General features: G+C 25.4%; 3 protein-coding genes and 1 long non-coding RNA gene across 4 annotated transcripts; all 4 read right to left on the reverse strand.

Annotated features, from left to right (window-relative positions):
• Window positions 1–15,372: 15,372 nt before the first annotated feature.
• LOC135122217 (myosin IE heavy chain-like) lies at window positions 15,373–29,138 on the reverse strand. The gene is made up of 35 exons (XM_064046429.1): window positions 29,083–29,138; window positions 28,913–29,024; window positions 28,544–28,699; window positions 28,378–28,452; window positions 28,219–28,269; window positions 28,034–28,095; window positions 27,677–27,766; window positions 26,952–27,021; window positions 26,752–26,854; window positions 26,069–26,156; window positions 25,792–25,879; window positions 25,686–25,733; window positions 25,513–25,635; window positions 24,814–24,986; window positions 24,534–24,639; window positions 23,383–23,465; window positions 23,219–23,315; window positions 23,003–23,158; window positions 22,856–22,933; window positions 22,683–22,796; window positions 22,487–22,626; window positions 21,416–21,470; window positions 21,197–21,343; window positions 20,918–20,995; window positions 20,809–20,856; window positions 20,687–20,735; window positions 20,524–20,636; window positions 20,334–20,432; window positions 19,771–19,825; window positions 18,387–18,506; window positions 17,207–17,360; window positions 16,726–16,789; window positions 16,552–16,626; window positions 16,412–16,488; window positions 15,373–15,510 (listed from the first exon to the last, which is right to left on the reverse strand). Exons 2-35 carry the CDS (start codon window positions 28,917–28,919, stop codon window positions 15,373–15,375), a joined length of 3,180 nt encoding a protein of 1,059 aa, XP_063902499.1. The 5' UTR covers window positions 28,920–29,024; window positions 29,083–29,138.
• LOC135122213 (uncharacterized) lies at window positions 29,010–35,268 on the reverse strand. Its single transcript, XM_064046427.1, has 10 exons — window positions 35,145–35,268; window positions 34,888–34,988; window positions 34,683–34,828; window positions 34,509–34,630; window positions 34,379–34,442; window positions 32,561–32,678; window positions 32,400–32,510; window positions 31,970–32,047; window positions 31,676–31,867; window positions 29,010–29,024 (listed from the first exon to the last, which is right to left on the reverse strand). Exons 1-10 carry the CDS (start codon window positions 35,266–35,268, stop codon window positions 29,010–29,012), a joined length of 1,071 nt encoding a protein of 356 aa, XP_063902497.1.
• A 5,337-nt stretch (window positions 35,269–40,605) lies between these two features.
• On the reverse strand, window positions 40,606–43,047 carry LOC135122216 (uncharacterized). The gene is made up of 3 exons (XR_010279286.1): window positions 42,959–43,047; window positions 40,717–40,763; window positions 40,606–40,671 (listed from the first exon to the last, which is right to left on the reverse strand). It is a non-coding gene; the product is annotated as an uncharacterized LOC135122216 (long non-coding RNA).
• Window positions 43,048–43,506: 459 nt separating this feature from the next.
• On the reverse strand, window positions 43,507–57,666 carry LOC135122214 (exocyst complex component 3-like; the record flags this gene model as incomplete). The annotated part of the gene is made up of 18 exons (XM_064046428.1): window positions 43,507–43,551; window positions 43,955–43,983; window positions 44,347–44,416; window positions 45,692–45,757; window positions 45,810–45,957; window positions 46,018–46,099; window positions 46,435–46,530; window positions 46,587–46,704; window positions 46,789–46,862; window positions 46,913–47,040; window positions 48,642–48,768; window positions 49,896–50,021; window positions 51,341–51,403; window positions 51,465–51,545; window positions 54,114–54,237; window positions 56,095–56,174; window positions 57,213–57,301; window positions 57,552–57,666. Coding segments are annotated over 18 exons (1,629 nt in total), but the record flags the coding sequence as incomplete, so codon positions are not given.
• Window positions 57,667–57,751: the final 85 nt, after the last annotated feature.

Here is a 57,751-nt window from a genome sequence, read left to right on the forward strand (position 1 = left end):
GGTAAAGAGAGAAACTGATCACGTAAAGTAAAGTAAAAAAAAGGCCTGTGAGCTGAAATTTATAAAAAAGCAAAATTACAAGAAAAAAAATTAAATATAAATTTATGAATTGCACAATTAAAACAACAGTTAACAAATCGATATGAATAGTAAAATATGGTTATCGTGTCATAAAATAGTAACTAACTGTGACACTTTTATTTAAATCGTCTGTTTGCGGATCATGTCATTGAATTAAATTAACTAAACCACGACAACTAGAAAATACTTACTAACAGGAATATATATATATATATCTGCAGACAAGAATAAAAAAGAAGTTCAAAGCTTAAGCTAAGTTTTACTATGTCCATAACAATGGTTGCTACTGCTCATTCCAGTGAATAAAGAAAAAGAGAGAAATAATAGTTGTTCTTATAAAAGCCAGATATCTTTAGGCAATTTATATATGATTTATACACCTAAACAAATTTACAAGCAGTTTACATTATTAGTATAATATAATTGTGTTTCTGGAATAAGAAAGGAGAGCAATAAATATAGTATACTCTGACTATTCTCAGTAAAACTTTAAATATTACGTTCATAACCAGTTAGTACCACGTTATCGACCCCCCATAATAATCCGGTGTTGATAACCCCTTAGTACCGCTTTTGGTAATACTGCTAAAAAATTGATTATCACGTTTGTACTGCATTATAGCGCATCCACCTTAAAAAAAATATATTTATTAGTTTATAACGGGGAGACGCTTCAGCCCATACCCTAAAATTTTGAGACATAACATCTACTGCTAAACATATACTCATAACTTTTAAAATGTTTATTACCCAATAAATAGCTTTTAAGGTGGTTACTGTGTAGAATACCGAAGCATTCGTGCTTAAACTTTACTAAATGCAACGGTAGAAATAAAGGGCTGCGACCTTCCAGGTTAGTATAGATAAAAGCGAGGTTATAGACACCCTTTGTTTGAATCTAAACACTTTTACTATTGTAAATTAAGTCCCCCTGCGCGTAGTCAAGATTAAACTGTGGCGCCTATAACCAGAATGTTAAATATGAGGGGGCACGGGTTTATTGAATTTGCATTTACAATCGCACCTAAAAACAGCTTGGGGTGAGTGAAGTTGTTTACACGTATATTTAAACCAATTAAAAATGCCTCGCCAACTATAAATAAAATTACTGCGCGCTTAACTTAATTAAACCTTCTAATTGGATGAGCGGCACCCATTAAATCTTTGTTTCTTTAAAGTAGGCTCCAAGTAGACACTGCCAAAAAAAGTTAAAGGCACGGTTGAGTTAACGCAACGATTTCAGTAGTATATACTAATATTTTTAAATATTTAGCCTCCGAATCCTTTTACATTACTGACTCAAAGTTGTTTTGTAGAAGATTTTAATAATTACAAATAATTTAACAGTTTTCCCATATTATAATAAATAGTGAGGCGCGTGACTTACTTTTCGTAAAAGTTTTTTGTCTGATGATTCCTCCTACGTTTTCCGGGTCCAATGCTGTTTTTATATATTTTAAGTCATAAAGCATTTATTTTTTTTTAGTTTGTGTAAAGGTTTGTACCATACTTAATAACATCCTTTTTTATGTCCACGTTAGAGTTCATCAGGTAGCTTTCTACTTTCGTCCCTGTTTGGGCCACGGGATTATCGCTCTAAGCTGACCTTGTATAACTTCTCTCAGAATTCTACCTGTCAGATTCCCATTAAATTTAGAATTTAAGTTTGTATCTTTTATTAGTATACTAGCATTACTTCTGCACTCCTTGCATATTTTTAATCTTTTTTGTGTATAAACTTCCACGCAATGTGGTAGTACGCATAATCAGGACTTATATGATCAGCTATTCCACATCTTTACTCGTGTGAACTCAAGAAAAAGTATTCTACAGTGCGCCCAATGAGACTAAGACAAGTCCGTAGCTATTAAACTAACAGGTTCGATGTAAACTGAGAGAGCATAAACGCGGAATAGCGCTTAAATACATTTCATATAACAAGAACTGGACTATGAAAATTCTGAATATGAAACTTATTTCTATTTCTTTTTACAAAATCTTAGAACAAGGAAATCTAGTGCACTTTGTGATCTTATAAATAAAAAACCACTTTCATTAAAGCTCTGAGTAAATATAATTAAGTAAGAGCTCATATTAACTGCCTAAGAGATGCTTTTATTTTCTTCTGCAAATTTATTGAAAAGAGACTTGGATAATTTGCTATCAAAAAGATTTAGCGCGAAGACAACAACACCCAATATTTAATAATTAACCACAAATATAAAATAAGATAAGAGAACAGCTATATCCTGAAATCTATGTGCTTGCAAAAAAAAAAAAAAAATAGTACATATGATGGAAATTGTACAATTTAGAGGAATTATAAAACAGTATGGTCGCTTTTCAATATATCAAAAGATGGGCCAATTACCTCCCACAATTTCTTTTATGCCATAAAGTTGACGTCCTGAAGGTTTGAAAAGGTTGTTAGGAATTTTATTAAACGTAAGAAATCAATTTGGTCTGACCGGCTGATAACTATTTTACTATTGTATTCACAAGTATTGTTAAAAATAGTCAAAATGTTTTATAAGCAACTATAATCCTATAGGTTCCACTAATAATATTGGGAATTTTTTAATTTCTTGCATGGCTATTATGTCAAAGTATAACAGTATCTCTTTAAAGCTGTTTACGTTTCCCATTTTGTCTGGTATTGCGGGTTTTTCAAAAGTCATAGCGCAATAAAGGTTATTAATATTACGAAGTGCTTTTATACCATTTAACATAACACGCAAACGCGGAAATAAAAACTTTAACTCCACTTTTTTTTTTTAAAAAAAAGACAACCTTTATAAGTTTAATTTTTTACTGGATATAAAAAAAAATTTACACTAATTATAAAGAATTTATATTAATGCTTTTAATAAAAATAACTTAGCAGTTTTTAGTATAACTTAGTTTTCTTTAGTCCGATTAACTTATGGTTCTTTCAGACATATACTTTTACATTCGTTTAATTTGTCTTATGTGGAAGGTTTTTGTGTAAGTATTTTTTTTTATCTTTTAAAGTCAGTTTTCTCAACTGTTAACACCGCTTCATTTATCTTCACAGACTTTAACTTTGCAACCTATCTTAGTTCTTCGTTATTTAAATTTAATAGCAAGTGACTGATAAAGATGTAATAAAAAAATTTAACACAGACGTATGCACTGTTTATTAAACTATCCTAGAATACTATTCACAAGAAAGGTCCAGCCAGTACACAAGGGATAACGACCTAAACGAAGGGGGAAAGAGAGAAATAGAGTCAACGTCCGCCATGAGAATTCGGCTTCTCCTCCTCTCTTTTAGTTAACCTAGAGATCAGTTCCTCCAAATCGGATTTCCTTTCCAAAATATATATTGTATGGTCCCATTGTTATCATCATAACTTGCTGGATTTCGGTGTTATTAATTTTCTCTCACCGTATCGCATTCATATTCATTTCCTAAATAACCTTAATAGATTCATGGCCTGTCTCCTTTATAAACCGCTGACTACTTAGTTTACCTTAAACTACTAAGGTATATATGGCCTATCCACTTAAACTAAGCGAACATAAGAGTAACCCCAAGTAAAAATGTGTATATTTTTAAAAAAAATGCAATCTTTTCTTTTAAAAACTTTATAAAAAATACAGTCTTTACATGGCATTCAAGCGGAATAAAATTGTATAAATTCTACAAAGTTCCTGCGGTTAGCGTAACTCTGTAAGCGTTCTGAGGTTACTAAATGGTACACCATACCACAGCTTACACTCCTCTCTCGGTAACGCTGTAACGTTCTACCGGTGACATACGTGTTAAAATACTAGTGTGTTGAAAATCATGGCTGTAAAAAAACTGGAAAATAAATTTTTTTAAAAAAATTTCTGGTGAAGGATATAAATTCGTACAAGAAGTTTCCTGAAGGAAATTGACTCACAACCTTTCAAAAAAAAGCATCACAAATGAATATAAACCTCGAATGTTCAAGCCTTAGGGAAGAAAACAATACGCTAAAAAGAAACTGAGTAATTACAAAAAGAAAATGACTAGCAGTTGGAAAAATAGTTGAAAAAAGAAACTATGAGATTCACAGAACTTTTGCAAATCTGTTCGACTGAAACAATTAACTTTAAAGCTGACATCACTGAAGCGGTTAAAGTCTCTATGTACATCGTTACCCACGGAAAAACTAACATATTGCCTACACTTGAGGTTATGTTTTAAAACTCTACCTTAGCTGTTGAAGTGGTGAATTTGATTAAATACGTTCTGCTTACAATAGCAAAAAAGCAGATTCCAATAAATATTTAAATTAAGTATTCGTTCATGAATCACTTAGCTATAATTGGACCCTCGGAGCCTACGCACTATATAACTAGATACTAACAGATGTATTGGATATAAGCAGTACTGAAAAATATACCTTTCCGTTGAAGGTTACGATGCAATCAAACGACTTTCCAGATTGCATCGGAGTTTATAAACGAAAGCATTAGAAATAAAGGAGACCAGTAACTGTAAATTTAAGGTGGTTAAAGGATAGGACAACACTATCCTTAAGATGGAGATTTAGAGGTGTTCCTTTTGCTATATACGCGCTGATTATGGAGATTAAATACATGTACTTACACTTAATTGAAGCCTTACCAAAGCACTAAAGAAATTTTGTAGCCCTTTTTTTATGGGGGTAGTAAGGGGCCACCACCACAACTATTTATAGACCTTTTATTAATCTTTAATAGCAAATTTTTAGTGACCATCTTTACGTCTTGAAGGACATGATTTTAAAATAAAGAAAAAGCTGCTTTCGTTAAATATTAAGCAATATTGTTCAAAACTATTCTCACAGAAAGGAAACGAAAAAAATTATTAAGTTTATGAGAAGTTATTATTAAAAGTTAAAAGCAGAGGAATGTAACACCTTAAGTTCAGTCACATTAAAGCATATTAAAACGCCCTTGGTTGGTGCGAATTACAAATTTAATAAATTTGGCTCCCACTCTAGGTTCTTTTCTTATAGAGGGGAAATGCCAGAGTAGTGGTGCTTCCCAAGTATATTCTCCTTTACCTGAAATGAGTTATTGTTGTACCATTATTTTATACTTTAAAAATTATTTAAAAAAATTATTTTGCTCAAACTCAAAGTATATGAAATACCTCCTAAGCAGTAGGCTTTAAAACATTTTACAAAACTGTAAATACTATGTATAGTTGAAGAAGTTACCTTGGGCTTTAACTTAAGAAAATAAACGGACATCGTATTTTCAGACACTAAAAAGGCCTTTGATAACGTATGGTAAGCCGGAGTTATATCATGGTCTACCTCTTTCAACTGCACGCTCTTTGATTAAGCTCATTAAAATTTTAAGGTAACATTTTTCTTCTTACATGCATGAAAGGGATAGAGCAGTGATAAAAGATTCCTTAGTTGACTTGTTACTTTTTTCCATATGGCTGACCTCCCAGTCATAGAAGACAGATAAAGCGCTCTATGCCAATAATGATACCTTACTTCCCTTTCTAAATTTCTTTTATTGCTTTGCGCACGCTTTAATACCTCTGTCAACGTTAGAAAGCGCAAGTTTAATTTTAAAAGAGGGTACCAGTGTATAAAATAGTAAATTTACCTATCTTAATCTATGCTGCTCCTGCACGGGGTTACTATTAAAATCATCGAGCCACTTCAAATTGTGAGGAAAAGCCCCTAGTTCATACGTTTTAACGCAAATTACCAATTTTAGGCAATTTTATGATTATTATTGATTATTTCATTGCTTAGTTGTTAGTATATGATGAGGCCCACGAAAAATGGAGGCAGACTTGTTAATTTTTTAAGAGGTTTTTTTTTGTTTTAGACCCACCTGTACATTATATATATATTTGTTTACAATTAATTTTAAAGGGCTTAAAGGTTTAGATACTGGTCAGAAAAGGTTTAAATACCCTAACAAAAAGTATCATAATTAGCTGTTGCAGGTGTTTACTAGTGCCCCGAGGTATAAAACGACTGCTTAATTTCATAAGGATTTATATATTGAACCCATAAAGATGTAGCTTTTAGCGTTGACCAGTAAAACCTTCAACGTGTGGGCGAACATACCAGCCCCAAGGTGAGACCTTCAATTAAGTATGAAACAACGGTTACACCAAGCATCAAAAAAATTCTCATTAATTTTATCGTTCAAGTTTATTTCCTACTCGAGTGACCTTCTTAATACTAGTTTTTCCTACATTTACTTGCATTAGATTCCTTGTCATGATGGTAGCTCCTAGAGGATTTGGCCTTTAAAACAACCAAATATTCTCAAGGAAACAGCAACCGTCCTTCCAATTTTAGTGAAATCGTAAAAGAAATCAATAACATTTACGTCTTGAGAACATTGAAACAAAAAATTAAAACGAAAATATCATTGAAGTAAAATGTGTGCCAAATGACCAAAAACTCAACAATATGGAAACCACAAAAATGCAACATAAAGTCGAACGTGGAATTATGCCCTGAAACTGGTCATTTTAGCGATTATAAGTAATATACTCTGAACAAAGCACCTAGGAACTAAAATTATAATAAGACAGGTAGGAGTTTACTAATAATTTTCAAGAATATAAAAAACCCGAATATATAATTTTTACCATTATATATAAATTAACTAAAGAGATAATAAAAGTAATAACAAAATTGCAACATTTGATGAAAATGATTCTAATAAGGGTTAAAACATTTTAAGGTAAAAGAGGCGACTGACGTGCTCATTATTAAAATAATCATTACTACTACTTGGAAACTTCACGTCAACCCAATGCTTGCCTTATAGGAAAATTATTTTGTTCTTTAAAATTATATTAACAACTATTCTTGGCGACCACACACAACTTGCACTAGCCGTATACGTTCATATGTCAACAAGCTCATATCTAATTATGTTTAGACTGAAGGTCATCACCACAGTGAAAAGAAAGTGATCTTAAATATCAATGTTGCTTTGTACGGTTTTAAAGATTATTAGGGACCTATAATATACTAAAAAGAGAAAAAAAATAAATTTAAAATCAAAATTGGTAGAACGCCTAAATCACTGCACATACGATGACACATAGATTGTATACATGTAGGCAACTAAATTATAAATACTTTTTTTAAAGGAAGAAAACCACAATGAAATATTGTTAAAATTTGAAAAAATTATATCAACATTATTTTATAAGTACTTGTTTATAAGATCTTGTCTTTGATCAAACATAAAATTATTGAACAGTTTTCAGATTAAAGTCATCCTGGTTATCAAACAAAAATAATATTTTCCACTTACATTAAACACTTTTTAGGAGACACTGCAAGCCAAGTATACTGCAGCTTAATCGGAATTGGGAAGCATTGGACAGCGCACGGTCGATTATTGATTTTGAGAAGGTTTCTTCTACATTGCAGAAATGAAGAACCCATGATCTACCGCTTATAATATTACAATATCTATGCTTCCCCAAGTGCATCAAGAAGACTTGAAAAGTAAGCTTAATATGATAAAAAAAATATTAATATAATGTTATTGCGTGAATTTATGCGTGACGAACTGTATCTTGTTACTCGCAAACCTATTCATTTTCCATCTTGACATAACTATCATTAAATTTATCTTTCTGTGAAGCTAAAATAAGTTGCCATAATGTTCTACAAAAATATATAATTTACGAACTTTATTATACCTCATAAATAACTATTGTGACAAATAATGAAGTTTATAACGGAATGTATTGGATTAACAGTTTATCTGTTTAAAACCGATATGTATACTAACTTAGGAGGTGAGGTCAAACAATAAAACCCTAACATCGCAAGGTTCTCTGAAGATTTCATGCGCTTGAAGTTAAGCTTTTTTGAAAGCTATGGTTAAGTATATTAACAGATACAAATAAGCAGCTTACAACAAGAATTGTGTCAAGCAACAACTAAGCTAAAGCTACTCAAATTCGAGAAATAAATCTATAAACAAAAAATAGAACTTAAAAACTGGAAACTATTAAAGAGGAAAGGAACTTTTTACCCAAGAGCACTAAGCAAAAAAGGCGCCCCATTTATTAAGCATGTGCAATAATTACATCCTTGATTTTAGGTGGTAAGCCTTATATCTATGTCTAAGTGCTGAGAACGCAAATATAATTATGGACAGTTTAAAAATGCTTTATCGCAAATAAATTAGTTCCCCAAGGTAAATTAAGGTTGGAGGCGAAAGCTAGATTATAAAATTATCAATATAGTAATTAAAATATATTAAAATCTTATCCATTATTGAAATTCTACAATTTAAATATGAATTGAAGATTAATTAGATTCTTGAGATAATTTTCTTTTTCTTCACTCTTTGAGTTAAACTACTGGGTTTTTATTAATTATACCATTGGGCTATTATGTACGCAGTAAATTAATGCGTTCTTAATGAATGACTAGTTTTACAGACTTATTATTTTGATAATGCGACTTTATATGTATAGTCCTATAGAGAAGACGGACAAGTATACTTACTGAAAGATTGATGTTAACATTATTTTTTGGAAACCAAATTCTTTGGAACAACGCTGTCCATTAAAATACACCAATGAATAACAGGTAATAAATTTTCAAAGAATTTTGTCCCATATTAGTTAAGAAATCATTAAAGGCTACCATATATAGGAGTGGTAGATTCAAGGTCGTTTTAAGATTAATATATATATCTCTGTGGTGCGCTCCGAAGGCAGTTCCAATTTTAGAAGGTTCCCGGCGGTCTAATAGACTTGTTCTACTGTGTTTTTAATACAGCGCTATAGATTAATCGCAAGCTCTACGCGATAGAAGAGTCAAACTAACACAGCAAACCGCTATGTTTTTATAACACACCCCTTACCCCCACATGGGCTTTCATTATGTGCCCGGCATCATTTTGAAACCTTTATATAGTGATACTTGACTCCTACTAGTGGTAATTTTCTTGGGTTTTTAAGTTATGCTGATGGTCAGTAATTTTCAACATGGGCGTATATATATAAATATATTACCATACGAACAGATATTCCCACACAAGGCTACTTTATAGGGTAGGCGGTGGCTAAATAGAACAGAGAGCTTCACAAAATGGAGGCTATGAGTAACGTTAAGCAAGGAAGAATAGGAGAGATTCAGGAGAGTGCACGAAATTAAAAGCCTTCTTTGCCTAGCCTTCCCCTAACCGACCACGGGCGCATCACAGTGAAAAGCACATGTAAAGGGACATCAATTAACTTGGATTTTTTGTCTGTTCCCAATACACAGGTAGCGTCTGACCTACTCGAACTTATAAGGGGTACTTAGATGTCTTAAACATGTTCGCGGTCTCCAGTGCTCCTTACTTTGTAACTTTAGTGTTGCAACAAAATGGGGTGTCCCCGGGAAAAAAAGTAGTAGTTGGAAGTTGTTTTAAATGAAAAAAAGTACAGATACCACATTTTATATGTAGTAGAAAGTAGATTACAATTTTAAAAAACAAAATTAGGTGCATTTTTGTTTTCCTTATCCAAGAACTAAACACTCGAGTTTAAAACAAAAATTACTTAAGAATTTTAAGATTTTAGCATTAATTTTCTCAAAACGCTTTCTGACTTATTTAAGAGGTGTGTATAGCTTAGTGAGGGCTAAGTTGTAAAATTTTTTATATAAGCTGGCCATAGGCGCGGCTCGAGAGATCTTTTTCTTCTATCGCGTGGTTGCGGGGCGGTCTGATCCTTGCAAGCTTCTTGCAAGCTTTAAGATCGCTTTTATTCCGAAAACGCGGTGATTTTGGAACCCTTGAGTAGGCTACTTAGGAGTGGGGTCGAGTTCGTTTGAAGAAAGAACGGAAGGAGGCGTGGAATAACGTATCAAGTATTATTAAGAAGAATATATGAGTTGATTTCGTTAATCACAATTACCCATTGACTTTGCGAACAGATGCGAGCAACGTTGAATTGAGAGGCGTTCTTTTTCAACGTTACGATGGAAAATTTCACTACATTGCATTTGTAAGTACAAAGTTTAATGATGCTCAAAGAGGACATAGCATTACCGATAGGGAGGTTTTAGCGGTGGCATGATGCACAAATAAACTAGTAGATTTTATTAAATCAAGTAGTCAACAACTCATAATGGAGACATAAGCGTTTACTTGGTTTGGTTGGAAATGAATGTGAATGCGAAATAGTGAGGGTAAAACGAATACACCGAAGTCAAGAAATGAATAATTATAATTGGATTATACAATATATTCTAGGAAAGAGGAATATTATCGCGGACTTGGTACCTAGATTAACTACGAGAGAGGGAGAGAAGGAAGCGGAAATCGAAGTCATAATAGTTTCTGACAATAAGGCTAGGGACAAAATTGAACCCAAAGCGACTAGCAAAGAAGTAAAGTTACATAGACAAATTATATCATGTTGGTTTACATAAGCTGATGCGGATTTTTGGTGAAGAAGTATTTAAATTAGGCCTACTAATATTATTGTGGATAAGGAGGCAACCTTTCATAGCAGAGAGGTGAAGCAGTTTCTGAAACACGAAAGTAGGGTACTTAACTGTCAACCACCATCAAGCTAATGGTACGGTTGAGAGTTTCATACAACTGTTAAAAGGGCTTAATGAAAAACTGTTTTGAGAGTAATAAAGATTGGAATGAATCGTTAAACGATGATATTTACCATAACAACAGGGTTCCGAATGCTTTAGGGCCAGCTCCTGCTGTATGACTTCTGTGGAAAATAGACAATAAAGTGATATTACATAAGAAAGTCGAAGTACTAGAAAGCACCAAATTTATTTGATTATTATAGACTCTCCAAACGCATCAAGCCCGATCACAACAATCAGTCAAAATGTTAAAAAAAAGAAAACTGAGCTGGTGCGCGAGCTAAACTTATATAATAATCACATGTGCACTTCCCTTGAATATTACTCACTTATTACAAACAAAGAATGAAAGAATAAAACATAAACTGTTGAAAGGGTTTACCTACTGCATGTCAATCATAAGCAGATTACTAAATAATACCATTTTTACCGTAGTAAATATGTTAATGAGTGGTAATTAATATTTGGAACGCAAGATAACCCTATGTATGATATTTTTTAAGCCTCAGTATATGCCAGGTAAACGCAGAATTCAGAATTTACGCAATATATTGTTGAATTTTAAGCAAGCTTGTTTATCTTCTAAATATTGAGGTAAAGCGTTTAGGATACTTCTATTAAATATAGTAACATTTCAAAGAGAGTGTACTCTTACGCTTACCGCGTTGTATGAACTTTAAACTACCAATTGCTTTTAGCTGGCAAAGTTGGAATTATAATCTGAGGCACAAAGTAAAATCTCATAAATCGATGAAGAATTCCTGTTTTTTAAACTACACATTTCACGGAATTTATACTTAATTCGATAATTGTATATACATTTGTTTAAACGAAATGCCATAAATTATTTAAAAACGATACGTATTATTATTACATAGAATAGTAAATATTAAAAAAAAATAAATGATAATTATTAATACTAATCAAAAATAAACTACACCTTATTTTCATTGCGGTCTCATATGCCGACGCTGCTTAGCAATTTAGAGATCCTTTTACACATTTACTCTCCCACTTTAAAGTCATTACACATGCAAAGACATTTTGCAACTTTTAAAAATTTGAAAACACACCGATGCTCTATATAATATATCAATAAACTCAACGAGAATACTTATTTGAAAGCAAATGAACTTCGCTTTTCTTCCGAAGGCACACCTTAAAAAAAAAGTTCAACTTGAAATTAACCATTTCTTATAAAAACTATCACTTAAAATATGGCAAAAAGAATAAAATAGCCATCCTTGTTAGAAGGTATCTGCACACCGACTTGTGTTCTTGCACAAAACATTTAAGCTCGCAAGCATACATACTTATTCGTCTTGACTAACACCTTTTCTACCATTTAAAAGTTATATACTAAAACATAAAAATGAGCACTGAATTATTAATTAATAAATATCTACCGCACCTAAAATATACGTTTTTAAGCATCCTTTCTGCAATAAATTGCAAATCATATTTTTGACAAACTGTTTACTCATCGAATTGAGACCTGCTAAGCGCTATTATTTTTTAACAGGGTATGGTATCATTTTTTTTAAACTTTATTTCTTTATTTTTTTTTCAAAAAAGTCTTTTGAGTAAGTACATTTTAAGCTCTAGCTTCGTTTGAATGTTTTTTTGTTTATAAAGAAGGCTAAATAACGGTAACTAACGAAGTTAAGAACAAAGACAAAATTACCGTTTATACCTAATCAAATATTTTGAGGGTGATTCAAAGAAAGTGGGTCATAACTTGCAGTTACAGAGAGCTAAGCTCAGCCATTATATCAGATTCCCTATCATTCTTTTTTAAATTTTAACGGTTACATAGTTAATATGTAAAGGTTTCAAATTTTCAAATAATTTTTGGAATCTCTTTTTTATTTTTAAGTATATTAATGCAAAGAATATTTTTTATATTAGTAATTAAGCCCTACTTAATATATTGTAACCACCTAAAACAGCTAGATATAGTAAATTTTATGGTATTTTTAGACTAAGTCAATCGCATAATATGAGTGCTACATACAAATTTTTTTTTTTAAGTAATTAAAGAGAATAAGTTATCGACTGTTTTAAAGTATTTTTCATCTTATAAGAGGAAGTAGGTTATACACCTTACATATCCTGAGTTTTTTTCGTAATATATTAAATTACGTAAAGTTTTTGTGTTTAGTACACCACATTTATTATTACGTGAAGTAAAGAAGGTGAAAGAAGTAAAAAGCTCTCCACTTCCTCTGTGAAATTAAAAATAAAAATGTAAATCTATTAAAACATTTTTAATGATAGGCTATTCTTTATAAGTCTGTGACACTTGTTAAATCTCCCATAATATTATGGTTGAGTTCTTTTTTTAGACTAATATATATAATAATAACTACACACTACGACTTCATCCAAGAAAAAGCAGCACAATCTTTTATTACTACCAATTATAAACAGTTGGTTACAACTTCTTTAGTAAAAAGTTATAAAAGCCTTCCACTTACATACTTGAGTTAAGAATTTTAAACACTTAAATGTGTCACCTGATAATCTTTTAAATTTTATACTGCTGCTGACTTTCTGTATAATCCACCGGTATTAGCTGTTAGCAGCAATCTGGTTTTTTTAACAAGTTAGGTAATTGATTAACCATGGCCTACAATCAGTTAAATAAATTTTGCGTGTCCAGGATTTTGATTAGTAGGAAGACACTTAATAAGGAACTTAGCTTTTGCTTGCAGATTTCACCTTAAAAGTAATCTTGAACAACTTATTTTAAATGCCTTAGAATTTGTAACTCTAAATACATATTTTGCTGAAAGCCAATATAGATAAAAACAATATAGATAAAAACTAAGCATATATTGTTTAAACCACCATCAAAAAATTTTGAAAATATGAGTAAACATTTAGTAATAAACCATATATTAAACTCTTAGCTTTTGCTTGGCAGTTAATAAAAGGTTGAGCTCTTGAAAAAACAAGCTAATAATTTAATTTAATGACCGCTCACCTGCGTGAGATGGACTGGTGCAAGTCATTAGCAATTATGGGCTGCTAATGATTTGTGGGAGTTCGATTCTTTGGGTGATTATTTTCTAAACCGACATAGACACACAGTGACTGTAAACTATGAACATGCATGGAATGACAAGCATCGAACTTTTCCGTCTTTTCTTTGGTGACTCTCTCTTGCGCAGCTGCTTTCTGGTAGAAAAGGTTTGGAGTGTGTAACCGAAGTCGACCAAAGCAAAGTTTACGGCAATTTTGAGTGTACAATGCTCTCGTGCTTTCATTAGAATTTAAATTTGTTAGGGGTAGAGGGCTACTTTCAAAGAATACAAAAAGCTATTATACGAGTGATACTTACTTTTTCAGCATTTCTAATATTATATAATGCTAAAGGATTGTTTTTAACTGCCGTTTTTAAATTGATGCTTTCCCTTAGGCTCCTACAATTTCTTTTCGCTAACACAACCGTCTAGTCTGAAATCTTTTAAACAAACCCTTACTTCTCTAAAAAAAAAAATGTAATTTAAACTTACCTAAACGTTATATTTTTTTAAAAAGGCGCTTACCTGTAGAACAATTGAATCTTTCCTTCGCGTTCTTCTCTAATTATTTTATTATACTGCTATTTGAATGAAATAATACTATTTGTGGAAAAACACTATTAAAACTTTCAGTACTTTGAGCCAATTTTTTTTATCGAAATAGTAAGAAGAGAGAGAAAAAGGAGGTTCACATAGTATTTTGTTTATCTTGAGTTAAACTAAACCCTTCTATTAGTATCATAAAATATAAAATTACAAATTTTATAAAAATTTATTTATACCATATATTATTACATTTAAACGACTAGTTGTTCTTAATATATGATGTTTTTATAAGAAAAGAAAAGAACACTAAAACATTTTAAAAGTTTTCAAAAAAAACTAACATTTTTTAAAAAAACACTTTTTTTTAATTTTATAAAAGCCGATGCGCACAAACCTTTAATTTTTATTTTTTATTGTATTTAAAGAATAATTAATTATAAAATATTTTATTTTTTTTAATACTAAAATTTTTTCTCTGCTTGTCAAATTATTTTTTTGGTGGAAAGAATTAATTTCTTTTTGTTTATTATTTTTATATGATATATTTGGATCAATATATTTACTAAAAATTACATAAAAATTTTAAAAAAGATGTCATTAACTTGAAGTTGTATAAAAGTTCTTTGTTAACTATGCCAAATATATATAGGTTGTCTCGATTGCTATAAATTAAATTGCACTATTAAGTTTTTTATGCTATTGAAGATTATTTTCAACGGTAAATAATATTAGATAGTTTTTAGCGTATTTTTTAAGTTTTAACGAACTTTTAAAAAATACAAAAAGTAGAAAAGTAAAGCTTTTATTATTATTTATTTGTAGAAAACAACCGCAGTTGATTTCTTAGTCATTTTGAAGATGGATGTGTTTGGCTCTTGTTTGGGGTCGTTGCTTTGCATAAACGATAACACAACCTCATTTCCTATTTTTTTTTTAAAATAAATAAATCTAGATAAAATTCGAAAATGATAATTTTTTAATTTATATATAATAAATTTATAGTAAGCAACAAGAAGTTTTATAAATATATTCCAAAGTACTAAGGTTATACAAAAGAAAAACAATTTTTAAAGATTTATAATTTTCTTTTTCTAAAATAAAAAAAGTAAAAAAAAAGTAGTTTTTTAAAATAATTAATTATAATTATAGATTCCTTCTTTTTTCTCAGTTCTTCCGTTAAAAAACTTAATTGAACTTTTGAACTCCACAGGAAGCGGTTTATTATTTATAACAAAGTACGACTGATACAGCATCGTGACAAATTCAGCGACCTAAATTATTTATTATAATTAAAATTTAAAAAATTTTATTTTTATTTTATTGTATAAAAACAAATAGGATTAAAAAATTTCAATGCTTTAGTTTTTTTATATATATAGATAATAGTTTTTATAAATGAAATGTTTCGTAATAGTTAATATCTATTTAGCCATAAAAGTTTATAAAATACAAAGATTTAATACTTTAATTTTTAGCTTTATTACACAAATACATTTAGAATAAAAAAAAATAAATATTGTAGTTTACTTTTATATATCATTATTAATAATAACAAAAAATTATATATTAATTAATATTAATAAAAATTTGTAATAAATCTATAAATTAAGTCATAAAACTTAAAAAATATTATCAATAAATTAAATCTTACAAGTTTACAAATATATAAAATTTAATTAATTTAATTTCTAATTTTTTTTACACATAAAAACGATTTGTAGTAGAAAATTAGTTTTACAAAATTTTATTTATTTTTTCGTAAAAAAAGAATTTAATAACCGGAAGATTTACTTTTCATAAAAAGTAAGAAGTTGCAATAAAATTTTAAATTTAGTAGAATTATTATAAATGTTTAACTTTTAATTTAACACCAACAATAATACTTTGTAAAATATTTGTAAATATATTGATAAATAATTAATATAAGCTTTAAAAATAATATTTAAAGAGAAATCATCTAAAATAAAAATTTCAATAATTAATTTAAAAGTGAGTAAAATTTAAAAAATAATAAAACAGATAGTAAAATTAATTAAAATTTTTCTAAAATAAGTAATAATTGTAAGTAAATTTTAAAATTATAAAAATAATTATAATATAAAAATAAAAGTAAAAATAATAACTAGTAAACTCTAAAAGAATATAAAATATATTAATAAAAACAAAAGTTACTTTATTATTTTTATCGACATTCAGATCGAAACACAAGTCCCGCTCAGGGGCGTTCATATGAATAACAATAAAAGTATCTGCACATTAAAAAAATATAAATACAAGAATATTAAACAACAATAATAATAATAATAATAAACCATCAAAAGGAGAAAGCGAAACTTTATTCACTGCACTTATAGAAATTGGTTTCTTTAGTATTTTCATTTTTTTTCCTATAAAAGTTTATTGAGGTATTTATAATAATAATAATAATAATAATAATAATAATAATAATAATAATAATAATAATAATAATAATAATAATAACGGACCGATAGTATACTTATAAAAGTGGTCTGCAGTTACAATAAATGCTCGATTCTGGGATTTTCCTGTCTTTAATTAATATTTATAATAATTATTTATTGCTACAATTATAAACAATTTGACTAAAAATAGAATTAAATGAAACTTATTGCTGCCAAATGAATTTTATAGTAATAAGCGATCCATTAACTGTAATCCTCCTCAAAATGATGCTTACTAGGACCAGATGTCCCTATTTGATCTCCTCTATAGATTTTGTAATACTTATTTTACTAGCATTCTTATCTGCTACAATTTGAAACGAATTGAATTTATTATTTAACTTATTGCCGCTCAAAAGGTTTTATAACAATAAATCGGCCCATAGAATTTGCGTCAAATATATGTTTACTTGGGCCCCGAGGTTCTTTATTGCTCCCCATTATATATTTTATAGTCTTCACGGTTATTATAATTATTATAATAATTATAATATAATCTACTCACTTTGTTCACTTTCTGCACGACATCCGAAAAAATAACACACTTTTCTCCTGAATTTCTCAAAAGTTCGAGTTCTGCTTGTCTATAGGCGGCAGATTCAGAGTAAAACTGGTCCAGCGCCAAATAGTTTCCGTAGTAAACGCGATTGCATGGCCACCTGCGCATGAGAAATTATTTTATAGTAAAGAAAACTTTAATTTTTTTCTATTATTTTCATAAATTAATATAATTTCTTTAAATAAAATTTAAAACAATAAATAAAAGTAAAATAAATATGAAAAATATATAAATATTAATAAAAGTTAACATAAAAAATAATATTAATAATAAACTTTATAAATAAATTTTAGATATAATAAATAAAAAAATTAAAAATAGAATATATAATATTATATAATTAAAAATAAATATAATTATTATAAGTAATAAAGTTAATACATAATAAATTGTAAGTAAAAAAACTTGATATTATACAAAATAAGAAAACAAACTTTAGAAAAAGTCTTCGAAAAGTTACTATTATAAAGTACTATAAACATTTATCTATAATATAAATAAAATATGGAAACAAATACTAATTTGAATACCGAAAAATATATTTTAAATAAAAGTAGAAAATATAAAGTAGATAATATATCTTGTTAATAAAGAAAAATTATTTATTTTATAATAAAAAAATATAAACAAATTTTAATTATAAATGTTTATACAAAAAATAAATACTTTTCGTTAAAAAAAATTAAAATGTTAATAAATTTTTTTTTTTAAACATTAACAATTGAACTCTTTAACTTTTGTATATAATATTATTATAAAGTTAAGAAGTATTTATTATAAATTTATTAGTATTTTCATTTTTATATTATTTTTTTGTGAAATATATTTGCTTAACATACTCTTTCAATTTTATTATTGAAATAAATATATAATACAAATTAAAAATAAGAATACTTTTATAATAGTAAACATAAATGAAAATAAATATAAATATAATTTTTTAAATTTAAGTTTAATATTATAAATTAAAAGTTCATAATAAATTAATAAAGTATTGGTTTATAATAATTTTTTTTTATAAGTATAATAAAATATAATATAAAGGACACAAAAAAATATAAATTTTAATATAAAACTTTAAAAAGTTTATTAAGTAAAAAAAAATAATAAATAAACAAATAAAAACTTTTTTTTCCCGTAAAAAATATCGTAGGATACTATTTTTTGGCGCATTTGTTGCTGCTGTTCAGCGTTGAGTGAGGAGACCATTAGAAAAGCCCACCAATTGCGATATATTTGAAACGCCCTAAGTTATAAATAAAAAACTATTATAAATATATATATAAATTTAAGAAAACTAAGCTTATAATAATAATAACTATGAAATACCTAAAAATAATACTAACAATAAAAAAACTTTAAAAATATATTATATATATTTTGATAAGAAATTATATATATTATAATTAATTATATTAACTAAAACTTAACAGAAGTATATAAATCTATGATAAAAAATTGTAAAAAACTTGATAAACATACATTCATCTCTTTAAAATAATAATATTTAAAAAGACTTTTTTAAAAATAAAAAAGTAGATTTATTAACTTCTATAAAAAATGTTTATTATATATTAAAGTATAATAAATAAATATAAAAACTTGAAAAATATATACTTAGATAAAAACCTTTTATAAATAAAATATTAATAATAATTTTTTTTTAATATAATAAGAAACGTTTTTTAAATAATGATAATCATAAAAAAGTTTTTTTTTTTCATATATAAAAATTAAAAAAATAATGTAAATAAATATAAAAAATATAAAGTATTAAGGAAGTATAGTAATCAATAAAAAAAATTTATAAACTATTAATTATAATAATAATAATAAGTACATAAATTTGGAGCTTCATCATTATATTTAGAACAATTAAAAATATATTTTAAAAACTTTATAATAAATAAATGTAAAAATTTTCAGTATACGTAATATACTTTTAAAAAACTTTCCAAAATATATTAATAAAAAAAGTATATAATAAAATATATACTATTAGTAAGTTAAAATATATATCAATAAAAAGTTTTAACAAAAAAAATATACTATAGAATTTCTTGAAATAGTAATAATAATAATAATGACGAACAAAAAAAGTTATAAAATAATAACAATTATTTAAAAGAATAATGAATATAATATAATTACTTTACAATAAGAAAAATACGAATAACAATGACATTAATTTAATAGTAATAATGTAATATAAAATAATTAATATAAGAAAGTAATCATCAACTCTTGAATACTAAAATAATAAAAATAATAAAAATATCAAACATAATAGTAATCAAGAAAATATATAAAAGTTTATAAATAAATTAAAAAGGGCTATATATAAATATAAGTTTTTAAGAAAACCAAATAATATTAATATTAAATAATAATAAAATAATAATAGAATATTGTACGATACCTATAGGAAAAAAAATTATAAAAAGGTATTATAAAGTAGAACGATTTTACTACTAAATTGTTAATATTAATAATAGTAATAATCATATAACCAGTTAACAGCCTCTTCCAAGTGCCACTGATAGGAAGGCCATGGGAGCGATTTCCCTTAATAATAAGTAATTTTACTTAATAATTAAGTAAAACATGAATTTTCTTTTAGTATTTAAAAAAATTGTGTAAGATATAAAAAATAAATTAAATCAAAAAAACTAATAGCGATTACTAAAATTTTATATCCAATAACTAAATCAAATAATTAGCCAATCAATGCGTAAAACTCTTAAAAAAAGTACATTTAGATTTGGACATTTAAAAACATAAATTAAAAATCAACTATAATAAGAGTAAAAGTATTAAAAAATAGCAAATAAATTATTTATTTAACACAATAATTACCAATAAAATGAACTATAATTAGTAATAAATTAATTAATCAATTATATTAATAGTGTAAATAATTATTAAGTAAAGGGAAAAGAAGATTATAAATAATTTCGTAAAGAATAAACTAATTAACTTTATAAAAAACTTTAAGAAATTATTAAAGAATAAATTCACGTAAAAATTAAACTCACCAAGCTATCAAACTAACAGCAAATAAAAGATAATATACCAAAATCACTCGTGCTTGCCGCGTTACAAAATAAATTGTACATTTGCTGGAACCAATAGACGCGCTCTTCAATTATCCTGCGTCGTTCCGGATTATGTCCTTGAATTAAAAAAAAAGTCAGTCAAGTCGTTAGTTTTTACTAATTACCATTCTAAATACTGCCTATTTGTCATTTAGTAGCGAACAATACTCTCATAAAAGCGCTGAATTTTCCCAGCGTAGTGATTGATGGTTCGATCGCGAAGATCGTCCAATCCGAACAAAGTTTCCGGGGCTCTTAAAAAAATTTTGGTCTTTCCAAACCTGAACGACCAATAAGCTCGCAAGGTAAAAACAAACCAAAGAGCACGTGCCTATACTCATCTGGCGGAAGTCTAAGATTTTGCAGAAGTAGTTCGGACCCTTATGACATAATAAGAGCAATTAACCTTAAAATCGACCCAAAAACATTTTCAAGTCATGCGGATATACAAACCTTTCCGAGGATCACCCTTCCAATTTCTCGTATGAACGTTGCAAATTGCTACAAGTGGAACAAAGTAACTATAACACGAAGACAAACCCCGGCACACAAAAAAGATTACCGTAACGATCGATAAAACGTTTATATACGCCACGATATGAGAAGCCAGCTCGTCGCACTTTTATATTTTCCAGTAATCCTTTATTACAACAATATAAATTACAGTAATAATATTATTAATATAAAAAGATTATAATTATTACTAAATAATACATTACAAAACCCAAGTACCATAATAACTACAGGCTATCCAAACTCACAACACACCTAACCAATAATACACCAAACTTTAATATTTATTTCGACCCCAGAAAGAAAAAAGTTAGTTCCTAATATATACCCAAATATTTCACTTGGAATTCCACCCGTTTTTCGTCGAAGTCATTGGCTCGTTTGTTGTCGTTAGGTTTGATGCAACGAATATAAGAAGGATCGCAGGATTTCAGTTTACTTACGAGCGATTGCGCTTGCGTGTAGATTTTAAATCCTAATAAGCAATAAATATAATAATGAGAGTAATAATTATAATAACAATTATGATAATGTTAATAGTGAAAACCGGCCGTTGTGGGAGCCTTTCTTGAATCTTCTGAGACGTCTTCATTTTCAAATAACTGTTATATTAAAAAGAATTTTTATATGAAAATGAAACTATAATAACTATAAAATAATAATATAAAGATGGTACTCTATATAATGGTAAACAAAGTAAAATGCAGTATAAAAAATTTCATGATATTTTGTAAAAAAGGAAATTTCAACTTTTATATATAATTATGGTGTACTGTAATAATATACTTATAATATTAATAATAATACAAAGTAAACTTGTGAATAAGAATAATATATGTAAAGTGAAAGTCTTGAATTAGTCCAAACAATACATTTATAATAAATATTTTAAACTATTATACTAAATGGTAAAGTTATATCTTAAAAAATATATATTAAAATATTTAAGAGTAAAAAGTAAGTGTTACAATTAAGTATGTAATGGTTAAAAGTTAGTATAAATCTTCATTTGTAATAAAACTTTTATAAACAAAAAATCTAATTGTTTAATAAAACTTTTACTTATTAAAAGTATATTATGAAAATTTATTATTAACAGTATATGGGCACTTTAAAATTAATTAGGATAAAATAAAATTACAAGATTTAATTGAATTATAAGCGAAAGGAAACCTTATTTAATAAAACAAAAAGTAGCTATTTAGAAATAATATGTAAACATTTAAATACAGCCCCGAAAAACACTACTGTTAATTTGGGAGTTTTAAAAGCTTAAAAGAAACAGTGGAGTATTTCCCTTTAAAGTGTGAACTTAACTAAAGTTAAAAATTATAATAAAATGTGACCGATATATAATTAATATGGCAATTCTTATAAATAAGCCCATAAAATTGACCATAAAGCTCGTAACTATAAAAAATAAATAATTTTTGGAATTATAAAGGCCTATTTTATTACTTATGTGTACATTTGTATCCGAAAAAGAATAACTTTAATGAAATCAGTAGATTAGTTTAGTAGTAGTATAAAAATTAAAAAAAATAACACGACATGTAATAATCCCGAAGTTTTTATATAAGAGGAAAACAAAGTAAAAAACTATACAGAAACAAAGAACCATTGCAAGGAAGGGAACTTTGGAATTTTGTATGATTCGCACGAGGTCTTTAAACAAAACGTCTTTATTCTTCTCAACAAAACCTTCGCAATGATAATTAACGTCTCCAGCGTAATGCTTAATACGAAAAGTATTCGTTCCTTCCAAATTAATGATAAATAATTATAATGATGATAATGATATTAATAACAGCAACCAGGAGAGAAGTGAGCGTGGCTAATACTGTTCAACTTCTGAAGAAATTTTAGGTCCACGCCTTCTCCTTCATTATGCATCGTTTTACAAACATCATCAAGAATACTTAATATCCCTAATTTTAATATTTTCATATAATAAAAGTAATAACAATGCTATTAGCAATGAGCGAACCGACTGGTGCTTTCCGGCTCTCTATAAGATCACAAACAGTTTTATTATTAAAAAAGTTTATTTTTGTCCATTGAATTCCTTTTAAATAAATATAAAATAGTTTAAAAAATATGATAAACAACTTGAAAATATGAAATATCAGAGTACCTTCACGCTCGTAGTCCTCCTGTTCACTCTGTATAGTTAACTCAATAAAGATTTGCTGAAGTTTTTCGTTCACATAGTTGATACAAAACTGCTCAAAACCGTTTTTCTCAAATATTTCAAAGCCGTATATATCCAATATGCATATCGATTGTCTGGCTTTAATAATACATATAAATATTGTATAGGATAACTAATGAAATAAAGATAGCCGTTTACAAGAAACATTGGTCATGGCCTTATTCACAGCTTCAACAATATAATCAAAAATTCGCGAGTATATCCCTTTCATAAGAGCATCACGTGCTGCAGCAGCCTTATTCCGCGAGGGCAAGTGGTTACTTAAGGAATGGAGGAAAAGCAAGAAAAAAAAAAGGAGGCACCTTGATAGCTGAGAGGGGCACCTCGTATACCGATCCTCTGTGGCCACCCCCGCTTTTTACAGTTCTTGAGAGAAGCTTTGTGGCTTAAATAAATTAATATTTAATATTTAAAGCAAAAAATTTTAAGTTTTTATAAGACTCATTGTGAAATATGCAAATTTTAATTTTTAGTGCTAGAAACACAACCTTAAACTTATTTGTTTCATAAGATTAGCGATATCACTGTCGATTTATGATTTAATAAGAGTAAGGATTATACTAAAGGTCTGTAATAAAAGAAGCTTTCTACATTAATGGATAAAGTTATAAATATTAATATTATTATTACTGTACACTAATAGCATTTTGCTCCAAACTTTTATTTAAATTTATTAAAGTAATAAGGAAGTATTATAAATAATAACAATACCAGTAGTTTTATAAATTAATAAAGTTAAAGCGATCATCATGAAAGTGTTACAGAGCAAGTAAGTTATTTATTTGCATTTATTGCCATTAACTTTTTCTTGTATTTTCAATACATTATAGCAATGTTTACGATAAAAACAAATGCAAAGCGAACTAGTCATATCTTTTAATAGGGCTAATTAACGGTAATTATAGCCTTAACAGCATCACTATCTTTTCATTTACCATATCGCTCATCTAAGACATTGCACACGGTCCTATACGCATACTTTCTCCTCTTAGAAGCATTTTTAGTATAATAATATCAAAAATTAATTTAAAAACTTAAGAGGGGGAACTTACTAAAATTATTATTATAGTGAGGTAAATGTGAATGAAAAAAGCTTTAGTGAATAGGCGCAATCTCTCATAAATATTAATATAGTATATTTAATGATGATGACCAGATATGACATAGTTAAATTAAAACTTCAACAACGCCTTAAAAATGGAAGTACTAAGGTTAACAGGTCTTTCAGCTAGCGCAAAGGGTATTGCAATGACCTTGTAATAAAAAAGAAAAATACACCATTCTTAACTTGCTGACAGCTATTATTTACTTTTTTAAACAATAAAGACCTAATGCTAAGTAGCTAGTTAGTAAAAAGCTTATTTTATAAAAAATATACTACTTTAATTAAATAAAATTGTTAGATATAATAGAAAGAAAATTATTTAAATAACATATAAAATAGTTAAAGCACTTAGTTGAGCGTTATCTATGCCCAAAATCATGGCAGCGTAGTCTAGATAGTCCTGGTTAGAAACGGCGGAGGCGTTATTTTGTACTTCATGAAACTGTACATTGCCCTAAAAACGTGTAAAAGTAATTAATTAATTTATGTTTCAAAAAATCATAAAATTTTTGATCTATAATCAGAAAATTTATAGACTTTCATCAGGTTTATTAAAAAAATTCAATAGCCTAACACTATATTTACAAGTATTAAAGTTCATTTTGAAACATTACGAGATAAATCGCACCAAATGAAGAATAGCAGCTAGAAGTAGAAATATCGATTGCTGTTCAGCAGATGTAAGCCCAACAACGTTCATAGCATTCAAGGTATCAGCGCACTCCGCAGCATCATCCACTCCCTCAACGGTATAACAACCCGTTTTGTTTAAGACAAAAAAGTCTTCTGGAGTGGTTAATCCTAAAAAAAAGTTGCTGATAAGCTAAGTTGAAGTTTTTATATTTTGGAGTAAACCGTCTTAGGAAGAGGTGTATCAACTTTATTTTTGTTAAATTATAATAATTATGCACGCTGTACTGGATTAGTTAGTGATGCTTAGAAAGATGTCACTCAAGCACAGTTTTAAAAAAAAACAAAAACTTTGTTTAACTCCCAAAAATTTCGAAGTTAAAACAAGTGTAATTTTCTATTAAAAGTGAGCTGATATAAAACGCCAGTCATCTACCGGTTTATAATATAAGATTAATAGTAAATCGAAGAGCATCAGGAAGTAGATGTGAAAGTAAGAATATCTTGGCTGTAAATTTTTTTAAACTATAATAAGTATGAAACACTTCCATTAAGTGTAATATCAATTTCTATCCGATACTCTTTTTTAGTGAGAAAAAATATATAAAATATAAAAGCTGTAAATTACTAAACACGCTGTGAATGAGGGCTTAACTGTAGTAAAGAGAGCTTCAAATGTAATTATTGTAATATATACCCAAATTAGTTTTATCGTCAGGGGAAAGACCACAGAGAATTTGATAAAATATATGAAAATTTCTCTCATTCTTTAATTGACCAACGACACGAGATTTTTCCAAAAGAAAGTTGGTGATAATCCCTTTAAAAAAATATTAATTTTTACTACAAGTATACATATATATTGGTGACCTCCACACGGACGGCCTGCTCTGTCAAACTGGATCTCCAGCAGTTTTCCTATAATTTATAAAATCATTTAGTAAATTCTCGTGTTAGAAAATGTTTAGAAGCTAACCAAAGCGAGAACTGTTATTATTTCTTATTGTTTTTGCATTTCCAAAGGCTTCAAGAAGAGGGTTTGACTCCAGTATAACGCTTTTTATCTGTATATATATAAATGGTCCGGAAAAGAACTCTTCGTTATCAAGCAATATAACTAATAACTGGGCACGACTTTAATATGACAATTTATAGGTTAAATATTGAAATGTAGGGAAAATATTTCCCGTAAATAGGTAATAATTTTAACATGTGCTACAATGGAACGAGTCCAAAATTTTTACTGTACATACCCTACTGACTTCTTGACCTCCCCCCGAGCAAGCGGCGATATGGTTCATTATCAATTTGGAGGCTTCTGTTTTTCCTGCACCCGATTCGCTAGGCAAAAAGAGACAGCAGGTAGTAAAATAGTTTTATTAGTCTTTGCGGATATTATACACTTTTGGTGAGTATAACTTTATAAAATAAGTAAAAAAATTAAATTAGTTAGAGCTTAAATTAACTGTAATATACAGTATAACCAAGTCTAGGTTGCAATATTTTTTTTATAAACTAAAACCCACTAAAAACCTTAACGTAGTCATTACAGTTGCCAATAATAATTTATTTTAGTCTAATGCATACGAAACTATACCTATCTGAATAAAAGCAAGAAATTTATAACTTCAAAATAACCATACAACATCTTAAAGTAATCTTATTTTTGGTTATTAATTATTTATGGCTCTCAATATTGTATGATAAAAAATTTTTATTCTTTTTTGAATTTGTTATTTATCTATTTCATACTATCAATTGACAATCAAGTAGTTCGTATCTTCATTGTCAATTTATACTATTCTAAAGCCCACAAAAACATATAGTGGAGATGAGCAATTGGCGAGCTTAAAAACGAAAAAGAGGTTCAACCGAAAGCTGCCTTTATTATTAAGTGTATTATCGCGCACTTCTCTATTTTGAAAGAAACACTTACCCGGAAATTATAACGCACTGGCTGTACTGATCCTCTATCAAACGGCGGTACATGTGGTCCGCCACGGCATAGGCGTGGGGCGGCGCATCGTGTTTGCTAATCCCTAAGAAAAAAACCAGAAACTTTAATATAAAAAAGTGATCTTAAAAGTCGCAATGACGTGGAAGTGCATATTAAATACTATATGCGATTATGCTCACCTGCATACTTCTTAATAAATTCGGGGCCGACGTCGGACATACGTTTAAAAGGATTCACAGAAATTAATACCTACAAAGTATGCATAAAAAAACCTTATTGTTGTGCGCGAAAAGCTTTTTCTAAACTAATTACTATGTTTCATTGCTAAAAAAAGACTTAATTAATGACCTAATCTCACTTTTAATTAATCTCATCATTTTCATATTTTTACTGGTGCCCTTAATTTTTTTTTAATCATTTTTTCACCACCAAAATTGTGTAAGAAGTCACATTTCTAAACAAATCTCACGACGTTTTATTATTACAATAGTTTCAAATTATTGTTAAGAACAACATAAGCAGAAGCCCATAAATCTATAAAACAGAATGAGTTTAAGTTTAAATAACTCTTGCACAACCAAAGCAAACTTATAACCGTAAACAAAAAAATAACTGTTATAATACCTAGAAGCTTAACTTTACGATTTGTTATTTCATAGTATTTTTTAAGAGATACTTAGAGGGAGGAGTGGCTTGTAAGTGGTGTTCATTGAACATATTAATTTTTTATACATGCGTACTAAGTTTATAAACAGTGAATACTTTCCCAAATAAGGTTGATTATTACTAAAATTTTTTTTTACTTTAGTATTATCGTTATTTTCTCGTATTTATGCAGTCTTGGAAAACTTATTATTATTAATATTATTCGTTCTTTATTAGAAATCAATAAGAAAAAATATACCGGTCCAATGTAAGTGTATATTTTATCTTCATTATAACGTTCAAGAAGGTTTCTAACAATTCCGGGATTCGTCACGTCAGAAAGAAGAACCTAAAAAGTTTAGTTTAATGCCAAAATGCTTTAAACAGCAACTACTTGATGCTAAAAAGTCTACCAATTTATCGTGGTAAATGGAGTTATTTTATAAGGCTTTTAGTTATATGCATGTAGAAGTAAAAGTATTTGTTGGATTTAGTAAAGTTTATGTAATTATAATTAATAGAGAAATAAAAGTCGCCGCAACAAATATAATTAGAAAAAAATGAAAACTTTTTTATAATTATAATAATTATAATATATATATATTAAGTTTAAAACCATATCATCCACAGCTCCTTTCGCTAAGCCAACTCGAAACGTGGTGTCCAACTCTTCTTCGCCTTTAAGTATTTTATAATTATTATTATTATTACTATTATTATTATTATTATTATTATTATTATTATTATTATTATTATTATTATTATTATTATTATTATCATTAGGACTATATATATAATAACCTTTTTTGGCTACGTCAGCGGTCAAGTGCTTCTGATGAACAGCAAGTTTGCCTGTATAAACATTTTAATATACATAATATACATACTATTATATATAGTTATAAATATTGAAAAAAAAAGACAACTTTAACTCATTCGTGTAATAACTATAATAATAACCTGCAGAAGCAGCATTCATATAATTTGTATTAGCAAAAGGAGTTTCTTTGATTACGTGCGGTGCGCCGGTGGGCACTAATAATAATAGTAATAAGTAACAGAATAATAATAATAATAATAATAATAATAATAATAATAATAATAATAATAATAATAATAATAATACCGAAGGAAGGTATAGGCCCTCGGGTAGGAGTTGGCGGAATAGCACGTGAGGGCGGGGGCGCCCGTCTTGGAACGGGTGGCTTCCCTCCAAACTGGGGCGGGGGTGCTGCTCTCGGTGGAGGAGCTCTTCCCCTCACCGGCGGGGTCTTTAAAGCAGCTTAAAGATAGAATAAGTTACTAAAAAAAATTTACAAGAAATAAGAATTGAATCAAGTTTAAAAAAATTTCTAAATTTAAGTTTAGTTTAAAAAAAAATTCTATTTATATAGCTGCTTGCCAAGTAGTAATTTTCTATAGTAATGATTAAAGATGTAAAGCTTATAATACGTAAAAAAAGGAAAATAGTAAAGGAAGTTACTGAATCACTTACTTGACATTTAGGCTACTGTCAGTGAAAATGGCAACTTTACCTCTATATATTTTTAAAGTTTATAAGTAGAACTGCAAGGAATACTTCTGTTTAATTTTTAACAAGCAAACTCCTGCAAAAAATTTATGAGTGACAAGTGAAATCTAGGGTTGACACTAAATAATAGTTACTTATGTTATGATGTGATCCCGACTTTATTTTGAAATCTACGTGGCAGGCAAAGCACCAAGAAGGAGTAAGCGAAGGCTCACTGTTAGGACCACTTAAATAACTTTTATTCCTTTTCTGGTTATAAGCATCTATGCTAAACTATTCATGTCTTATTATCCAATCAATAATGGTTGCATGTACTTAACTAATTTTAACAACTAAATTGGTTAAGAAATAAATTGGGTAACAAACAAGTTACCAATGAAAAGTAACAGTATTAATTATTGTTGATTAATAAACATTGATAAACATACCTTACCGTACCATACCACAAAAAGTAACCATCTAAGTACATTTAACTTCCACAATCGTTATTTTAACGCGTGCTAGTATTTTTTTTTCCTAAATACTGGGGACGCATGAATAAAAAAGGCAGTTGGCATCAATTTAGCCGTGCAAGCTGAATTCTTATTTTGCTTGCTTAACGTACCATTTTTTTTTAATTAGACGTTTAAAGTAAATGTGGTTTGTAATTTCGAAATATATAAAGAAATATTTCTTAAGGGCTTTTTAAGAGTTTACTCAAATACCTAGTAAATGGCAAGACAGATGTCATAATTTTGTTCTTTTTTAAGGCTTAAACCTTTTAAAGGGCCCACGTGTTTTTAAATATAAATATTTTGTAATTGAGTTTTTAATTTTAGTTAAGTATAATAATACTAGTCTAAACGATGTTATGTTTGTAGTTAATCATTGAGCTAGGATTGAGCAGAGCGCGTAATGTTTTCTATAAGTAATATTCTCTATGTAAGGAGATACATTTCTATTACAAAATTTACTTCATTCTAAAAATTTAAATGCGGTTCATTTAAGTATCGGTAAAAATAAATTAAGTAAATTCTTTATAATTTTTATTATGAACTGAAAAGTTCTAAGTAATAGCTAGCGTATTCTTACGAACTGGTTATTTTAGCATACCGCGCAAAGAGCATAAAATTTTAAATGTTTCGATGAGCAACCTTTAAGAAGTAATGTTATTTAAAAATATAAATAATAAATTATGTCCCTAGTCTTTGAAGTTGAAGGGGTTATAAGAATATCTGAAGTAAATGACGACTAGTTCAAATGAAATGCTAATATTTAAACCGTTTATTTTCTTTCATACTACTTAGGCATTTTAGTCAGACTTGGAAAGATAATAGCCATCTTATGTTGGTAGTTAGGCGTAGAAATAATCTGAAAAGATCTTCTAACGATGTTGGCTTAAGTAAATCGATAACATCAGCCGATAAATCTAGGTTATGTGCTAAATTAGGCGGTGGCTAAGGTGTCCTACCGAAGCAGAAATAACCCTGTTTTATGAAGAACAGTTAGGGAAATAATTAAAATTTAACTACTAAATCTGACTCCAGTGATTTGCCTCAAACAAAGCTAGGCGCTAAGTTAACGTGTTAAGGTACCCGGCGAGCGATTGGAGAAGGTTCGCTATAATTCAAGCCATTAGGCATACTAATCAGTTCTCATTCACTTTTTACCAAAGAATTAGCTATATGCGAAAATTCTTTGAAGTATATATGTAATGATACCTATCCAATGATTAGAAATCCTTTTGCAATCTAGATGGGTTTTAATTAGTAGAATAATTCAGTGACTGCAATAACTATGGTTGTAATAAAGCAGCAAAATACCTTGGCATTTAATTTGTCCTGCATGAATAGTAAAATAAACGGGACACTGCCTCAACACTTGGCTTATTGAAAGACTAATTTATGTGAAATACACTAATTAACAAAGAACCCCCTAAATATCTTTTTTAATACTTCTTTTATAATTAAAAAAATCTCTATTTTTTCGGGCTCTCTAAATTAAATAAATTGTAACATCGTAACATTTTTAAAAACTTTAATAAGTATAATAATAATAGTAACCATGATAAAAAAGATATATTAACTAGCAACAATTCCTTCCTGAAATAATTGTTGTCGATTGGAGTTGGCGAGTAGCATGCGTAAAACAGTGTTTGAATTTGCCATCTAACCCAAAATCAGTAGTAACTTAATAGAATACAAAATATTCTTCACAAAGCAATTCAACAGCCAAAAAATTGAATAAGTTATTACGCGAGGTTCCAAAGCTTTAAAAATGAACGCTCTTTTATTCTTTTTCAAATTGTAGGCTTCTTACTTATGTTAAATTTTAATAAACAAGTTATAAATTTTATAGTATACTGTAAACTACTATACCATATTATATTTCCTATAGTGTATAATATATTGTTTTACAGTACTTGAGACTTGTAATAGTCATATAATTCATCTCTGCTATCATGAAAGACCTTTCTCAGACCCTTTTTTGTCATTAAATGACTTTATTAAAAAAGTTTTCTTCTAATTGAGTTCAGGTTTTATAAATTAAAATGCAGAATTGAATTTAAAAAAAAACCAAATAAAACGATAACTTTTTTTTATTTTTCAATTATACTTTTTATATTGTAATTATTTTTACAACCAGTAAAGCCAGTAAACCTACTAGTACTTGTGCTGTAAATTTAATCTCCATCTCTTTTTTACTTTTAATATATTTATTATTTTCAAAATTTAATTTATTAATAACTTGTGTGATAGTTTTTCTGGGAATAAACTTATCTTCCTTAGCATTATAATTGCTTTCCAGAAATTTTAAAGTATTTTTTGATTTGTTCATAATTTTAACAGAAGACACTGGAAAATTGGTAAAAGTGGAAGTTATAATTTGATCAAAAGGTTTAACAGCAGTTTTCTTAGCAAAGAAGTCCATAACGGGCACCTAATAATAAGTATTTGATAGTATATAGAAATTGAAGAAATTAAAAAAGATTTTTTATTTAAGAGAAATAAAAAATAAAAATAACTAATAAAATATTAAAACCTCCTTTAATTTTCGATAGAAAAGTGAACTGTCCACTCCAAAACGAGAAAGAAGTTTGTCTTTATGGAATACTTGAAACTAATAATGATATAATATTTATTATAAAATGAAATATTTCAATACGTAACTTAAGATTATTATAGAATGAACTTTTTACAAATAATAATATTTGATATGCTTATATAAAAAATAAAATATTAATAATAATAAAAATTATATGTAATATTTTTTATCGTAATATTAGTTTTCTTTTAAAATGGTTCTAGTGAAAAAATTATTACTTTTTATAACCTTTTAATGTTATCTTTTTGTTTTTCTTTTTAAAAAATTTACTTAATTAAAGATCTTTTTTTTCTTTACTTATAAATATTTATTATAAAGAATTGATACATTTTATTATTATACTTTGTAATATTTATTAAAGAGTTACTAATTCTTCCAAAGTCAGTGTAGAATCTGCGTCATGCCGATCAAGAGTTTTTATAAGATAATAAGTAAAACGATCAATCACTTCAACTCCAATATCTTTATCGCGATGATGCTATAGTAATAATAATAATAATAGTAACAATAATAAAAATAATAACGAACCGACCACGCGCTCTCACTATGATGCGAACTTCCAGCGACCAGAACCTGTGGCGAGTAAATGTTCCTAAAAAGCGTCATGGCTTCGCAGGTGTCCAATAAAATTAATATTTCGTTATATCTGGTTGTTATTATTTATTATTATAATAATATATAATATATTAAGCAACTTTAAGGAATGTAAAGTTTAAAAAAATAATATGCGTAATATAAAAATGTGAAGATACAGTATTTAAATAGGATGGCTTTGAGGATTAGTATGAATAAATTATATATATTTAAAAATAATTAAGCAAATCTAATAATAGTAAGTAAAAGGTTTAGTCATATCGAAAAATATACAAAAGAAATTTAAAAAAAGTTAAAATAAATAATATAAAAGATTTAAAATTTTACTTTTATTATATGTAAAAAACTTTTATATACTATATGATTGGATATAGTGATCAGTAAATATGACAAAGTCTTGATAAGAAGAATCTTATTAATAAATAATATTTTTTTAACATAATAAAAAGTTTATTTATAGTTTTTTATAAAAAAAATTACTTTTATGGTAATTATAATAAAAATTCACGGCTTCTTATCTACAAATAAATATTGTTATATATAAAATCATATAAAATTAAAGTTATCAAAAAGTATAAATAATTTAGTCAAAAAAGTAAATAATATAATGTTTATTTAACAAAAATAAAACTTATACTAAAAAAAATGACGAATCCCATAAAACGAAGCAAACAGCTTATATATATCGTTTGAAAATTCAGTATCAAAAAATAAAACAAAAATAAGTGAGGTGTGTGTTTTATTGTTTTTAAAAAATTAAATATAAATTTTAATAAAAAGCTTTGATTACTATTAAATAAATATTAGAAGTATTAGATAAAATTTGTAAGAAAAAACGCATTAAGTAAACTATAAAAATACTTTAATAAATTTAAAGAAAAAAAATACATAAAACTATTAAGTATATAAAATTTTAGTCGAAACTTAAAAATGAACTAAAAGTAATATATAATTAAATCACTAAAAATAAAAAGATTCGAATCAGTAAGAATAATAAAAAATTTTTAAAGTGAAGTTCAATAAAAAAAACCATCGACCCTGCCAACCAATCAAAGTTAAAAAAATCGTTAATAAACTGAAAAGTTTCTAATAAACATTGTTGCGTAGGAAAAACACGAAAAATGATTCGTGCCCTTCTGCTATAATCCAGTCTTTAGGCCAACCACACTGCTGCCTTCGAATTCGGTGCTATCGTGTTAGTGGGGCTTGCGTCATTTGACTTTGTTGGTGATTGGGGTCCTTAGCAAAAACAATTCTTCCTTGTAATTCTAAAAGAAGTAAATTTTTGAGCAGAACAGTTAAAAGAATTTCACTGCAATAAATGTGATGAAGTGAGACATGCTGAGGCCCAATTACCAAAGGCCTCCTCACACCCGACCGAGTTTTACGACGGGCAAATGAAGAGCAGAAGGCGCATTGGCCAGAAAAAAATTTTTTTTTTTCAAATAATAATAAATTTGTTTTTATAACCAAAATGAATATAATATTGGAATAAACTTATAAGAGATCCTCACACAAAGAAAAAGAAAGTTTAAAAAAAGATATTAAAATAATCTAAAATTATTTTTAATTTTTAAATAGCAGCATACTTATATATAAAAATAATATAATATACTAAATTTGACAAAAGTTATCAAAATTAAAAATATATTACTGAAGACACTTATAAATAACGTAAAACACGACTAAACTACTAACTATAATAATTAAAATGTTAATTATAAACAATAAGAGGAATACTATTAAACGTACCTCTTTTGTTGGCGCATCTGCTCCAAGCTGTGCGCAAGATCTTCACTCGTTAAATCTTCGTTATCTTACAGTATATACAGATAATTTTAATTATCAATTATAATAATATTAATAATATTCATAACTGCACCATGAAATTTGAGAAAATTATTTCCGCCGTGTCCAGATATGTATATTAGTATGTTACTATTTTCATCAGACAAAAGCTTTTGGGAAATTGGCAGTTCTCGGGGTGATTTTCCAGTCAGCAAACTATAAAACTGACTTTATCAATTATCAATTATATAGTAAACTTTTTTTTGACTTTAAAAAGTTAGGAACAGTCACTTCGTCGCCTCTATAGTCGACCTCTATATCTTCTCCGTACACATTTTTAAGTCTTTTTTTTGAATGAAAAACTTGGGCAGGAAATGGATTGCAGGGATGGCAAGCCATCTCATCAGACAGCATCTAAAGATTAAAATTGAGGAAATTATTTCTATTGATCTGCATAACAAGTAAAAAGTAACCAAAATAATATTACTATCCGGAATTCCTAAACGTTTTACTGTATTATAAACAGCAAGTGTGTTAGCAATATGGCGATAATTAAACCAATTTCTTGAGGTGCCTAATAAAGATATAACATATCCTAAATACATTAGATTTAGAACTTTATCTTTCAGCAGTATTATCGTTATCTAAGTATTAAAGTTAAAATTTTTTAAAATTAACATAGCAAACTTTTAGCTGAGTAAATTTGAGTTAATGAAATATTTATTATTACAAACTAAGACGGCCCAATTGTTAGTGTGTTGACTGTTAACAACCACTCTTGATCCTTCCAAAGTAATTAGCAAACCAAAGAAAAAGGAAACTATGAAAACATAAACGACATTCAAGAGAACCATTTTCTTAAAGCATAAATGATTGCGGCACGGAGTAATTTATTAACAACAAACTAAGTGCTCACGTTAAAGGAGGGTTATACTATTAGGTTGTTGATCACTTTTCGCTTGTGGGCCCAGGGAGGCCCAGCTTGTGTAATTATTAATATTAACGTAGTAAGAAATTCTAAATTATGATTTTAAGTTTTAAATTTTAAGATGGTTGCTAATCTAATCAAGAACTTTTTGTATTTGTATAAAACCTAAAATATGCAAAATATGTGTTAGAGATGTTAGTTTATTAAATTTAATTTAAGCTTGAAAACTTGATGAGGGTGGGTGAATCTAGCTAGTTTTAAAGCAGTGTGTAGCTTATTACTGGGGTTTCAGCACAAAAAGAATGAGACCACAAGCTGGTCCATTAGGAAAAATATGTAAATATCAACGATTAATTTTTGACAAGCTTTGGGGAAAAAGACAACGGGACCGGTAAGCAATTTCAAACAGTTTTTTTTTTTAAACGTATAGTGGAGACTTTTACTTTTAGATTTCTGTTTATGTAGCTTATAGGTTTAAGCATGATATGATAAAAGAGTATAATCCTAGTCAGTAGATAGTTGGAGTTCAACCATAAAATTAATAAATTATATTTAGCAGCAATTATTTTCGAACTAACTTGCTCTCCAAGTATGGTTATGGTTAACTAATCGACATCCCTTTGCTCCTTCGCTTTCTCGTACTATATTAAGTATTTTGTTTAAAAACGTTGATAGCTTTCTAGCATAACCTAATTTTAAGTCACGATAAAGTGAAGTGGGAATGAGCGAAGCTAACATAATAAGTTCTGAACGCCAATTCGAATTATAGAAATAGTATATCGATATCCATAATAATTTAAGGTAACTCTTTTTATAAATAGTTTGTTAGTCTATTTATAACTCCAGTTATCGTCATGTTTTTTCTTCCCCCCCACCCCCCAGACTAACTGTATTTGAGTAGTCTATTTTCTTGCAAGCCTGCCTAACTGTGCGCGTATTGCGGTCTTGTATGGCATTCTTGCTGAATTTTTAGTGTCAAATTTCAGGAGTGCTTGAAGGCTTAAGGTGTCGTGTAGTTACCCCTTCGCAGGTTGATGTAGTACAATTTTCGTATTAATCTTAAAAACTTGCTGATACTTTCTTTATCTTGTCCACGGAAGTGAGTAACTCCAAGTAGAGTCAGTAGTAGTACTTGAGTCCAAGTTGAGAGTACAACCCTTTCTAAGGGAAAAGAGAAACAAGTAGACATTGCCTTAACGGTAGGAAGCTTCCTGTGCTGGAAATTGCATAGATTTGGCTCAATCCTTTATAATGTAACAACGCGGTTGTCAACTGGTCTAAGTATCGGAATCCCCTCTAAAATACTATGAAATAATATCGGCGTTGGTGTGCCCTATTTAAAAACATGTTCAGTACTTTCTACTCGTTCTTCAGTGGGCCATGAGACCGCTTTATAAATTTACGTAGCAGCGCTAAACACTAACACTTAATCGCTTACCTTTAATATGTTCGCATAAGAGTTAACATTTCCAATATTTCATGTTTTATAATTTACTTCACTTTGTTAAGTAGCACAATACATGTATATTAGATGAAATATATAGAAATAACTATAACTTAAAGTAACTGCGAAAAAAGGGCTAGTGCTCTCCACTAATGAGATAATAAAACAAAGGCTGCTGCCCGAGATGTCTCGCAAACTCAGCGTAGTTGTAGTCCGGTTTTCACTAGCATTAAAGACATCGCTACCCACAGCACACCGGCAGCAAATATTGCAGAGCGACTTGTTCTAGCCGGTTAATTAAAACTTATTAAATTACCAGACTCGCCAAAAAGTAATCTACCCCTTACCTTTTTTAGTATTTGGAGTGGTGGGAAATCTAACAAAGTTGTCGAGGCTGTTTGCTGCGCTTTACAATGGAGTTTGCAGAAGACCGCAATGGATTATTTTCTATAGTTACAAGAAAATTACGGGGGTCTATAAGCCAAAGCCGGAAAAATCTTAAAATGATCACTGCGCTGTCGCCACTATGCGATTGCGGTACTTTCCACTTCATTGTTGCTATTTGCATCTACGCTTTAATTAAAGAAATATGACGGTTAAAGCGGCAAGGAGCAGGACGCTGTACTGTTTAATAAGTAGTATTGCGCTGTCTTCTTCCCACCGTGTAGAGTTTAAATAACGTGTACATATAATCTAGTAAACTCTGTATAACGAGGTTTTACTTGAAACAAAAAATTGTATACCCCATCGCGCTTAGCGGCCACTGTTGTGATGCTCCCGGAGATGCCAAGACCAGTATCTATGTCAAGAAAATACAGGCCCATCAGCCTTTTGACAGCCATACGCAAAGTAGAAAAGCAGGCACACTCCACTGCTTAAAAGCATTTTTTGACGCAAGCCACGTCCTGCCAGAGATTCAATAGAGAAGGGCACACCACGACTCAACAGCTCCTTTACCTGAGAGAGTGGGCGACCCGAGTCTTTAATTTAACCCTTCGCAAGTGTGCTGGAATATAATGGCACCATTATTATAATCGAGTATTTTGCAAATATATTTCTCAATTTTTTGGTATGTGTTCCACCTCTATCAGTAAATAGGGACTTTTACATTTAAGCTGAAACATTTACACCCCAAGTCATCAGGGGGCATCAAATGTGGTAAACCAAGGAACCAAAACTAGAGTACCTCATACCCCAAAACATTAACGAAGAGTTAAAGGAGACAGTAGGCACCGCTTTTCTTTATGTCGAAAAAGCTTGACCATTTAGCACAAGGACTTGCTTCACAAATTGTGTGCCATAACTTTCCCTATTGTTCTTTTTAACTTGATCAAATCTAAACCCAAAGATAGCGTTTTTTGACGCATGTGTGAAGTGAGACGCCCTCTATCAAGACCACTAAGAGCTACATTGTCACAAGGATCTTTTCTATCACCCCTACCCTTTGCACTTTATGAATGAGACTTGTCCCAGCCTGACATTCACACCCGAATTACCTCATACGCTAATGATGCAATGTTTTACTCCTCAGTAAATTCGCCTGTCTTATCGCGCCAACACCTGTAGCACTACCTAATGACGCTTGGCCAATGGTGTCGTCGTTAAAAAATTAGTATTAACGCGGAATAGAGCAAAGCCTTTTCCCTTAGGTAAAAGTGTACTGCCCTATTCCCGTCCCTGACCTCCAAACCAAGGTAATACCTTGATGTTCTCAGGCGATATACCTGGATCCTTGTGAAGCATTACTGGCAGTCGCACATATTATACCATGGTGAAGGTCAAGGCGGAGGTTCAAATTTTTTACCCTTTTCTTTGTGCTCGAAGCAAATTCTGGTTGCACAACAAATGACGCTTGTAGATGTTCTATATAAGGCCAATCACGACCTACGCTATCTAATACCTGGTCTTACGACCCACCAGCAATAGTCTCTTTGCTTCAAGTGAGACAAAACACGTTGCTACGCCTTTTGACGAGCGCGGCGTGGTTTTTCGCAACGATGCCTTCCATTAAGAACCTCCCATACTAAAAAATACAGAGGAAGATGTTAAGAGTTATATATTTTTACGAGGAAAACATATTGAAGTTGGGTAGGTTTAAGAGGTTGCATTGAGGTGTTTTTTTTGATGAAAGATTATTATATATATATAAATTGCACTGTTTTTCCTTCCTGCATTGGGTGTAGCTTGGTAAAACCTTTTCGACTATCTGCATTCACCTAAACACCTTTGCAGTGGAGTCATTGGGAGGAACTAACTCGGGAACATGAATTAGTACTACCAAAAAATACAAGGTTACGATTGTAGCACGAAAACAATTTAAAATAAAAATGTGTTTAGGGCACTAAAAAATGAAGGAAAAAAAATAATTATTTAATAATGACTTAGAACAGAAGCAATCATAGAAATTTCAGATAATTTGTACAAATCAAAAATATTACGGTCAAACTTGAGGAATGTTGACTGAGTGGAAAACTATTTTTATTAAAATATAAAATTATTTTACAGCCTAACATTATAATCAGCAAAAATATTAGTCTTTTAGCCTTTCAAAAGTCAAATAAATAAAGTTTAACTATATAAAGGGGGGATATTGGCAATGGATATTTTTTTTGCCCCCTTAATTTCTTTGTTATACAAATCTAGTTATTATCAAAGAAAATAATAATACTGTACAAAAACTTATTTAAGGTTTAATAATTATTTCACTTTTTCTATTTATCGTGTATTCTTCAAAAGAATAACCTTGAAAATGGCAATTTAATTTTTTTCAAATTATATTACTGAAATAGTTGCAATTTGGGATCTATCTTAAACTACAGAAACCTTTCTAAGACGCATATTATACCTTAAAGAAATGAACAAGCAGTCACGAAAGAGTGTTGCGCAAGAAGTTAAGCCCGAAAAAAAGACCCTACGTAGCGAGTCCTTTAAAAACAGTAAGCAAAGACTATAATGAAATCTTTTTAATTCAGCGGTTGTGGATGGCGCTACGCTTACGCATCATAATAAAGTTATTTTATGAGAGTAACCTTTAAATTATTCATGAAGTAAACGATAAAAAATTCTGGTACCTGATAATTAATCACTACCGGTAAATTGAAGAATATGAATATTAAATAGAGAATTCTGGTCAAATTAGCTCGAAGGTAAAGCATTCAAAATGCAGAGAAGCCCTTATTCAAGGTGTTTAGCTTAGTAAATAACTCTGTTTTGTGCTCAACTATAATTAGCTAACAACACCGCCTCTTGTCTCTACTGCAAAAAACCACATGAAACTATAAAATAAGAAGCTTAAAGAAGTTGTAAATTGATAAATTTCCGGTAACAAAACGTATCAACAAGCTGAAATGCCGAGAGCTAGTTTCAAAGTCCAATAATTAAGGAGGGCGGATAACCATTTTGAAAGGACTAGCGTCACGCGCATAAGCTAGCACTTTCTACAACAGCAAAGACTGAGCTATTACAACAATGTGGAAGCACACGTCTGCTTATACTCTTTATATACAATAATTCTAAGTAAATTTTACTATACTGTGTTGGATTACTGCTTCAGATGGTATGAAAATTTTACAATTAACTCGTAACTATTTTATAAATATTAGTAAAGAAAAGCCCGTATGACTTGCTTATAGGCGACTAAACGCTACCCAAAATGCATTAGCGACTCCTGAAAACTAATACGACTCTTTTAATACACCAATGACAGTTGCGAGATATTTCACATGAAACTTTTTATATAAAAATTTATTTTTGTCTTTATTACGAATGAAAAGCTATTTAATAATTCTAATTTGGTAAAAAAAATCTTTCATGTAACTGTTTAATTTTTCTTCTGAAAAGGTAACATTAGTTCGCTGGCATGAAGTTAGTAACTCCTGCCTTTCACTATTCCACGTTAGATAAAAATAATACTAATAATAAAAATTATACGAGCGCGAGATATCCTTTCGTTTTTGTAAAAGCATATCCATCATATCCTTAATAAAAAAGTATAGAAAAATATTTTACACAAAAAACTATAATTTTTAAAAAAATGTATATAAAAATTATAAAAAACTATTCAAACAAAACATTGCAGGTTGGAAGCGGATGTAGATGCCAAGTGGATTTAAAAATGGTTTTACACGTGATTGGTTACTTTAAAAGTTGTATGATTGGTGGAGTTTTATGTAAACATAAAATGGTTTAACTGTATTTAATATGAAGCCAAACAAAAAGTTTTGTAGAAGTAATTTATTTTTTGTTTAATACTTTTTAAAGAAACAAGAATGAATTATTATAACACAAATATAGTAATAAATAAGTACCAAATAATGAATTTTATAAACAATGAGATACAATCAAACAATAGAAAAACCAAATTCCTGAAGATTTTTATGCAATTGAAAAATAAGAAATTTATTAAAAACCAACTAAACAAATAAGGGAAACAAATAGAAATATATACTACCAAAAAGAAGACTATCCGTGTCGTATATATATAATAAGTAATACCAGTTTAAATATCTATTAAGCGCTAAATATAGTTGCTACAAACAATAAATGCCTAATAAAAAAAGCAAAGTGGCAAAAATACTAAATATGTAAAAAAAATTGGATTAATTAATAGCAGAATTGAAAAATAGCTAATAAAATTCAATAGGTTGGTAAAAAGGAATACCAAATTAATAAAGTAGAGTGCAAATTAAAAAATGGACCAATGAGTATCGTTAAAATATTTACCAAGAGCAGAAAGGGATTAATAGTAACTAAAGAGATAATACAATAATAGTTTAATTTAACCAATTTGATACCAAAAATATACGTAATAAGAACCAAAGTAAAAAAGACAGCCTAATTTATAACAGAAGTATTTTACTTAATTAGTAATATTATTAAAGTAATAAACCAATTAGAATATAAAGTATCAAAATATATTATTAAATTTTAATTGTTGGAAAAAAAAGACCAGATAGAAACAGCATGAATAATTATAACTACCAAATGAATAAGAATAATCGTAAAAAATATTGTTGAGGAATTTAATAATCATATAATACCAAATTAAAAATAACAGGTACCAAACAGATATAAACTTCTAATAAAAATAGAATTAGTAATTTTCAAATTTCCATACTTAATTTCAAGTAGAAAAAAAGCTTTTAAATATATACATTCATACTAACAAATCATAAATAAATATTTATCAAACAATTAATAATATGCCATAAAAATACTCTAAAGAAATTGTATAAGTTTAAAATATATAATACGGTCGTTGAAATAAATTCTTTTACATCAAAATAAATGTAACATTCGCCAAAAAGATATAATGTACCCATTTATAATAAAACGTGCGGCATCTTAAATATGTTGTAAATTAGTAAATTTTGTATAGTGAGACCCAAGTGAAGACAAGATCCAATACATAGTAACACATTTTATACAAACGGATTAATTTTTTTTGTTGACATCAATAATTTTGCATCAGTATACATAATAAAGATCAAAGTAAAACCGAAATACCAAACTAACTTTAATCAAGTAACAAAAAAAAGAAAAAGAAATTTAAATATTTGGCGTAAGTGTAAATAATTTAGACCGAAAGTTGAAACAAAAGTTGAAACGATAGTGCTAAACTAATTAATAACTAATAAGATATAAGAAAGTATATAATTTTGTAGCAGTGGGAGTAATAAGACCAAATTAGAAACTCAATCTACCAAAAAATTAGTATTTAATTTTTATAATAATAAAAACGAAAATAAATAATATTGAATCTGTGAAAATAATAAAGAGCAAAATAGAAACTTAAAGTGCCAACACATACAAAATATGCTGTAGATAATTTATATCTATCTGTGTCAAATTATAGAAAAGGTCAAATTAGAAACAAAGAGCACCAAACTAATACAAAGTAATAAAGGAAATACTTTACTAATTTGTATTAGTATTAAAAACAAAAACCAAGGTAGATACCAAAAACCAACTAGTTAATATTTTGATACGAATAATAACGAACTGAAATTGTGGTGCAAATAATTTAACCATTTATTATCTTGTATCAATGTAATTAACAAAGACCAATAAAGAAATCCAAAGTACCAATTAATTACCAAAGAGAATAATGAAAGTCACTACTATACGAAAGTGAAGATAACTTTTTCACTCCTAAATAAAAATATAACCGTACCAAAGAAAATTCTGGATGTTTTTGCTTCAAATCTACAAAACTCAAAGTGAAAAACTCAACGGAGCACTCGCAAAGTTCCTTCAAAGATTTCAGTGTTGCTTAATAAAAATAATGTATTTACATATTATTATTAGAAACAAACTTTCACTGCTGAGTTATATATAATAAATGTATATATATAAATAGATATAAAAAAGTATATAACTTCATAATATTATAAAGGTCTTTGCTGAACTATATATAATAATTCAATACTTATAGAAATATAACATCTTTATAAAAATTATAGTAAAAAGTGTTATAAATATTATAATTGTGAAGTTCAAGGTTGATAAAAAGTAGCATTGCTTTTAATAATTATATAATAAATTAATATTATATAAGCTTTTTCCAATTCGAAAAATAAAGATTTGGTATTAATATATATGAAATAAGTTTATAGAACTGAGAAAAAGAAATATTATAGTAATAATATGATAATAAATAGTTATTATAATATAGGAAGTGCCATATTTTTCATTGATATGAAGGGCTCCATAATTAGAAAAAAGTTTATTAAGTTTTCTCATGTCGTTTTCCATCAGTTCGCCAATCTTTTTTTTGAAAGTATTATTATTATAAATTAATTAGAGTAATAATATAAAAGTTAACCATAAAAATTTAAACAGAATAATTTTTTTGTTAAACTTTTTATACTAATACATCAAAATTATATTATTTAATTTTTTTTTATATAATTAATTACTGAAACAGTTTAAAAAAATTTTAATACTTTTTTTTTTATTTATTATAATACTTTTTAAAATTTTAACAATATTTCACAAAAATTATAACTTTTTAATCCCTTTAAAATTAATAATAGGATTTTTCAATTTTTTTAAAATTTAAATAATAATAATATTCTTTATAACTTTTTCGGGATTTATAATGGCATTCTTATGAAACAAAGAAGAAGTATATTCCAATAAAAAGTAATAATAAGTTTCGGTGACGTACTGAATGAACATATCTTCAACCATATGGGCCTTTAATAATATTAATGAAAATTATTGTTATAAAAAATATAACAGTAATGATAATAGTTATAATAATAACCATCATAATAATAAGCAATATTGTAATAATAACAATAATATTATTAATAATAGTAAAATTAAAAACAGTGGTAATAATAAATAAATAATAATAGTATTAAAATTAGTAATTTATTTATTATCATCAACAACAACTATAATATTAACACTACTTTAAATAATATTAATAGGAATAATACTACTAGTAATGATAATAATAATTGTAATCAACAATAATAAAGTAACAATAACAATTAATAACTATAATAATAGTAATAATAATAATAAATTATAATAATTTAATAGTTCCAGTACTTGGAAGTCCTGAAAATAATCATCAGTTGTAAGTAAAATAGTTTCCAAGTCTTGAGAAGTTTTAGAGTACCTGAATATTATTAGTTTTACTGAAAAATTTCACTTGAAAAAATTATTTTTTAAAATAAAGTTGAATATATAAACGCAATAATAATACATAAAAAACAAATATAACAATAAATAGTATATAAAAGAAAAGTTTGTATAAAAAAAATATTTATTATAAATAACATAAAAATGATTTAACTTTTTATAATTTATTTTTGTCATTATACGTATAAACCAAACCATTAAACAAACCATTTGCTTAGAATCATTAATATTTTTATACTTATATAAAACAAATAGTAAAAAAATTATAGTATAAAAGTAGAACTATACAAACTGAATGAAAGTGAAAATAATAAAGCAATAAATATCAACCTAAGTCTTCATTTAATGGTATTATGTATTATTATATAGTAGTTAAACAGATTATACTTCTTATTGTTTTTATTATTAAATTTTTAGAAACAAAATAAAAATAAAAAAGTAATGAATTTTTAAATTGAATAAAGTAATATAAAAAAGTAAAGTAAAACTGTATAAACGATAATATTATAATAAATAAAAAGTGAAAATAATAAAGAAGTGATGAAAAAGTTTTATTATAAAATGAATATAAAATCTATTTTTACTTGTGGTTATTTACTTTTTTTTTATATTTATAATATATAACTTTTTCTTATTATTATTATATATGAAAAACCCTTTATTATAAACACAAAATTTTTCTTATAATTATATATAAAAGAAAGTTATTTTACTTATTATTATTGATATATAAAGTTTTTAATTTATTTATTATTCATTTATCATTAAGTATAAAAAATAATAAAAAATTTTCTTATTTATTATAAATATTAATAACATTTAAGTTTATCATACCATTTATTTTACTTATCATAATTTATTTGAAGTATAATGTTATAAAAAGTTTTTATTTTACTTATTATTTATTTTTTAATATATATCATTACTTTTTTTTATAAATAAAATAATATTTTGAAGTTTCCATTATTATACTTATATAACTTAGTTTACTTTTGATTATATATTTTTTTAAAAATAGAATAAATAATTTACTTGCTTAAATTATTATTATTTTATATATAAAAAACTATTCTACTTAATATTTTTTTTTAATAAATATAATAACATAATAAAAAGTTTTTCCTATTTATATGCTTTATCTATTTTTTATTTTTCTATAAATAGAATTATATAATATAAAGTTTTCTCATTAATATGTATTTTAAATATTGTTATCAACTTTTTTTTATAGATATAAATAAATTATGGCCACCAGTTTTTCGTAAAGAAAGAAGAGAAGCAGTCCTGCGAGTCTTTCAGAATAACTTTTATAAGAAATCTTAAATAGTAAAAATAAAAATGCTAATAATTATAATAATATATTTAAATACGAATAAGCTGATTGGGCAAGCTTCTGAAATCCTCTAACGACATTGGCCACTCGTGTTTTGGTTCGGTCTCGAGTAGAAAAATCGAGTTCTTCCAGCAAATTAATGGCGAGATGTTGTGCGTATTGTGTGCATTTACAGCAGTTATTCACTATTTTATGATTATTATAGACATCATTATTTTTTTGGTCGTTATTATTATTTTTGATACCAACAATCATCATATATTCATTAAAAAACTCGTTATTGGGCTCATCATTTAGAAATCGCTCTCCTTGTTGGCGAATCATTTGCTTTAAATATATACGAAAATAAAAAATTTTAATATTAAATTAAATATAATGAAAATAAAATAATAATACCATAAATATATTTAAAATTATAACAAAAAATATATAAAAAAAATAATAATATATAAATAATATAAAAGGAAAAAAACCTTGTAAAAGTAAAAAATTAAAATTTAAGTATAATAAATAAAGAAAATGTACAAAATAAATATTATAAGTAAAATAAAGTAATAACAAGAATATAGAAGTAAAATAAATAAATAGTAAAAAAAAATTATATTAAAATAAAAAATAGCAAAAAATATACAAAATAAATAATAATAAATAAAATAAAATACTTCAAAGTTTTCTTGAAAATAAAATAAAGCTTCGATGCATTCTTGAAGGACTAAACCTTTAAAAGTAGAACGTTTCGTTTTGGAAGCAACGCTTAACTCAATATTAATATAAAAATAGCAATAATAGTAATAATAATAATTATAGTATTTACTTGCTGTTCGATCATTTGGAAAAGTACTACCGGAAGGCTCGATATGTACTGCCCTTTTTCATTTTTTTCAGGTTCCTCATGTTTTCTTTTACCTGAAAACCACTCTTCATGCTCTGAACTTTATAATAATAATAATAAGTAGATAAGCAGATAATAAAAAGTGATAATTACTATTAAATATTATATATATAAAAAGCAAAACTTTAATAAATTTTTTGTCCACGTTTTCATTTTTAGTTTTACTTGTGCCGTATACAAGTTGTTTAACAATTCATCCTCAAAATAATTATAAAAAGTAATAGTAATTGGAATAATAATAATAATACCTTTCCTTGGAGGATTAAAGGCTCAATTCTCGCAAGAGGAACGTTCAGCCGATGAAGCATATCGTATACGTACTGATCAACGTAATTCATTAGAAGCCAAATATCAGAAGTATCGAGAGAATTGATAACTGAATAGAATATAAGAATAAAAAGAATAATAAGTAAAAGGTGAAGATCATAAGTAATAATAATAATAAAATATAAATATTAAATAATATATAAAATGGTTAATAACTATAAATATTAATAATAAAATATATAAGGAAACTGAAAAGATAAATAATTGAACTGCGAATAAAGTAAATAATAATAAAAAATAGAATATATTATGATATATAACAATGAAAACGTACATGTAATTAGTAAATATAATAAAATAATACAAAAAAGTGATTATAACAAGAAAAAAGAAATATTAAGAAGTAATAATAATAAAATATAATTACATTAAAAGTGACAATAATAATAAATAACAGGAAAATAAAATTTATAAAAAGTATTATTAGAACTAAAAAAGTATTTATAATATTATAAGAGATGAAGTATTACAAATATTAATTAAAGTATCACTAATCATATTAAAATAATAGGAAGTACAATATTAATAATATTGATAATTAAATATTTAAAGTACATTCATAATGTAAAAATAATAAAAATATATTAGAAAAATATTATAACAATTAATTATAAATAAAAATTTAATATGTATAAAATATATTAAAAAATATAATTATAGTAACTATAGAAAGTAATAATATAGAATAATAAATAAGAAAAAATAAATAAAAAAAAAAATTATATATAGTAAAATAGCGAAATGCTTAAGTACTGAATAAAAAATATTAAAAACAATATAAGAAATAAAAGTTTATTAGATATAAATAATATTAAGAAGAGTAAAAAAATAATCTTAATAATAATCAAAGTAATAAATAATAAGAAAAATATTAAAAATTTAAAATAATGTTAAATAGAAAGTAAATAAGGAAAAAGTATATTATCATAGTAATAATAAATTGTAAAAGAAAAGTAAGCAATAATAAAAAAGAAAGTATTTAAGAAATAATATTATAGTTATAATCAATAAAAATTGCAAACAATATTAAAATATAAAAATAAATAAAAAGAGACTATAATAATTATAGTAATATTAATATTAATACTCAGAAATAATTTTTTAAAGCTAAAAAAAATAATTATTATAATAAAAATACTGAATATAATTTAATAAGTAACAACAATAAAATGATAATAATTTTATATAATGATAAGTAAAATAATATAGAAAGGAATCCATAAAAAAAAATAAAAGTAATAATATAATATATATTATAAAAAGAAAATGTAATATAAAAAATGTAATAATGTTAAGTAAATATCAATAAAAAATAAATATTAAAGAAAAATAAATAATTAGTAAAATATTGTTTATAATAAATATTTAACAAATTTATGTAATTATAACAAGCAATATATATAAAGATTATTTAATGCAAATAGTGAATAAAAAGAAAAATATATATATAATAAATATTTTATAAAAGTATACAATAACAATAAGTAAAATATAAGGATATAATAAATATTTGATATAAATAAATAATAATAATAAGTAAAATAAAAATTATATTGAATTTTAAAGAGATAAAAAATAAAAATGTTAAGTAAAATAATATTAATATACTAAATTAATAATAAAAATAATTATTAGTAAAAAGTCAATCACGAGGAGGTTCAGTGAAGCGCCGTAGCAAAGTGCGGACACGTTCGTTATAGTTGTCCAAGTACATATCAAATATTGCAAAGTCTGGAGGCATGCATTTAACGGCGTGCGTTTGCACAATTTCCAAGTCCTACCAAAAAATATTATTATTAGAAAAATAATGAAAAGCATCTAGGAATGAGAGAAAACTGAAAAAAAGTAATATATAAAAATAGTATTATTAATAAAAATACTGAAGTAATAAAAAGTAAAAAAAATATAAATATATATAAATAAACAATAAAAATAGCATATTATTATATTAATTTGATTATTGATAGAAAAATAGATAAATAGAAATCTTAAAAAATAAAAAACTGTAAGAATATATATATATAATAATTTTTTTGATAAAAATAGAATAATAAAAAGAGAACACTAATAATAAGAATCATTAAAATAAATAAAAACTTATATAAAAGTAGAAAATACATAATAAAAAAAAACAGACAATATATATTTTATAGATACAAATAATAAATATATTTATAATGAAAGAAGTTATAATAATGAAATAAATTTTTTAAATAAAAGTACATAAATATTACAAGTTATATATAAAAATAACAAATGAATAATTATTAAAAAATATAATAAAGATATAAAATAATAATATATTTATATATAAAATAAATCTTTTACATATTAATACAAATAATAAAATTAGAAAAATAATAATAAATGTAAATGAAATAAAAAAGTATTTATAACAAGTACTAAATAAAAACAAATAAATAAGTATGTATAATATAATAAAAAACCTTAATAAATATATAAATAATATATAAACATAAGAAAGTTTATAGAGTTTGCATGTTCCTATATAAAATATTAAAAAAGCATAAAAATTATATTAATATTAATTATAGTTTTAATAAATAATTATTATTTGATAATAAAATAATAAATAGTTGTTTAAAGCGGGTGTGTATATATTTATATAAAATTATAAAAATAATTTAGAAAGTATATAAAATAATATATAAATATATAAAGCGAGCTTGTAAAAATATTTTTATGCATAATAATATATATACATATGAAAATGTAATAAAAATTTAATAAATAGATATAGTTTGTATAATTTATTTAGATACTATAAATAATAATACCTATTATAAGATAAAAAATATTTAAAAAAAGTATAATTTATAACAAAAATGGATATAAAGCGAGTTTCTTAATATAAAATGTTTTAATAATAATAACAAGTAAAACCTTAAACACAAAACGTAATTTTTCTATAGTTTCCTTAAGACTTTGAAGTGTACTACTATTATTATTATCTGAAAGTAAAAACGTTTCAAACTTCGTGGAAATGCTATTGAGTATAACAGAAGTGGCCTGTTTAGTACTAAAAGTCAGTACTTTTCTTATTTACATTGTTATTATTACTTTTTTATTTATATTCTATACAGAAATTTTTTTATGTCTCATCTATAAAAGTTATATATTCCATACTTTTTAATAATATTAATATTTATATTCTTATTATAAGCAATTCAAGAACCAATATATTATAAACAACAAAAAAAAATAATGAGTTTCTTTGACTGCTCTCGAGTCGCCGAAGGAGCACACCGGCCGCCACATGGCATAACGCGTCAGTAGGGTAATGCTTTCAGGCGGCCTACCCTCAACTACACATAACAGTTATTCGAGCTGAAAGTCTTTAAAAACTTTTTTAAGTTTATATGAGAGTTAAGTATTATTGTTTACTTTTTATTATACTTTTATAAATATTTATTTTTACTTAGAAAAAAAATTATATAAAAGTTAGATATTAACATTTACTTTTTTATTTTCATAAATACTTTTTTATTTTATATAGCATTAAATTTTTACTTTAACTACCGATATTATTTATAAAACTTTTAAAAAAAAAGTTTTACAAAAGTTATATATTTATAGTAAAATGCTTTCATTAATGTCATCTTTTATTATTATTTTAAAAGTTATCATAATCATTTTATCCTATAAACTTTACTGACTTTAAAGTTTAAAAGTTTTACTCAATATATTTTTTTTTACTTCCAACTTTTTATTTATTTTTAAATTTTTATTTTTGTTCCTTTAAAGTTTTTCGGTATTATATTTTATTTATTTATATTTTTGGATTAAAAGAAAATTTTTTTGTATTAACTAATAGTTGTTTTTGTTAATATTTATCGCTATTATTATTTTTTCCAAGTTTATTACTTCCTTTTTTATTATTTTACTACAAACTGCTGTTCTTCGTATAATTGCTAGTTACTTCAAAAGTTTTTTATAGTTATTAACTCCAACTTGCTTATAATATTTTTTATATCAAAAATTATTATTTATTATTTTTATTTTAAAACTTTTTAAGTTATTATTTTATATTTTCTATTAAATTTTTATATTTATAACTTTCTTTAAAGTTTTCCATTTAGTAATTTTTTATTTAAAATTTTTTTTATATTTATATTATACAAAACTATTTTCCTTATAATTTTTTTATATAAAAATATTTATTATTCCAACTATTTTTCTATAACTTTCATATATATTTCATATTACATTAAAATTAATAATTATCAATAACTTATTATCAATGCTTTTTATCATTCCAATTTTTTTTATTAATAACTTCTTATTTATTTTTTCATATATATTTATTATTTATATATTATTAATATTACTTTTGTTTTATAATTCTTTGGTCTGCTGGAAGTATCAATTTTGAGATCGGGAATAGTGACCTCCTAGTAAAAACCAAAATACTCAAAACTTTTTTCATGGTATACCAAAGTCTTATCTATAAACTTTATCTATTGCGCATTCTCTTTGCACGATAAGCATGATGGACACTATAAAGCGTGGCGCCGTACTGCAAAGTTCGATAAGCTTTTTATTATGGAGAAAAAATATATATTATTTATAATATAAAATATAAAGACAGAACAAAATAATTATAAAAATAAAAGAAATTTATTTCTAATAAAACACAAAGAATTAAATAAATATTTTAAAGAATAATATTTTATATAAAAACAATAATAATAATAACTTTTTGATGTATAATATATGAAAAATATAAAATATGAATATTATTATAAATTAATAAAAAAGACGATTAAAATATCAAAAATATATAGAAAAAAAAGGAAGAAAGGAGACTAAATATTAAATATAATAACCTTTTATTGAAAATTACAATAATATTAAGTAATACTTTCAAATAATGTGCAGTAAAAAATAAAATATATTGAATATATTTAGTAAAAATGGTTTTCTGATATAAGAAAAATATAATAATAATATATATAATATAAATAAATTGTCTTTATAAAATATTAATATTATAAAAATATAAATATACTAAAAAAAAGTTTCCTTTATTTATATTATAAAAAATCAAAAAGCTTATTATTACTGAGAAAAAAGTATAAACCGAATAAATTGTATAAAAAATTAAATATTTAACTATAAAAATAATAACTAATCTTTAAAATTAATTATTACAACGTATAATTAAAGTATTATATAACATGTTTTATATAAAAGTATAAAAAAAAGAAAAAAAAGTGTATAATATATAAATATTCTTTTTATTAATAAAAAAGATCTCTTTAGTACCAGTATAACATAAATAAATAAATAGAGGAAATATTATTTAATACAAGAAAAACTTATGAATATATTATAGAAAAAAAAGTATAAATATAATTTATATAAAAAATTATTTAAGATATAAATATAAAAGGTTTTTATTAATATATATTAAAGCAGATTATTATTATTATTATTACGTATAATATACAATTTGCAATAAATAAAAATTTTATTAATATTTTTTTAAATAATAAAGAAAAGAAAGTTATGAATTTCCTTTACATGAAAATATTTTCCAAATGTCAGGTTTCTTTTATAATTTAATATTATTACGTATATATAATTAATACATATAAGAAATAAAAAAAATATTATATATAATAATAATAATTAAAAAAGTCGTAAATAAAATTTTATATACAATATATAGAAGTAAAAAAAAAATAGAGTGCCGTTTATATAATTAATGTTACATTAATAAAATAATAAAGAAAATAGAAGTACACATAATTTTTCTATAAACGATATATAAATTTTTTGAAAACACAGTTTCTTAAATAAGTTCACAGTAGTAATATTAAAAATAAGTAAATATTATAAATAATAAAATATAATATACAGTAAGAAACATTTTAATTATATATATATTAAGTTAATAAAGTTTCGTGCATATTAAAAATATATTCATAAAAAATATTATATAATATAATATTTTATATAAAATTATAAAAATAAAAAAAAAAAGTTTAAAAATAGTTTATGGAAAATACTAAAGTTTCCTATATTAAAAGTTTCTTCATTTTATATTTTTTTTCACCCAAAGACGCGCGAATATGATTGGTTTTTGCTTTTAAATAACGTTTTTATTACTTAATAGAAATTTTCTTTTCAAAACAATGTATAGTAAACGCGTGTTTACCCACATGCTCGACTCACGTAGGAGCCGTTATTTTTATGTTTTAAGAGGTAAACGCAGTAATTATTCTCTGAAACAAGCAATTTTAGTTATAAATATATGTAATAAAAATTTGTTAGAAACAACGAAGAAATATATAATAATATAAATAAATGATACTATATAATAAGTATTAGATAAGATGAGAAGTTTATAAAAAATAATAATGAACAATAAATATAGAAATATATAATAGTAAATATATATATTAAAAATTATTACAATATAAATTACTAATAAGCTATAAACAGAAATTAACATAAAGAACGGAAAATATAAAGTATAATGCAAATACAAGTTTTCGTGATAAATAATAATAAAATAGAAATAAATATGTATCGTGAAAAATATTAATAACTTGCGGTTCGTATTATTTTGAATTTAGTAATTTATATAAAACTTTATTTTATTATATTTCAAAAGTTTCTGTTTATTTTAATATAAAAATTTATTTATTGTCTTTATAATTGTATTCTATTGATAATTTTAATACAATATTTTAATATAAGTTTTTTTGTATTTATATTTATTTTATTAATAAATTTATATTAATATTTAATATACAATATTTTTAATACTTACGTTTTTTTGTTTTTTTTTTATTGTAAAAATAAATGTAAAAAAGAATAATTATTTTATTTTAGGTTCATATACTATTATAAACAATGATATATAAGAATTATAACAATTGTATCTATTAATAGATTTATTTAATATAATAATTTTCTTATAAATAAAAAGTTTTTATCGTTAATTATATAAGAAATTTAATATCAATATTATATTTATTACTACTTTTATATTAATATTTATAACAAAATATTGTTGTTTATATATTGTTATATTTATATACTTGTTTTACATTTTTAAAACTCAAATAAAATAATAACAAACAAAGTAAAAACGTTCGAAAGGAAAGTCCACATGATACTTTCAAGTTTGCTACACAAATCATTAACGGGATGAAAGTAAGAAGATAAATAGCGTCGCTGCTCGGGATCGTCTTTGGCGGTGTATAAAAGTTCGTCTCTTTAATATTAATATAATAAAAATAAAATTATTATTAAAAATAACAAAGAAATATCATATAAATGTTAAAAAAAAATAAGAAATTGTATATATCATTAAAAAGAAAACTTCATACAAAAAGGATAAAAAAAATAATATAAAGTAAATATTATTAGAAAAAAAGAAAAAAAATATCAAAGAAAAGTTAGAAATTACAATAAAAAAGTTGATAGTTATATTTAACTATAAAAATGAGCAAAAAAAAAATAAAATATATAATGAAAAGTAAAACCATACTAAATATAAGAACAAAAAAATAATTATTAAAAGTTAAATAATAAAAAATAATATATAAAAGGAAGATTAACGTAAAAAGTCTAAAAAGTATATAACGATAATTTTTTGTAAGGAAAAAAAGAAACTTAATTCTTATATTTACAAGAATGAAATCAATATATTTTTAATAGTTGGTATTAATATGAAAACTAAAAAAAAAAAATTTATAAAATAAAAAAGTTATAAAAATAATAATAAAATAAATTTATAATTATTTACCGAAAAAAAAATTAAATAAACAATTTAAAAAAAAAAGTATTATAAGGATTAAAAATATAAAACTTTTAAAATAATACATTTAAAATGTGTAGAAAAAAATATATTTAACAATAAACTTTGAAAAATATACTATAATAATAAATAAAATGAAAAAAAGTTGACTACGAATAAATTATATTGAATACTCCTAATAAAAGTAAATAAACCAAACAACAAAATAATGAAGTTAAAAAATGTTTTTATAAAAAAAATAAAAAAAATAAAAAAATATTATGAAAATTATTATATCAAATATAAAAGTAAACAGAAAATAATAACAAAAAAAAAATAATAAAATCTTTTATAATAAATATATAAATAAAAAATTATAATTATTAAACAAATTATATTAAATACAAAAGTGACTTGAAAATAATACAATATAAAAGTTAATAGAAACGTATCAATAATAAGAGAATATACAATAATAACAATCAGTAAAAGTTTTATTTATTATACTATAATACTTGTAATAATGAATATTTATAACAACCAAAATCTTTTTTTAGTTTATTAATGATTAGCTAAAAAAATATTATATTGATTAAAAAGTTTATAATAAAAAGAAATTACTAGAATAATAAGAAATATTGATTGTAAATAAGTAAAAGTTTATTTTATATAAAATTATTTTATAGTTTTTATTTTTATTAATTGTTATTATACAAAAAGGAAAGCAAAAAAAAAAGTTATTTATAAAGTATACATAAGAAAGAACTTATATTAAAATTAAATATAAAAAAAATTGAAAAAACTAAAATAGTAAAAAATTTGTCGGCATGCAACTTTTATAATTTATTTGATTTTTTATTGATAATTATTTCAATTTATTTATTTAACATTTTTAAGTACTTTAACTATTTATAAGGTAAAATAGTCATTACTAATTATGATACTTTTGATTTATATAATTAATATAATAATTTAAATTTAATTATTTTCTTTATTCTTTATTATATATTAATTATTGCTTTTATTATTTATATAATAATTTATTGACTATTATTTTCGCTCTTTTTTATCTACAATAATTGTAATAACAATTTTTATTATTGTTATAATTTTCTATAACTATTACTTTTTAATTTTTTCTATTTATTATCAATAAAAAATACTTTAACTTTATTATCTTCTTTACTTTTTTACAATTTATTATTATAATTTTTAACTTACTTTAGTTTTCATTATTTCTATTTAATATTAATATATACTTTTATTATTAATAAAATAATTTATTTTTTTATTGTATTATATTTTTTAATTATTTATTATTATTGTTATTACCTAATTCTTTCCAACTGGCCCAGCTTGGTATGAACTTGAAGTAAATTTACATCAGAACTTTCTAATTCGTGTCTTAAAGTCTATAAATATATTGGCCTCAAAAAGTAAATTCTTTTAAAAATTATTATTAATAAATAATAAAAAAAGTAATAAAATAATTATTTTCTGAAAAGTATATTTTAAAAAAAAAATAGTAAAACAATTCTAATTTTGGATTTAAAATCTATTAAAAAATTAAGAATTTAAGAGAATTTATAAATTTATGATCAGGAAATTATAAAAAAGTAATAAAATCACATAAAATCAAAGTTGAAGTAAAACGATTCTAACTTGTATCTAAAATCCTATAAATACTAGTCAAGAGAAAATATATATAAATTTAAGCAGGAAAAGAAATTAAAAAGTATTAAAACAAAAAATTTATGAGAAATCCGTAATAAATTAGTTAAAAACTACAGATAAAACAAAAAAAAATTAAAATGATAAAATCGGAAAATAATAAAGTGATAAAATAAAAGAATTTATAAAAACTTTTTTAAGAAATTCAATCTTAAAAAAAGCAAATAAAAATAAAAAATAAATAAAAATAAACCAAAAAAGTATTAAAAATACAATTGGAAAATTTTTTTTAGTAAAAAAATTTAAGTTGAGCTAAAAAATGAAATATTTACTTTTAAGCCCTAAAAAGGAAAAGCTTTTTAACAGAAAAAAAAAAAATTTCTTAAACAAAATTAAGAAAGATTTTAACAAAAAAGTTGAAAATAAACCAATTAAAGAATTTAAACTAATAAATAAATAATACAAAAAAATTATAATATATAATAAAAATATTAAAAGATTTGTTTAAAGTTTTTTAGAAAAGTAAATGGATTGAGGATTACTAAAATTAATAAAACAAATTATTTTATTAATTGTTTTAGAAAGTAATAAGTAATAGTACGCTTTTTAAAATTGTATATAAAATTAGTTAAAAGTATAATAATTTAATAAATTTCTAGCATTTTTACATAAAACTAATTATTTTATGTTATTTTTAACTAAAAATAGTAAAATATATGGATTTCTTTTTAAAAAATTCGACTTGAAGTATAAGCCTCAATCAAAATTTCTAAAAGAACCTGAACAGTATCAAGTGTTGTAGTAATTTTATTTATATAATCTCGCGAGTACAGCAATTGATTTCTGGAGCTGTTTACTTTCCTAACATCTAAGAGTAAAAAAATTAAAAATATTAATAAATAAATAATAATTATTTATTCAACAAAGATAAAGGGTAAAGGAGTTTTTTTTTAGCTAAGTTTAAAGTAGAAATTATTATTATGAACACAATTGAACGTCAAACTTTAATTTAAAGAAAAATGTAAAAAGTGTATAAACTGACATTAAAATAATTATAAACTAAAGAGGCTTTATAAAGTTGCGTAGTAATTTATTTTAAATATATTTTTAAATAAAACCATCATAATCCTCAATTACTTCGTCATACTTTTGATAAAGCCTTAACAATTTATCAAAACTTAAGCTGATGGTTTTTACTGATTTTTTTGTAAAATATAAAAGTTCAAGTCCATCCTAATTTATTAATAACGGGTAGAAAAACGCAGAGGTTATATTTCTACAAAGTTTTATTATATCCACATTAATAAACCTTAAGATC

Source organism: Zophobas morio, unplaced genomic scaffold (assembly GCF_036711695.1).
Source record: "Zophobas morio isolate AGI-343-1 ecotype UQ-CSIRO unplaced genomic scaffold, CSIRO_AGI_Zmor_V1 ptg000998l, whole genome shotgun sequence".
NCBI classification, from domain to species: Eukaryota; Metazoa; Arthropoda; class Insecta; order Coleoptera; family Tenebrionidae; genus Zophobas; species Zophobas morio.

Bases quoted from the DNA above. Each gene is read 5' to 3' on its own strand.
- LOC135122217 (XM_064046429.1), bottom strand. The intron at 27,022-27,676 runs GTATATTTTTTC...CATACTTTGTAG, and splicing joins TATACACTTACATTGGACCG to GTATTAATTTCTGTGAATCC. The intron at 20,857-20,917 runs GTAATCTTTTTT...TTCCACTTGTAG, and splicing joins ACGTTTTATCGATCGTTACG to CAATTTGCAACGTTCATACG.
- LOC135122213 (XM_064046427.1), bottom strand. From the start codon at position 35,268: ATGGTTCTCTTGAATGTCGTTTATGTTTTCATAGTTTCCTTTTTCTTT. The intron at 34,631-34,682 runs GTCAAAAAAAAG...TCAGTTTTATAG, and splicing joins ACTGTTCCTAACTTTTTAAA to TTTGCTGACTGGAAAATCAC. The intron at 31,868-31,969 runs GTTTTAATATTT...ACTTATTATTAG, and splicing joins TCTATCGAAAATTAAAGGAG to GTGCCCGTTATGGACTTCTT.